This window comes from Schistocerca americana, chromosome 4, assembly GCF_021461395.2.
Source record: "Schistocerca americana isolate TAMUIC-IGC-003095 chromosome 4, iqSchAmer2.1, whole genome shotgun sequence".
Taxonomy (NCBI): domain Eukaryota; kingdom Metazoa; phylum Arthropoda; class Insecta; order Orthoptera; family Acrididae; genus Schistocerca; species Schistocerca americana.
Window position 1 is genome coordinate 518,103,285 of NC_060122.1, and position 72,089 is coordinate 518,175,373.

Here is a 72,089-nt window from a genome sequence, read left to right on the forward strand (position 1 = left end):
ATGAAATGGGTTTCTCCTACTCAGATAACACTAGTCCGCTCTAACCTATGTACATTCGGAAGAACAGGTCATACTGTTTCAGTGTGTGGAGGTGACAGAAGCTGAAGAGCGCTTTTCTACGGAGGTGGAGGCTGAGCGGATGGAAAAGACAGTTGCTAGAAAACGCCAGCTGTCCTGATTCGCCGAGAAAGAACCTACCTGATTGTTCTAGAGAATGGTACCAGTATTAGAAAGCGCTCTGATTCGTGGATACAGAAAACTAGGAAATTCCTCTGGAAAAAAAACCAACAGAATCGATACTACAGCACTGACTACACAAGAAAGCTTTCCTTCCCATAACAGTCGATTCAGACACACAAGCTCATAGAAATTAACTAACCAAGGAACATCTCTGGAACTGGAGAGGAGGGGAGGGGGAAAATGAAATTGGTTGATACATGAAATAAAAGTGTACTCACTCACTGCACATTCCCTTCGTGAGACATGATAAAATTGATCTGTTATTTATATGGTCATCTATTAATACGAATCACTCTGTAGTGAAAGCCAGCTCTCACAGCCGTCTTTCAACTGTATTGACGATACCAAGAACCTAGTAGAAAAGTCGTGAGCTGCTTGCCTCAGGAGAGGATACATTGTCTTTAAGGTCCATCAGTGCAAGCACCCAAGCCAGACGGGATGCGACATAAAACTTTTAAGTTGGTGAATACTATCAAGCTGTACGTAAATTTGTTGCGATTTTGTAATCAATGAAACAACATCGTATGCGCTCTCAGCTCGTGAAGTTTCATTTCGTTTCTTACTCCCCTTGTGACTGCTTCACTTTATTCCTAATTGCGAATATGGATTACCATCAGATGTGGCTAATGGCATGACGACAATGAAAATTTATGCCGGACCGGTACTCGAAACCGGATTTCCCACCTATCGCGACCCTTACCACTACGCTATCCGAGCACGTATCAAGGGCAGACCCAAACTTCAATATAACGACAACCGTGTGTCTAAAACATAGACTCGTACATCCGTCATGTACATACAGGGTGTTCCATTGATCGTGACCGGGCCAAATATCTCACGAAATAAGCACCAAACGAAAATACTACAAGGACGAAACTTGTCTAGGTTGAAGGGGGAAACCAGATGGCGCTATGGTTGGCCCACTAGATGGTGCTGCCATAGGTCAAACGGATATCAACTGGGTTTTTTTTAAATAGGATCCCCCAGTTTTATTTCATATTCGTGTAGTACGTAAAGAAATATGAATATTTTAGTTGAAGCATTTTTTTCGCTTTGTGATAGACGGCGCTGTAATAGTCATAGACACATGGCTCACAATTTTAGACGAACAGTTGGTAACAGGTAGGTTTTTTAAATTAAAATACAGAACGTAGGTACGTTTGAACATTTTATTTCAGTTGTTCCAATGTGATACATGTGCCTATGTGAATTTATCATTTCTGAGAACGCATGCGTGATTACCTGTAAATACCACATTAATGCAATAAATGCTCAAAACGATATCCATCAATCACAATGCATTTGGCAATACGTGTAACGGCATTCCTCTCAACAGTAGTTCGCCTTCCGTAAGGTTCGCACATGCATTGACAATGCGCTGCCGCATGTTGTCAGGCGTTGTCGGTGGATCACGATACCAAATATCCTTCAACTTTCCCCACAGAAAGAAATTCGGGGATATCAGATCCGGTGAACGTGCGGACCATGGTATGGTGCTTCGACGACCAATCCACTTGTCATGAAATATGCTACTCAATACCGCTTCAACCGCACGCGACGTCCATCATGTTGGAAGTGCATCGCCATTGTGTCATGCAATGAAACATCTTGTAGTAACATCGGTAGAACATTACGTAGGAAATCAGCAAACATTTAACCATTTAGATTGCCATCGATAAAATGGGGGCCAATTATCCTTCCTCCCATAATGCCGCACCATACATTCACCCGCCAAGATCGCTGATGTTCCACTTGTCGCAGCCATCGTGGATTTTCCGTTGCCCAGTAGTGCATATTATGCCGGTTTGCGTTACCGCTGTTGGTGAATGACGCTTCGTCGCTAAATAGAACGCGTGCAAAAAATCTGTCATCGTCCCGTATTTTCTCTTGTGCCCAGTGGCAGAACTGTACACGACGTTCGGAGTCGTCGCCATGCAATTCCTGGTGCATAGAAATATGGTACGGGTGCAATTGATGTTGATGTAGCATTCTCAACACCAACGTTGTTGAGATTCCCGATTCTCGCTCAATATTTCTACTACTGATATGCGGATTAGCCACGACAGCAGCTAAAACACCTACTTGGGCATCATCATTTGTTGCATGTCATGGTCGACGTTTCACATGTGGCTGAACACTTCCTGTTTCCTTAAATAACGTAACTATCCGGCGAACGGTCCGGACACTTGGATGATGTCTTCCAGGATACCGAGCAGAATACATAGCACACACCCGTTGGGCATTTTGATCACAATAGCCATAGATCAACACGACATAGAACATTTCCCGCAATTGGTAAACGGTCCATTTTAACACGGATATTGCATCACGAAGCAAATACCGTCCGCACTGGCGGAATGTTACGTGATACCACGTACTTATACGTTTGTGACTATTACAGCGCCATCTATCACAAAGCGAAGAAAGTGGTCCAACTAAAACATTCATATTTCTTTACGTACTACACGAATATGTAATAAAAATGGGGTTTCCTATTTTTTAAAAAACGCAGCTGATTTCCGTTTGACCTATGGCAGCGCCATCTAGCGGGCCAACCAAAGCGCCATCTAGTTTCCCCCTTCAAGCTAGACGAGTTTCGTTCTTTGTAGTTTTTTCGTTTGATGCTTATTTCGTGAGATATTTGGCCCGGTAACAATCAATGGACGACCTTGTGTATTCCCATACAGTATAGGCATTTTACCTTAAAGTCGTTTGCCCGGTATCAGAGAATAAATAATATATTGCAATGCCTGTGTTGTCCGGAAATACGATGCAGTGATCCTTCGGACATGCAAGCCTGTCGAACCCAGATTTCCGAAGGAATGTAGCTTTCGTAATTCTGGACAACTCAGGCACTGCAATATCGTGTTTATCCGCCGACACTATGGAGGCGACTTTCAATTAAAATGTCTCCCCTGTATGGGAATATACGTAGTGGGTGGACGACTGCAGGTGCTAGACACATGGATAACGATTTATGGAAATTTGGGTCTGGCCGGAAACCATGCTCAGATTGCCCAATTGTAAGGCGACGATTCAAGAGTAGCGGAAAATCCAGGTTGGATTCCCGTTCCGGAAAAATTTGTCATAGTCATCGTTCCATATTCGCAACTACGAATACCTTTAGTGTACTTCATAACAGCTGCAGTCGCGGCAAAGCCTGTTCATTTAGACATGCATGCGTGTCCGAAGGAACATTGTATCGTACTTGTGTACAACATAGGCACTGCGGTATCGTAGTGCTTCGTTTTTTTTGTCACGTATTGTAAATGAAATAGACAGCTTTGGTTGGGTTGGGTTGATTTGGGGAAGGAGACCACACAGCGAGGTCACCGGTCTCATCGGATTAAGGAAGGACGGGGAAGGAAGTCGGCCGTGCCCTTTGGAAGGAACCATCCCGGCATTTTCCTGGAGCGATTTAGGGAAATCACGGAAGACCTAAATCAGGATGGCCGGACGCGGGATTGAACCGTCGTCCTCCCAAATGCGAGTCCGGTGTCTAACCACTGCGCCATCTCGCTCGGTACACAGCTTTTCGAGGGAGACGGAGATGCAGTGAGAAAGAGGAGTATGACGAATGAAGTGTTCCGAAAAAAGTCCAAAGAATATACGGTAACGCTCTGTGTATTCCCGCTAAGTGATTAGTCACTTGCTACAGTGCCAATGAGAGATAACCGTGCGGAACAATTTGAATAGGTCCGAGGTTTCCACTTAGCTATTGTAACCGCGACTGGCCAACTGCAAAATGACTCCAGCAAACAGATTCGTTTCAAAAGATATAGTGACGAGCCGTTCCTATTCTCTACTCAGAGCTGAGGCTACGCATTGTGCGCGGAGGCGGCCGAATGCTGGCCAGAGCGACCGCAGGTAGCGGTCCAGGCCGCGGCTCCTTTCGGCGGAGCCCCCACACCTGGCCGCGGGTCCATTTCTTAGCGGGCCGCTGCTATTTCACACCTCTCGGCCGATAATGCGCCGGCCGACCCATTGACTGCGGAGGCGCTAACGGAGCCGGCCGCATTAGGGCGATACAGATCCGGCGCTGGGCGGCGGCGGCGACGCGCTCGCCGCGGTACGCTTCATTTCAATTAGGGCCGCCATTTGCGGCGGACGCGCGCGGACCCGCCGGGCTCAGAGCTGCTCGCGGCGCGTGAATTAATCACAGCCTGTAATTGCTCCGCAATACTGCGCCGGCCCGCAGCACTGGCGCAGCTGCTGCCGGGGGTACCTGCCGCGCTATGGACTCCACTGCAGATCCCCGAGTCATGCAACTGCTGTAAAAATGTGTCACAGTCTCGTGTTCCAGACGTGAAGGTTCAATTATAAGCAGTTAAATTCCTTGATAAACTTTCTATTGTGATTAGTGGATCGTGAGCTTATAGGAACTATGACTGGAAGAACAATCACAGTAAGTAAGGCCATAAACCAGGAACACCTGTTACTGAACATAAATAATATAGGTGAGTCCACTCTTCGCCTTTATACTTATATGGATATGGTGTCTGTTCTTTCGGACATGTCCGAAAGAACAGACACCATATCCATATAAGTATATACCGGGTGATCAAAAAGTCAGTATAAATTTGAAAACTGAATAAATCACGGAATAATATAGATAGAGAGGTACAAATTGACACACATGCTTGGAATGACATGGCGTTTTAACAGAACTGAAAAAATACAAAAGTTCAAAAAATTTCCGACAGATGGCGCTTCATCTCATCAGAATAGCAGTAATTAGCATAATAAAGTAAGACAAGGCGCTTCATCTGATCAGAATAACAGTAAGTAGCATAACAAAGTAAGACAAAGCAAAGATGATGTTCTTTACAGGAAATGCTCAATATGTGCACCATCATTTCTCAACAATAGCTGTAGTGGAGGAATAATGTTGTGAACAGCACTGTAAAGCATGTCCGGAGTTATGGTGAGGCACTGGCGTCGGATGTTGCCTTTCAGCATCCCTAGAGATGTCGGTCGATCACGATACACTTGCGACTTCAGGTAACCCCAAAGCCAATAGTCGCACGGACTGAGGTCTGGCGACCTGGGAGGCCAAGCATGACGAAAGTGGCGCATGCAGTTACAAAACCAGAATCACGCATTTCCTCGAAGAAAAAAGGACCGATAACGGTAGATGTGGTAAATCCAACCCCTACCGTGACTTTCTCGTCGTGCGATGGAGTTTCCACGACAGTTCTAGGATTTTCGGTTGCCCAAATTCTGCAGTTGTGGGCGTTGACAGACCCTCGGAGTGTGAAATGAGCTTCGTCGGTCCACAACACGTTACTCAACCAATCGTCATCTTCCGCCATCTTTTGAAACGCCCACACCTCAAATGCCCTCCGCTTCACTAAATCGCCAGATAACAGTTCATGATGCCTATGGATTTTGAACGGATAGCGTTGGAGGGTACGCTTAAGTGCGAACCAAACAGTAGTGTATGGAATGCCGGTGCGACGTGCGACTGCACGAGCGCTGACTTCCCCGTGCATAGACGAACCCGCTACAGTCTCCATTTCTTCCTGAACTGTCTCAGCAGCATTACGCCTTGTGCTCGGTCGGCCACTACGGGGTCTATCGTCTAAACAACCCGTGGCTTCGAACTTCGAAATCATTCTCGGCACAGTTGCATTTGTTCTATTGACGATAGGATTGTATTGCTGAACTAGCACATTGTCCATTCTGATAATACAGTTTCACTAAAAGCGCCTTTTCGGGTAACGTCAACATGCTGCGACTCCTGCCTCATCTGATTCTCTCTCTCATTACAGCTCTTTTATACACGATTGTCATGCGCAGTCACTGTTTTGCTGTCCAGCGCCATCTGTCGGACATTTTGTGAACTTTGTTTTCTTTTTTTGGTTCTAATAAAACCCCATGTCATTCCAAGCATGTGTGTCAATTTTACCTCTCTATCTACATTATTCCGTGGTTTATTAAGTTTTCAAATTTATACCGACTTTTTGATCACCCGGTAGTTGTGGCAATACCGGCCATGACCTTCTTCTTCTGTGCGGATGTATACACATTCCCCGAACTCTTACGGGACTTGGTAAGAATGTATTCCACGAGTAATGAGTGTTTTGGGGTGGGACACTACGAATGTAGTGTGTGGACGTACAAGGTGAGAATGTGGGTCTCGCAGGAGGCGTGCGCGAGATAGACCCTACAGTCGCAGTGTCCTCTGTGACCTCGGTGGCTCAGATGGATAGAGCGTCTGCCATGTAAGCAGGAGATTCCGCTTTCGAGTCCCGGTCGGAGCACACATCTTCACCTGTTCCCGTTGATATATATCAACGCACGTCAGCAGCTGAAGGTATTAATATAGTTCTAACTTCGCTTTTATGGCGGTTTGAACTCTGTTGAGGACAGGTCTCAATGTCCGTGGAGGAATGGCAGCCCATTCTTTCTTAACAGCCTAAACCAGAGAAGATAGTGATGGTGCCGGAGTCTGGAGCAAACCCGAAGTTCTAGCTCATCCCAAAGGCGTTCATTTGGGCTCAGATCAGGCCTCTGAGCAGTTCAGTCTGTTTCAGGAATGTCATTGTCCATAAACCATTGCCTCACGGACTCGCCTTTACGGCAGGGTGCATTGTGATGCAAACTAGCACTGTCCCCCGAATTGTTCCTTTACTTTAGACGATGCTGTAAAATGTGCTCATATCCTTCTGCAGATAGCGATCTCTTAAGTGCAGTAGTGAGATCACACCCTAACCACGATCCCCCCCCCCCCCCCCCAATACGGTGTAAGTGAGTTGCCTTTACTTGCGTGTGTGTGTGTGTGTGTGTGTGTGTGTGTGTGTGTGTGTGTGTGTGTGTGTGTGTGAGTTATCGTAAATACAAACCTGGGAATGTGAACTCACAACCTACTACTGAGCTCAACGCCACATCACTTACATGAAATTGTAAAGAATCCTTTATGTATGAAAACCGATCTCATTCATAAGCAAACAAATAAGCAAATCAATACTTTCACACTCAGTAGACTTCGCCAGTACGAACTATTTAAAAAAAAATGTAACTGTAAGAAAGAAAAATTAAACAAACTGTAATGTCGACCTGTATAAGAACGTAACCTGAAACATACGTACGAAAACTTCTGCACAGACATATGGCCCTGGTAAAATAAAGAAACTGACAGAACCAACAGTGCGCGAAGAAATTAAATCAATCAAGTACTATGACTTTCATGCGAAAAATGAAGTACTGGCAGAAATAGAAACACAGTAAGTATCTACAACAGCTATAAAAATACTGCTAAAAACTACTACAGTTTGTCTGTTAGGGCGTGATGTCAAGCGCCGGCACGCAAATTGAAAACGGTAGAGCAGAGAGGGCTGTGAGAAGAGATCAACCAAAAGCACGATGACTGACCCCTCTTCAGGACGACAACGCGACGGCAGCGGTGCCTATGTGGAGAGGACATAAGCGGCGCGCCCGATTCGTTGCTGCCCAGTCGAAGAACAGCTTCTAGATTAGACGCTTATGTAGCAGTGACTTAGAACTGTTATACTGAAGAAGCCTGTTTATTTCGTTTGCTTGCGACACATCTGTGTAACACAAAGTTTAGTATTGTATTTGTTCATTTTGTAATAAAACTCATTAACACGATTTGCTTGAATTGTTGCCTATTGATCCGAGAAAGCAGTTTTTCTAGACACCCCATTTCGACGATTAGGTATTTTTTAACATGGTCCAATGAAATTAGGATCAAACCTTGCCAATGAAACACATGACTCAACCTTTAACTACTGAAATTTCAGTCAGGAAAGAACTCACCAACGAAAAAATTATAGATTGTAATACGAAAAATTCCATGGTTCTGTATATTAACTCAGAAGATCAATCAATAGAATAATTATCAAAAACTCGACTGTGACGATGGTGAAGTGGACCAACAATACAAGTCTATAAAAAAGAAAAAAAAACTTTTTACCACATCAAATAATATCTTGTTCTTCATTTCAAAGTCTTTTTTATGTGCCTATGCTATCTAACCATTGTTCTGAATCATCATTCGTCCTCGTAATAAATCTGCAGCTTACATAGTTCCAAAAGTGCGTACACGCATTACACTGTACACTCAACAAAATTCCGCTTGCCTCACACCGCAGCTGTCCACTACAGACTGTCAAAGATTCTGCGACTCTCCGGTTCTGCCATCGCAGACATAGGAACTGTTGCCAAACAACTGTTTCTCTAGCCACCGTTCTTCAAATTCATCATTCTCCTTTACAAATGTTAACACCTCCAGTAACATCATCAAAAAAATAGCCATCTGAAGTCGATAACACCACCTCCTCCGTGTTCCAGTGTTAACATTAGACATCATGGCATTCGCAAATCCCAAACCGTTCCATCGGATTACCGCGGAATAGCATCATTCCAAATCACTCGTTTCCACTCGACCGCTGCCCAGTGACGGAGCTGTTTCCACCACCTCAACTGCCGCTTATCATTGACAGTCGGCCTAGGCACATTCAGAAAGACTGAAGTGTCCCTGGTGAACGTGTTACGCAGGTGACATTGAATCCCTAGTCCACGTTCGGAGTCACTGGATTACCTTGACCGACCCATACCGTTGTTACCACTCCTCTAATGACACCACGGTATTCTCCGCCTCCTTTTACACCATCGGTCCTGCTTCTAGCGACATCTAGTGGTGAATTTCGCATTGCATAAAAGTGTCCGGACGCTTTTGATGAAATAGTGCACTTTACCTTTCAATGGACTTGGTCCATCTTTGCACGGTCCTTCCAAAATACTCAAACGTGATTTTTCATTGCACAGTATGCCACACGCGCACAGCTTCCTTCATCTCTTCATCGGAATTTGTTCGACGGCCTCTTGAAGCATCTTTAAACGGACCAAAGAATGAACTTTGTATTCGTTGGGGAGAACACGATTGCACACAGGATTCTCCAACATCTCTAAATGCATTTTCTGAAGAGTTTAAACAATGCGAGCGCCGATATATGGGTGCCAATTGTCATGCAAAACAAGAATGCTGTTTGACAATAGACTTTTGCGATTGTTTCAAATTGCTCATTTCAGATCGTTGCAAGGTTTATCACCTTATTGTTGACTGTTTGCTGTTGACCTATTTTCCAGGTAATGTTCCAGAATTGGCCCATGTGTGTTCCATAAAACAGTGAGAGGGTTGACGCATGAATTTCTCTTTGACTTGAGGTCTGCGCTGTTCGAATGAAAGAGTGAACACCATAGCACGGAATGGAAAGTGATGAACCCATGACTCCTCTCCGACGATGATTTGTTTTACAAACGTTTTACCTTCATTAGTAACATGGTCCTGCTCACACGAATGCGCTTTTCCTCTTCATTAAGTTGTATTATGACCAATGTTTCACAGCTGTTTTAAGATTCTAGCCTGTTATGGATGGCGTCATATGCACAACCAAGACAGCTGTGAATCTGCTTTGTCAGTTCATCGACAGTCATCCTTCGGTTATTCAAAATAAGGTCAAGCACTTGACTGACAGTGAGACTTGAGTTTCTCCCGGCGTACACAACTTTCAAATAACTTCCGGGAATTCAACCAGGTAACACTTCCAGCGACCGCCGATATTTCGGCGGGAGAACACTGCGCCATTTCCAAAGCAAACTGCAACGGACCGGCGGCGTACATGGAAATTTAAAACCTCGGTTCTTGGACTGAAACAGAAAAGATAACTCACACACTGAACGCTAGTGGCACCAAAGATGACTCATAGCTATCGATAGTGAGACTACAATTCGCAGGTGAAGTAGCATTGACTCTGTCCCTCTGTTTTTTGACAAGGGACAGAGCCGGGTTCCAGAGTTTAAACAGAAACCTCCATCCCTGTTAACGAGGTTGCTCGCTAATTTAATCTCAACTGCCGCCCTAATAACACTGTCCCAACAGCTGGACGTGCATGCCAATATCTCGGTGTTATTATATAACATGGGTTGACCAGTATCCAAGCAATGTTCGGCAATAGCAGATCTACTTGGCTGCTGTAATCGTGTGTGCCGTTTATGCTCAGTACATCGGTCCTCCACGGTCCTGATAGTCTGACCAATTTATGCCATGCCGCAGCTACAAGGAATACGATATACACCCGCCTTACGCAGTCCAAGATCATCCTTAACGGAACTCAAAAGTGCTCTAATTTTAGATGGAGGTCGGAAAACACATTTCACATCGTATTTCCGTAAAATACGAGCGATCTTGTTGGACGTTTTTCCTACGTAAGGCAAAAAGGCAGTAGACTTAGGTGTTGACTCAGAATTATCATCAATCACCCGATGTACAGTTGGTCGATAGCCCAACGCACGTTCAATCTATCACTATAACCATTGAAAATGGCGGGGTGCTCCCGCCGAAATATCGGCGGCCGCTGAAAGTGTTACCTGGCTGAATTCCCGGAAGTTATTTGAAACTTGACTCACAGTTGACATCAGTAGGGTATATGTCTGGCCGTAATGTCCTTTTCCTTCTTCATTATAAAAATTACTGCCGTGTGTAGGAAGTCTTCTGCAGAGTTTGGCTCTCGCAGATGGAGAGTAGTGCAGACGATATTAAATCGCATGGGCTCATAGCGAACTAGTCTAATATCGCTAATCATCACTGCTAACTTGAAGAGTATTAATAGGAAAGATTACATACTTTTTCATTTGCACTCGTATAGTAGACGCTACTTCGGAGTACACTATCCTCTCTATAGCATCGAAAGTGAGCCAAAGGAATTACTGGAACATGAAAATGTTTTTGGGAAGCTGCGAGCCCACGCTTGTGTGAAATAGACACGACTGCTACGAGCACCTTGCTACGAAGCAACGATGTGTACCGACACACTGGACTCGTACACGAGAGAGTAGCACTTTACATCCTCGTCCAGCCATCCAACTTTGGTTTCCAGTGGTTTTCCTAAATCAGTCAGTGCCGCGATGGTTGCTGTAAAAGGACACTGCCGATATCCTACCTCTTCCGTCCTCAAATCGAGCCTGTGCCTCGTCTCTAACGACCTCGGAGTCGACGGGGCATTAAACTTCAATCTTAGTTCCTTTCCAAGCTGAGTGACTGGAAGGTCGCAGTGTAGGTCCGCGAGATGAGACTTGCGACCGTATCTCGGATTCAACGCGTTGGTCAATGACGAGGCTACTACAACCAACGCCGTCGCGGCTGTTTCCATTGTCCCGTAACTACAAATGCCCTACATCGCAATTTCACGCTTGAATGCAGTTGATAATGCATGTAGTGGCAAATGTAGTGTTTTCACACGAGTTCTTCTTCGGTCTGTCCTGCAAAGACTGCCTCTTGCGTTAACACTTTGCCATGGTGACTACACTGCTACCGAGCGAGGTGGCGCAGTGGTTAGCACACTGGACTCGCATTCGGGAGGACGACGGTTCAATCCCGTCTCCGACCATCCTGATTTAGGTTTTCCGTGATTACCCTAAATCGTTTCAGGCGAATGCCGAGATGGTTCCTTTGAAAGGGCACGGCCGATTTCCTTCCCAATCCTTCCCTAACCCGAGCTTCCGCTCCGTCTCTAATGACCTCGTTGTCGACGGGACGTTAAACACTAACCACCACCACCACCACTACACTGCTGTATGACTTGCACTGTTGAGCAGTGTAGTGTAGCAAATGTCCAGTGAAGCGATTTGGAGTGCCGTTGTCTACAAGATGCTGATTCCTCTGACCGGGTCTCCAGTCACGCTTGTGGCAGGATTCAGGACTTTATAGATGGTGGAGCTCAGCATGTCGTTCTTCACGTCTTGAACTCGGCTGTTATAAATTAATTCCATGCGTAGCCGTAGGGAGTGTTAACGGGCCGTCACCGTTTAGAATTTTATATAAATGTTCGCGAGCCTGAAGTCAGAAGTCCGTGAAGTTGATGGCAAACGATGTCGTCTCCAGGAAGGCCGGAAGGTCAGAAACCTTTAGCTCGGTGAAGGAAGACCTGAGAAAGACCGAAGATAGATTTAACAACTAAAATCGGAAAATGCTGGGGAGGCAGAGGCTGTTAGACTCACTATTCGAAATAGAAAGCACAAAAGACGACAAGCAAAAGTTAATAGAAATTCGTGCGTCTGTAAAAGGATCGATGCACTAAGCTTAGAACAACTACCACCGTCATACTTTAGCAAAACATCTTTCCGAGAACCAGAGAAAACTTTGGTCTTGCGTATGTAATAAATCGAGCACGCAGGAGAATCGTGCGAACTTATCGTCATCTGACCATCGCACAGACTTTCGTGTGGAGGACATCGTAATACGCATCCTGGCGTAGAGAAGACAAAGGTATCGTCAGAAGTGCCCCAGGGAAGTGCGATAACACTGCTGTTACTTTATACTTACATAAATGATCTGGCCGACGTGGTGAACAACATATGCGGCTGCTACGGGGAAGAGTCAGCCTTGAGTGACTGTAGATGGAAACAAAATGACATAGACATAATTTCTAGTTGGTGTGATGCAAGGCAGCTAGCTCTAAATGTATAAAAATGTCATTTAGTGTAGATGAGTAGGAGAAAAAAACCCATAATGTTAGAATACAGCATCAGTAGCGCACTGCTCGACACAGTCAAATCGATTAAACATCTAGGCGTAACGCTGCAAAGCAATATGAAATGGAATGAGCTTGTAAAGATTGTGGTAAGGAAGGTTAATAGTCGACTTCGATTTATTGGGACAATCTGAGGACTGTGTGGTTCATCTGTAACGGAGACTACATACTGGACGCTATGGCGACCTACTCTTGAGTACTGTTCGACTGTTTGGTATCCGCACTATGTCGGATTAAAGGAAAGCGTTGAAGCAATTCAAAGGCGGGCTGCTAGATTTTATACCGGTAGGTTCAAACAACACTCAAGTATTACAGATATGCTTCTGGAACTCAAATGGATATCACTGGCGGGAAGGCGACGTTGTTTCCGAGGAGTATATTGGGAAAATTTAGAGAACCGGCATCTGAGGATGACTGCAGAACGATTCTCCTGGTGCCAACATACATTTCGCGTAAGGGCCCCGAAGATAAGATTAGAGAGATTTGCGCTAGTCTTTCCGTCGTCCTCTTTGCGAATGGAACAGGAAGGGAAACGACTAGTAATGGTGCAGGGTACTTACAGTCTGGGACTCTTTCACCACCGACGTCATCAGAGTTTGAAGCCGTGCTTAGTTATTGCTCAAACACACTCATAACCCCGTAATCCTCGGACCACATTTGTCCATCGTCACGATTTCGCATTTTTAATAGATGCAGGTACTGCTATGAGCCATTGCACTCACATGGTATATTAATATTCCTTTGAGCGTAAGCAGTAAGTTTGTCACTGTACGAGTCGGCGAAATTGGGGACAGGTGCACAGAAAGATTCCGTTGAGCCAATTAACTGTTGAGTCGTTTCGAGGTTATGATTACAAGGGATTAAGAAAAACTGTTTTAATTCATCTAAGTTATGGGTCTCATCCATTAGTAGATCCTCAGTAAGCAAACAAACAAATAAAAGTACGAAATTTTCATTCAGCTAACGGTAAGAAACCAACTAAACGAGTAAAAGCATTCAAGTTTCAACTTGTTGCGACGTATTGAAGTATGTATGCTGTGTATCTTTACATTCTGTTGAAGACGTTAACAAGAGATTCGACTAGTGGACAATGATTTCATTGTTAAGGTTATCAAGCGATCAACAGGTCTGAAGATATCGAGATTCAAAAAAATAGCTGTAGGTGGTGTCTAAATAGTAAAAATATTAATGACGTAGAAAAGTGATTAGGGAGTTTAAGATTGTGATGGAGCTATTACACGGTTAACCTACTACATCTAGATGAAACTGGGCTGCAATTAACTGCAACAGCTGTAAACTACGATTATATTGTGGTGGAATTTGCACTGAAGAGCCGGAAAAACTGGTACGCCTGCGTAATATCGTGTAGGGCCCCCGCAAGCACGAGGAAGTGCCGCAACACGACGTGGCATGGACTCGGCTAATGCCTGAAGAAGTGCTGGAAGGAACTGACATCATGAATCCTGTTGGGCTGTCAGTAAATCCCTACGAGTACGAGGGGGTGGAGATCTCTTCTGGACAGCACATTGGGAGGCATCCCAAATATGCTCAATAATGTTCATGTCTGGGGAGTTTGGTGGCCAGTGGAAGAGTTTAATTCAGAAGAATGTTCCTGAAGCCACCCTGTACCAATTCTGGACGTGTGGGATGTCGCATTCTCCTGCTCGAATTGTCCAACTCCGTCGGAATTCGCAATGGACTTGAATGGGTGCAGGCGATCAGACAGGATGCCTACGTATGTGGCAGCTGTCAGAGTCGTATCTAGACGTATCAGGAGTCCCATATCACTGCAACTGCACACGCTCAACACCATCACCAAGCCTGCACTAGGTTGAACAGTACCGTGCTGACATGCAGAGTCCATGGACTCAGGCGGTTATCTCTATACCCCATCACGTCCATCCACTCGATACAATTTGAAACGAAACGCGTCCGACCTCCTAAGACGTTTCCTGTCATCAACAGTCCAATGTCGGTGTCGACGGGTCCAGATGAGGCGTAAAGCTTTGTGTCGTGGAATCATCAAGGGTACACGAGAGGGCCCATATCGATGATGTTTCGTTGAATGGTTCGCACTGTTGACACTAGTCGATGGCCCAGCATTTAAATCTGCAGCAGTTTGCGGAAGGGCTGCACATCAGTCACGAACGATTGTCTTCGGTCGTCGAAGGTCCCGATTCTTGCAGGATCTTTTTCCGGCCGAAGCGATGTCGGAGATTAGATTTTTTTCCGGATTCCTAATATTCACGGTACACTAGTGAAATGGTCGTACGAGAAAATCCCCACTTCATCGCTACCTCGGAGATGCTGTGCCACGCGGGATTAGACGAGCGGTCTTAGGCGCTGCAGTCATGGACTGCGCGGCTGGTCCGGGCGGAGGTTCGAGTTCTCCCTCGGGCATGGGTGTGTGTGTTTGTCCTTAGGATAATTTAGGTTATGTAGTTCGTAAGCTTAGGGACTGATACCCTTAGCAGCTAAGTCCCATAAGATTTCACACACATTTGAACATTTTTTTTAGATGCTGTGTCCCATTACTCGTGCGCCGACTATAACAGCACTTAAATGTTGATAACCTGCCATTGTAGCACCAGACACTTGTCTTATATAGGCGTTGCCGACCGTAGCATCGCATTCTGCCTATTTACATGTCTGTATTTGAATACGCATGCATATACGAGGTTCCTTGGCGCTTCAGTGTATGACAGTAGAGTGGTCCTTACGTTTTCAAATTTTGTGTTTCTTCAAGCACACCCACTAGTTTTTTCCTTTTGTTTCAACAATAATTTAAAGACCTGTTTTGTCGAAATTTAAGACGAGGAACGAATACCACAGTGATCGAGGAATTGCATCATGTTACTACATGCTCTTTATTACTGCTTATGCGTTTGTTTAACTGCTTTCATAATTAAAAATGCCCACCCCGAGAGCTGAACGGTTAGCGTGACGGACTGCCGTTCTAAGGGTCCCGGGTTCGGTTCCCAGGTAGGTCGAGGATTTTCTCCGCTCAGGGTCTGGGTGTTGTGTTGTCTTCATCATCATTTCATCCCCATCCGGTGCGCAGGTCGCCCAATGTGGCGTCGAATGTAGTAAAACCGGCACCAAGGCGGCCGGACCTGCCCCGTAAGGGGCCTCTCGGCCAGTGGTGCCAAACGCTCATTTCAATTTTTCCTATAATCAAAAATGAAATTTTCTCTGTGCAGAAATTTGTGCGCTTATATGAAAGTTCATGGCAGATTAAAACCGTGTCCAGACCAAGACTAGAACTCGTAACGTTTCGCAGGCAATGCCTCTGCGGATTTCTTCTTTTTTTCTTCTTTTTTTTATGGCCCCGGGAGCAAAGTAAGAAGGGGTAATTTTACGAGGCTCGGCCACAACGTCTCTGTCACCAAAAGGAACAGAAAAGTTAATTGCGCACACGAGAATACTCATTTATTTATTGGCAAAAAACAGATCTCCTTTTTCCATGACGTATATCTGTCGGCATGTTTAGAAGAAGAAGGGATATATACTAATTGCATGTAAAAGAACAGAAAACAAACACTAGGTAACTATTGTACCAGGCACATGCGGTATCGATACACCGCGGAACGCCGCCGCCACGGCTTCATGGCATGTCTTTTCGTAATGTCGTGTAAATCGACTGAGCTACCCAAGCACGATCCACGACCCCTCCTCAGAGCTCTACCTGCGCCAGTACCTCCACTCCTACTTTGTAAAATTCACAGAAGCTCTCCTGCGAAACTTGTTGGATTAGCACTCCTGGAAAGGAAGGATAATGCACAGACATGGCTTAGTCACAGCCCCGGTGATGTTTCCGGAATGAAATTTTCACTCTGCAGTGGAGTGATGAGTTCACTTCAGTCAAGAGTTTGGACATGATGAAGAAGTGAAGCATGGATTCAAACTTCTTAAATAACCGTCCTTTTTCTTGGTATTCAGACACTTCCTACCTTAGCGCCAAGGAGTCTACGAAAACTCTTAAGGTGACTTATCAAACAGCGAGAAAGCGAATTTAATGTACGATTTTAGTTGGCCATTAACAGCCGGTATCAGTTAAACACACGTATAGGCAGTAATCAATAACACGCAGTGACATTACGCAACTCCTCGGCCACTACAGCATGGGTTCCTCGTCTCCACTTTTAACAAAATCGGTGTTAAAATTCATCATGAAACAAAAGGAAAGAAATTAGAGCGTGTGCCTGATGAAACACGAAATTCGAAAAGATAAGAACCACCCTAATGTGACAGGTAGAAGAAATGAAATAATTTGGTGACAGGCAAAGCTGTAGCCCTTTCACGTTTAGTGACGCTACCTGCCTTACTGTTGCCTCTGACGACAGGACGTCCATTTGACCAGTGGGAAACGGGCCACAACGATGCCGACGCCACACCTCAGGCGTGGCGCGACGCCCGGATTACAGGCTTTATAAACAACGGCCGGCGGGCGGCCGCTAGAAGCCCGTTAAAGGAATGCAAATTGCCGGCCGATAAATATTCAGCGTAATCGTCATACTGCCGCCACGTTAACTCAGCGCCGGCCAATTACTCGCGGCTGAGCAGCGCGCTTATACAGATTTAGGCCATTATCGTGGCGTGGCGTGCGGCGGCGGCCTGTTGCGCGGCGATGAAGCCAAAGCTGAGGTGCCGCCGCTCTATTTCACGCCCTTTAAAAACCCGCCCCCCTCCCACCGTCTCTACCTGTAGCTCCAGACTGCTGTCACATGGGATTTATAAAGGATGGCGAATGTGTTTGTTCGGTAACAAGCTTCGTAATAGTTCTGTCCCGGAGATACTTATAGCGCCCAGTAGTGTCTGAACGCCATTGCGAGACGATAGTCTGATAATGACAGCACTTGTAAAAACGCATACTTCTTCGAGATGGAGATAACAGTTTACAAAATACACTGAAGCGCCACAGAAACTGGTACAGGCATGCGTATTCAAATACAGAGATATGTAAACAGGCAGTAGGCAGGGACGCGGTCGGCAACGCCTATATCAGACAACAAGTGTCTAGTGCAGTTGTTAGATCGATCACCGTTGCTACAATGGCAGGTTATTAAGAGTTAAGTTAGTTCGAACGTAGTGTTATAGTTGGCGCACGAACCATGGTACATAGCATCTCCGAGGTAGCGATGAAGTGTTCATTTTCCCGTACGAACATTTCACGAGTGTACCGTGAACATCAGGAATCCGGTGAAACATCAAATCTTCGACATTGTTGCGGCAGGAAGAAGATTCTGCAAGAATGGGACCAACGACGACTGAAGAGAGTCGTTCAACGTGACAGAAGTGCAACCCTTCCTCAAATTGCTGTATATTTCAAAGCTGGGCAATCAACAAGTGTCAGCGTGCGAAACATTTAACGAAACGTCATCGATATGGGCTTTCGGAGCCGAAGGCCCACTTTTGTATCCTTGATGACTGCACGACACAAAGCTTTACGTCTCACATGGACCCGTCAACACCGACAGTGGACTGTTGATGACAGGAAACTTGTTGCCTGGTCGGAAGAGTCTCGTTTCAAATTGTATCGAGAGGATGGACGTATACGGGTGTGGAGACAGCCTCATGAATCCATGGACCCTGGATGTCAGGAGGGGAATGATCAAGTTCTGTGGAGCGTATGCAGTTGGAGTGATATGTGACCCCTGATACGACTAGGTACGACTCTGACAGCTGACACGTACGTAAGAATCCTGTCTGATTACCTGCATCCATTCATGTCCATTGTGGATTCCGACGGACTTGGGCAGTTCCAGCAGGACAATGCGACACCCCACACGTCCGGAATTGCTACATAGTTGCTCCAGTAAGAATATTCTGAATTTAAACACTTCCACTGGCCACGAGACTCCCCATACATGAACGTTATTGAGCAAATCAGGGATGTCTTGAAACTTGCTGTTCAGAAGAGAGCTCTATCCCCTCGTACTCTTACGGATTGATAGGCAGCCCTGCGGCATCCATTGTGTTAATTCCCTCCAGCACTGCCGGTCGTTGTGGCTCAGCGGTTCTAGGCGCTTCAGTCTGGAACCGCGCGACCGCTACGGTCCCAGGTTCGAATCCTGCCTCAGGCATGGATGTGTGTGATGTCCTTAGGTTAGTTAGGTTTAAGTAGTTCTAAGTTCTAGGGGACTGATGACTCAGATGTTAAGTCCCATAGTGCTCAGAGCCATTTGAACCATTTGAACCCTCCAGCACTATTTGAGACATTTCTGTACTACAGATCCTGGAAAACATGTTTGCTAGGTAGGTATGCGACAGGATATTCATGGTGGTGGGGAGAGGTGGGGGCACAGCGAGATTTATGGGCGCTGCAACTAAGTTGTGACGTCACATTAGTGGGCTTGTGTGCTTCACTAAGCGAACCCTCGGCTTCGTGCCGGGCCCACGAGAAACTAATAGGTAATTGGAAAGATACCCACTAAAGATGTTAAATTTCTCGTGTGCTATCAAGAGCTTACATGCATTTAAACGAGCAGTTAAGAATTGTTAAATTCGTCTGAAACAGTTAATCGCTCCCCGCCGGCGACGGCTGCTGCCGCTTTTCAGACCTACAGAGTCACATGCTGTGATGCCCGCGCCACAGCTTTCTCGCGGGTCTCGCGTCGGATCGGCTGCTGTCATTTGAAATCCATCGTACCTCTGTGACCCAACACGAACCTCATTCACGTGTCTCTGAGTGCTGGAGCAAGATGGCTGACTACATGCTTACAAATACACCGACATAATCCTTCTCAGTCCCGAAGCTCACGGTAATGAAATAACTGTACGTCGCCGTTATCAAGATCGTTCTCCACAACGTCCGACTCCATCGCATATCCTTTTCGCCATAATTACGCAACGGTTTCGAGAAAGTGTACCTTCCCCGTCAGCAGGCGCGTCTGTGGTGCTCCAAGAGACGCCGGACATACGAGTTGCAAGAGGCCGTACTGCATCACGTTGAAGAAAACACATCAACAAGTACCCGCACAATTTCTTTGCCTATTAATGAGTGGAACTGTAAAACAAGTGATGTACTAGATCACGTCTGGTCAATTACTCGTACTTATAAAAGTGGTTGTGTTACCAATATGTCTGCAAATGCTTGTAGCACAGAAACATTACTTTTCCGAAATAAAAATAACATATAATAAAATATATAAGACATAATAATATAATATAATAATATCATATATAATAAAATATATAAGATCAGTGCTCATATTTTGGAGTAATAAAAGAAGTGACAACCAACAATATATTTTTTACTTTTTTTGTTGCACTGATTCATATTGACGAATCTGCTCTAATTAATCACGTTACTGTGACATTGGACAGGAAACTGTCTCATGCATAAATAGTTAGTTGCAGACAAGGCATAGAGGACGTGCATAAATTGGAGGAAATTAATCAGACTCTCATGTATAAATATTATCTGCGTATGAAAATATCACCAGGATGTATCCACTGACCCGCAGTTTACTCAGACACACGTGCAAATTTATCTAGCGCTTTTCTCTTAAACACATGGACATAAAATCACGAAAGTTATCTCTACAATAAATGACTTTATAATACCGTGTTTTCATATGGTTCAACATTTAAAGTGCCTCATAGCAATACGGCATCTACAAGCATACGTTTGTTGCACGTACCTATGATAAATAACTGGTCTTCCTTCCATATACTTCTCTTTAGATCTGCAGTGACGACAGCCGGCCGAAGTGGTCGAGCGGTTCTAGGCGCTACAGTCTCGAACCGAGCGACCGCTACGGTCGTAGGTTCGAATCCTGCCTCGGGCATTGATGTGTGTGATGTCCTTAGGTTAGTTAGCTTTAAATAGTTCTAAGTTCTAGGGGACTGATGGCTAAGAAGTTAAGTCCCATAGTGCTCAGAGCCATTTGAACCACTTGCAGTGATGACAATACTGTACCACAGCTGTTACTAAAACTCAAATGTGCAGAAACGTACATTAGACAAGGCGAATAGGTGTAGTGCTCAAGTTTCGCTATTACCGCAAATTGTAGACAAGCAGCGTAGTCCCAGAATCGCGTGACTAGCCTGGTATGAGGGTCAGAACATGCGCAATAAGGTACGCTCACTCCATAGATATACTATGTGATCAAAAGTATCCGGACACCCCAGAAACATATGTTTTTCATATCTGTGCTGCCACCTACTGCCAGATACTCCATAAAAGTGACCTCAGTAGACATTACACTCCGTGGGAGAGCAGAATGAGGCGCTCCGCGCTACTCACGAACTTCGAACGTGGTCAGGTGATTCAGTGTCACTTGTGTCATACGTCTGTACGCGTTATTTCCACATTCCTACACATCTCTAGGTCCACTCTTTCCTATGTGGTAGTGAACTGGAAACGTGAAGGGACACGTACGGCACAAAAGCGTACAGGCCGACCTTGTCTGTTTACTGACAGAGACCGCCGGCAGTTGAATAGGATCGTAATGTGTAAAAGGCAGACATCTATCCAGACTAACACAAAGGAATTGCAAACTACATCGGGATCCACTGCAAGCACTATGGCAGTCAGCCGGGAGGTGAGAAAACTTGGATTTCATGGTCGAGTGGTTGCCACACGTCAAGCCGGTAAATGCCAAACGACGCCTCGCTTGTTGTAAGGAGCGTAAACATTGGACGATTTAACAGTGGAAAAACGTTGTGTGGAGTGACGAATCACGGTACACAGCGTGGCGATCCCATGACAGGATGTGGGTATGACGAATGCCCAGTGAACGTCATAGGCCAGCGTGTGTAGTGCCAACAGTAAAATTCGGAAGCGGTGGTGTTATGGTGTGGTATGTTTTTCATGGATGGAGCTTGCACATCTTGTTGCTTTGCCTACACTGATATTTTAAGGACCTTCTTGCTTCCTACTATTGAAGAGCAATTCAGGGATGGCGACTGCATCTTTCAACTTGATCGAGCACTTTTTCATAATGCACGGCCTGTGGCGGAGTGGTTACACGACAATAAAATCCCTGAAATGGATTGGCCTGCACAGAGTTCTAGCCTGAATCCTATAGAACACCTTTGCGATGTTTTGAAATGCCGACTTCGTGCCAGGCCTCACTGACCAACATCGATGCCTCTTATCAGTGCACCACTCAGTGAAGAGTGGACTGCCATTCCCCAAGAAACATTCCAGCACCTGATTGAACGTATGCATGCGAGAGTGTAAGCTGTCATCAAGGCTAAGGGTGGGCCAAAACCATATTGAATTCCAGCATGATCGGTGGAGGGCGCCACGAACTTGTAGGTCATTTTCAGCCAGGTGTCCGAATACTTTTGGTCACATAGTGTATATATATATATGATCCAGTCACATTAATGTGACCCTCTGTCAGAGGCATTAATAACCACCTTGTGCAGAGCGAGATGTACACGAAGAGAGTCAATGAGGCACTGAAAGATACAATAGGGATATGGAGCAAGGCTGACTCCAGTGTTGTGGCCAGCTTAGGTTTCTTAGATAAAGATCCATGGCGCGATCAGGCCGATCGAGGTGGCCCATAGTTTCTCAACTGGGTTTAAATGTTGCGAGTTTGATGGGGAGGGGAATACGTTAAATTCATCCTGGCGCAGTGTCCTGCAGGTGTATAATAGCGTGCCAAGGAAGAACAATCTGCATGAGCGCCTGCCTCAATTGCGCACAAGGTTCCCAAGGATAGATGCATACTTGTGGTGATTCATTGTGCCTTCCAGAAAGACTAGATCACCCAGAGAATGCGACGAAAACATTCCCCCGACCATAAAGCTCCCTCCTTGTTGTGCCGCACGGGGTAGCCGAGCGGTCTAGGGCGCCTTTTCATGGTCCGCGCGGCTCCCCCTGTCAGAGGTTTGAGTCCTTCCTCGGGCATGGATGTGTGTGTTTTCCTTAGCGTAGTTAATTTAAGTTAGATTAAGTAGTGTGTAAGCTTAGGGACGGCTGACCTCAGCAGTTTGGTCCCATACGACCTTACCACAAATTTCCAAATTTTCCTTGTTGTAGGCTGTTTACTTTCAAATATTTCACATTTAAACGCCAAATGTCATCCGTATGATGGAGCAAAAAACGGGATTCTTCCGAAAAGGCCATCTGTCGCCACTCAGTGGACGTCCACATGCAGTATTAGCGTGCAAATTCCAGCTTCTGACGCTGACCTATAGCAGTTAGCATGGGTGCGTTGACAAGACGACAGCAGTGGAGACCAATATGCAGCAACGTTCGCTGAATGGTCAATGAGGAGACACTGCTGGTAGTCACTTCGTTCGTCTCGGTTTTCCGTTGTTCAATAGTTGCACGTCTATTCGTTCTTGCACATCTCCGCAGCCGTTTGAAGATGCATCCACTCTTGGCCCAAAAGCCATGGGTCATGACATTCTGGATATCCGTTCAGTCGATAGGTTCCCACTTTGCGGTAACGACAGCATTGTTTCCCCCATCCGCCCTGACATACCTTGTACACCCTCCACTGCTAGTGTTGCCACTTGCTGTCTGTGATTGGTTATTGCACACTGACTTAGAACAGTGCCCGTGGTCATAGTAACGTGACTGGACCGTGTAGCATCTATCATAATTAACAGCTAACACTGACATGGGTGAAAGTATAAGATGGTACAGTCAAAAATGTTCCAGTAAATTTAGGGCTACAAACCAGCTGTTTGCCAAATACTTGCGAATATCTGGTTACAAGCTGCCACCTCGTCAGTATTAAAAGTTTTTCTAGCTAATACAAATGTATCTGGAACGCAAAATTTTCGATTAAGACCCCAGTTGATTAATGGGCTCTCATTTGGCCCAAGGTACATTATGGCCGTATGCAGTACATGCATCATGCGTACCAGCGTATATTGTTGGTGTAATGAGTCACTTAACACGCCAAAATGGTCTAAAATAAAAAGTCTAGTAGAGTCTGGGCCTTAGCCTCCAAGATCACCTGCTTCTATCCTCCAGATTGTCTGGGGTCACCTCGAAAGTTAAGTGTACAGCATATTATCGAAACCGTTAAATAGCAGTATAGTCCTGTCAAGATTTACGATCTGATCCGTTGGTGCTTGAAAGAATTGGTAACTCACTAATGAGAGAAAGGCAGATTTGGTCCCAGATGCGAGGAAGACAAATTTATTTGTTTATTGCTTACCCTTTACCCTGACCATATTGGGGGGGATAAGGCCCTGTAATACATATATTCAGGAACAACACGTACCAAACACTCTACAAAATATTCACAATAATAATAATGATATAAAGACCTTAAAGAGCACTAAGATTGGTATAGACTAGTTTACTACATTTGAGACCAGTTTTGTGTTATCAGAAGCGGAGAGACGAAGATTCAAATGACAAGTGCAGCTTTTCTGCTGTAACTTTTGAGTGTGTATTACTGACAGCCTGTTGTAGCTGTATGTTTGCTGGTGACTGTGTATAGCCATGTCTTGTAACTGTGTGAAACTTGGAAGTCTGCAGTTCCTGTGTGAGTTGTTATGTACACTGTATGCATTCCCTGTGAAACGTATGTATCAGACCATCCAGATGCCATCACATGCAACTATGTAAAGTTTACCCTTATCCTTTACCTTTGGACTTCTAACGCAAAACATTTATACAATGTTTTAATTGTACAACAGGGTATGTGTGTTAACGAAACCAACAATTCTATAAATAGCTGCGTAAGATTCTTGTATCATGGCTGAACAAATCACTGAACACAAAGTGTGCATACACACTGCTATGAGTATAGAATAACCCAATATTTTCTTCCACCTAATAACTGTTATTAATAATGTTCAAAATAAACATATGGAGAAGTTAGTCACACAACGAATTTGTGCAAAATGAATAAACACTCTACTCCAACAATATACTAGCCAATACCTGAAACTGGCCCTAATAATGATGTGGGTTACCTGTGCAAGAACATAAACATAGCTCTGCTCTTCAATGCCATTATAGTCGTTTGCAACAAGGAGAGTTGGAAAAATCCTGTAGGTGTAGAGGTAACTTAAAGATACCTCACTTAGTGTAACGAAAATAAGCCAAGTGCCAGCACATCGCATATTAGTAATAAGATCACATAAGCTGCAAACATACCTGAATGCACAGCCAGATATTACCTTGTTCGATGTGTTAGGGCTGCAGCAGCTTCATTTCAGAATCAGGCCTCAACATAAGCAGGGCCCAAACCATCACATCCGATTTTATCAACGATCTACAAAAAAGTGCTCGCCAGCATCAACTGACCACTAGAGAACAATACACCACTCGTGGGATAAAGTGGGTTGTACACCACATTGAGAGTTGCACACACTGAGGGGCAAGCATACATTTAGGGTCAAACTTGATTGATTTATGACCTCACCCTGTTGTTCTTCCAAGGGTTTTAACACCCCATGGGGGTTGATTTATGACTCCCTGGTGCTAACCTGTCCTTCTGAGAAACCCCCAATCCCTCACCCTCCCTCTCAAACTCCCCCACTCCCCTGGAAACTCTGGTAGCCGATACAAGCGCACTTGTGATATCAAAATAATAGAGTATTTAATTACATCGACAAATTAATTAAACCCTCCCACTCATTGGAAATCCAGTCAGCCCTCCACTACTATCTCCCACCCTCTCCCCTCCTCCATCTGGAAATTGGTGGAAAAAGGACTCAGTCTGTGCTGGAGAGGAGGGATCACACAACAGGAAATTGGATGATGAGTATACATCGAAAAGAGGAAGTTAAATAGATTACTTTCTTTCAGATCATGCAAGGAGCACCGTCATAAAATCAGTGTCAGCATAAATCACCGTACACAATTCCACAGTTAAAAATCTTCTGATCTTGCCTTTGCACAACTGCAGGGCACTGCGTTCCCAAGCACCGACTGCTTTGCTGGACTGCACCATACGCCGGTATCTGAGAGGTCACTCCACCCCCACACAGGCTCCCGCCAGCCGGCTCCTGCAGCACACAGACAGGAAGTCACACTAATCCTTGACCAAAGCATCAGGTAGCAGCAACTCTTTGATATTGGTAACCGAGAAATTCCTGTCAAAGCAGATGCTCTCTCTCTCTCTCTCTCTCTCATTCTTCATGTTTGTGTGAATCAAAAGGATGCAAATACACATAGAGCAAATGTTCCCACCGCCCCTCCTCTCTTCCACCACCCTCATCTGCCCCTGCCTCCCAATCATTCAGACCTGTCATTGGTAGTCAGTACATCCAACTGTTCTCACACTTCCACTACTATGTAAATCTGTAGCAAACGGAACAATGACATTAGAGAAGAAGTAGGTAGCATCTGTCATGTGCCACACCAGCCTCCACGTTTGTCCTGTACAAAGTGGGGAATACCTGGTAAATCTTTAGCTGTGGATGTCTTGGAAATATTCTCTCACCTATCAGATTGATTGACAAATTAATTGCCGGCCGCGGTGATCTAGCGGTTCTAGGCACTCAGTCCGGAACCGCTCGACCACTACGGTCGCAGGTTCGAATCCTGCCTCGGGCATGGATGTGTGTGATGTCCTTAGGTTAGTTAGGTTTAAATAGTTCTTAGTTCTAGGGGACTGAGGACCACAAATGTTAAGTCCCATAGTGCTCAGAGCCATTTGAATTTGATTTGACAAACTAATCAAATCTATATCCCATGTGTGCAGCTAGTTTCTTCCTTTTAGCCTGCTGGTGGATACTAGAACTGGTATGTTTGGTGGGATTCGATCCCGAACTTCCTGGTTTCCAAACCCTCCTGTTTTTTCCCCCCTGGGCTCCTACTGGTAGATACAGGAAGATAGGTCACTCAGTAGTGCATTACGTTGGAGGTAGTGATGAATTTCAAATTTCACCTCAATTACATGCTATGTCCTCAAACAATCTGCAGAGGGGTTGGATTTATGTGTGTACTCTAAGTACCACTATTGAAAACAATAAATTGGTAAATCAGAAATTTGAAGCTGCAATTGCGTTTTTAAAGCACTATGGAATTCCTAATTTGGTTCTCCCTGCTTCATTTGGAAGGAGTAGGAATGCCCTATTGCATGATACGATAGACACAACAACAAATGCCATTGCAAGGCAAAGTCGATCACGATGTATTGAGAAGCACTACACATGACACACTTAAACCACAATCCAGTCCAAGCCAATAATTGTCATGGCTAGATGTCAGACACTGCTGAAACACCCGCGCATTCCGTGCACTCATGTGCTGATGTCCACACATAGCGCGCCCATCTCCTCCTACATCGCCAGTGTCAATGCTCAGAGGTCGAAGAAAACTGTCGCCGTGACCGCAGCCGCAGTTGTGAATGCATGTGTAGGCCAGAGCGCATCACCCCGACCATGGAGGGCATCTCGGGATGATAGGAACAGTAGAAATTCGGATGTTATCAATACATCCAGCGCCAAAACTTGGCAATGTTCGACGCTGAATTGCTCAATTTTCCATGACATGCAACACATGCGATCACAGAGACAGCCCAGTGCATACCAAATATTAATCGTCTATTCATCTGTCCAGTGGTTGCTGTCAGCGGAACTTGCCCTGCAGCTGTGGGCAAGATCCGACTAGCTGGCCGGCCAGGACGTTTCTTTCTACCTGCCGCACACGAGACCCTTAGGCCAGAAACGCCCATTGGTTCCAACCACAGTCTATCTCTGCCTCATGCTCTGCACGCAAAACGGTGTCGTCCTGGGAAACCAGCCACATAATTGTCGCTGTAATTACAATTAAATATTAAATTTTCCTCCGCAAACAGATGATATTCGACAAAGAACGAAGTATCGGTAATAATTCTTCCTAACATCTGTGGCTTTGGAAACAACGACATCTGTCTCCTTCTTATGACTGCAAATAATTTTCTAGGTAAAATCTTATGTCCCCTATGGTTATTGGTGTGCTAAAATCGCACTCACCCACATCAAATTCATATCTCCCTTATGACCAGACACAGTAATTTTCTTTGCACATGTCTGAAAAATTACCACAGTAACTTTAGACCGCAACACAAATTTTATAAACCAGTTGATCACAGTGAATCTATGACACATTCTCTACTAGTACAATACTTCGCCAATAACTGATTGCTGGTAACACCAAACAACACTGAACGAAAATCCGCGATGGATTGACCGGCCTCAGTTTTATTTTTCCTTGCGAGTAGTAGCAATGTCTCTTAGAAGGAGAGACGTCAACGTCTTATAAGCGACCAGCTATTGAAAGCAACAGCGGAACGACTGTGTACTGTCACCCAGCATAAAAAGTGGTCTTGGTTCTACAGGCGTACACAAGTATCGCTAATGATATCAATGTTAAAAACTATACATGCTTTGTAAATCGAGGAATGATATTGCTTCCGAATGAAGTGGTCTTCCACATAATTATCTTGACATTGAATGGAGTCGGTGATCGCAGGGTGTATATTAACAGACCGAAAGTGCGGGTGCACATCGCCAGCGGGTGCACATCGCCGAATTTAGAAAGTGATTCGCTTAAGGACCATGGTACTAAGCGGATATTTGCAACTCCCTCATCCGGCTGATAGATATTTCCCACGCTAACAAACAGTATTTTTAACTCATTCTACCTCAACAACATGTAGACACTGGAACAGAAGTCCTGTGATATATCCACACACAGGGTGATAGGCGAGGGAGGATGATGTTTGATTGAGAATGATCACATACAGTAGATGGTGAACTGCGTGTGGGGGGGGGGGGGGGAAATCATTTACAAATTGCTGCGCTAGACTGAAGACATAAGAAATTTACAAAATCCTAAATCCTATGACCAATACACTGGTTTTTCAGATCTATAGCGTTACACCTTCTGGTAGAAATTGTCTCTGATTTGGATTAAAGTCACTCCATTCAACCACATACTTGCATAAAATCCTACAGAGATGCCTTTTAACGTTTACAGCCACTGGTGAATCACGTTCGTGGCACTCTCACATCTCGAAACCAGTCCCCTTTTCCGAACGTATCTAATAAGAACCCTATACAGCAAAACTCCAGCGTAGGTTTAGATATTCTGTCTGCATCTTGTAACTGTTCCTCAGTATCTGTCCCGCCCATCCTGCAGCTTTGTCCATGTCTCATTTTAAGATGGAACCGAGCAGAAGTCCAAGAGCCCTATATCGACCACCTACTGCATCCTGTGCAGAAACAGTGAGAGCTTAGTTAATGCGACAGGATCACATTTTGACCACTCAGTGAAAATGGAAATGTGTTGTAGTAGCTCCACCAACAGAGCACAGTGTGTAAGGCCAACACCAAAGTTCTTTCCTGCAACACGTGGTAGTAGTTGTGTCCACAATCACGTGTGATAAGCGATTCAATATCGATCACTGCCACGTGTTGGTACAGGATGTATTGGAAACATTCGAATTCCTACCACTCCAGTCATTGCCTGATGTCCACCTTGACCAGGGTGGTGCACTCTGATATACACGATGTCCATGTCTGCAGCTGCCGTCACAGCAGCAGTTTCCCCAGACCTCCAAGCGATGGTGCTGGCGATGTGAGATGGGATGGGCATGTTGCATGTGGATATTGGGATATGAATGCATGTGATGTTCGAATATTTCAACAATTCTGACATCTAGCCATGATAACTACTGCTACAGATTGGATCGTGGTCTAAGTTTGTTGTTCTTAGTGCTTGTGAATACATATCAGTCGATTCTGTCTTGCAGGGGTATATTTGTTGTTGACCCTATCCTCCTATGATGCAGTAGGCTCTTACTACATATTCCAAACGTAGCAGAGAGAACCAACTTAGGAATTCTATAGTGCTTTAAAAACCCAATCGCAACTTTAAATTCCCAACTGATCGATTCACTGTTTCAAAGAGGGGTCTGAGAGCACACACGTAAATCCAACTGCAATACAGATTGTTTAGGGACATAGCATGGAGAGAGGAGAGAGAGAGAGAGAGAGAGAGAGAGAGAGAGAGAGAGGGAGAGATGGAGACCATGTGTCTCGACAGTAATTTCTCAGGTATCAATATCAAAGAGTTGTCGCCATCTGATGATTTGTTCGGCCATTAGCGCGACTTCCAGTTTATGTGCTGCAAGTGCTGTGTGCTGGTGTGGCAGCCAACAGCAGTCATGGGGCACGAGTGGGCATAGTGTGACCTATCAGACCCCGGTGTGTGGTGCAGACAGTGAAGGAGACAGTGCGTAGGCATGCAACGCCCTGCAATACGTGCGAAGATGAGATTGAGACATGTGTAATTACGTGTGTTGAGTGATGTTGATGTCGATTTTATCACAGCATTCCATGTAGGATTGGAAAAAAATGTGATCTATTTAATTACTTATTTTCGATGTATTTTACAAGAGCAGGGAGTGATGAGCAAGCAAGATCCAACTCCTTTGATTTGAATTTTATAAATAAACAATATATCATTTGCTATCTAACAGAATTTCCTGTCGAGATATCCCTGCACTCCAGAACAGACTCTTTTCCTGCCAACTTCCAGGTGGTGGATGGGAGGGAGTGGATGGATGGGAGGGGAGGGCTGAGAGGACTACCCAGGAGGAGAAGAGGTTAATTAATTTATCGATTTCATTAATCAGTCAATCAAGTTGGTATCAAAGGTGCGTTTGCATCGGCAAGGGGAGTTTCCAGAGGGTTGGGAGATAAGGAATGGGTGAGGTAGGGTGGGGGGATTTCTCAGAAGGACAAATTATCCCTAGGGGTCATAAATTAACCCCCAGGTGGTCGTAAACCACTTAGCAGAACTATAGCTTAAAGTCTAAATCACTCAAGTTTGTCCCTGAACGTATTCTTCCCCCTGGATGTTTGCAACCCGCAATGTGGCTCACAACCTGCTTTATCCCACTACTTACATGGTCCCGTCATATTACCACGTATGTTTCACGTTAACATACAATAACCACTCACAGATAGGCAGATGGCAGCTCTGGCGGCGGAGGGTATGTAAAACATGTCGGAAAGGGGGGCGGAAAGCAGTTCTGTTGTTGTCGTAATTCGGAAACGGGGCAATTTATCTGGCGTCGAAAAGGGCATGATCACTGCCTTTTTGGCCAAAGATGGAAGCATTTCCGAAATAACTTTGTAAACAGTTCTCGTGCCGCTGTGGCTACAGTATGCCGTGCAAGGTAAAGTGTCGCTGTCCAAAACAATCGCCGAGGCAACTTTGGTGCACCATCGACCATACACGACAGCAGTGAACAACGGCTGCTGCGCGGTGTATGAGCGGAAAGACGTGCAACTGTCGAGCAACTGATCACGCAAATTAACCAAGTGTCTCCTCAATCAGTGTTCAGCGAATGTAGCTGCGTGCGGGCTTCTGTAGCAGACGCCTCGCTCATGCACCCATGCTGACTGCTCATCTTCAGCGACCAAGGCTGGAATTCGCACGCCAATACCGTCACTGGCCATCCATTGAGTGGCGAAAAAAGGCCTTTTCAGAAGAGTCACGTTTTATGCTCAATCAGACAATGGCCGTTGGGGTGTACGACCCAGCAACAATCGTCGGAAGGGCCTAGGCAGAGGAAGGAGCTCTGGGATATGGGGAATGTTTTTGCAGTAGTCCCTGTGGTATACCGTCATTGTGAAAGGCACAATGGATCAACGTAAGTAAGCGTCTATCCTTTGCGGACCACGTTCACCACTACAATTAGTTTGCTTGCTCCTCCTCACGATGATATCTACCAGCAAGAGAATACATAGTGTCACACAGCTCGTATTGTACATGCATGGTTTGAAGAACAGCAGGATGACTTTGCCGTACTCCCCTGCCCACCAATCTTCCTGGATTTAAAACCAATCAAGAATCCGTGCGACCATCTCGATAGAGCTGTTCTCATCATGGATGCTCAACCGAGAAACCTAGTGTAGCTGACCACAGGAGTGGAATCTGCATGCATGGCTCCACATCCTTCAAGAACCTGACTGACACTTTTCTTGCGCATCCGCGCTGCAAAAGGTGATTATTCAGCCTTCGGCAGGTGGTCTGATTAATGCGATTGGACAGTGTATAAGCTTTGGGATCCAAAGACTCCCCTCAACACATGTACTTGGGAAATACGCTTTCTGTGCCTAATATTACAAACAAAATTGCTATTTATCGTAATACAGAGGCTTACACAATGGCGGTGGCTGTTGGGGAAGAACAGGAAATAGAGAGTTCTGTCGACACAAGAAGGAAAAAGTTTTGGGGGAGGGGGGAAATGATGAGAGCGAAATGGAGACTAGTCTATGGGAGAGATGGCTATTGTGATAGGAAGTGGTCCATTAGCTGTCTTTTGAAGTTTGAAAAGGACTTAATTTCGCTGATATTTTGAGGAAGATATTTCCAAAGTCCGGTTCTTGACACGGAAAATGATGTCAGGGAGGATTTCACTTTGATTGGAAAGTGTACTTTTCCGAAGCTATTCTGGTAGTAGTGAACGAATTTAAGGTAAGTACGAGGGAGTTCAGTGACTGAGACGACGACAGAAAAAAACATTGAGTATGCTAAACTCTATGGTTACCGGCACGTAGTCATGATAATGGTTTGAAGGCAGGAGTGATACGGTCGAAATAGCGTACGACACAAGTGTATCGTACACAAGCATTCACCGCCAGTTCCAGCCGGCGTATGCTTCCGCGTGTAAGTCCTTGGAGAATAGTATCAACTCACCATCATCAAGTTTGGAGAGTGTTTGTGATCCTGCGAGCTTCTTTTTAAGCTCAAAAGGAAATACTTTTTTATTTCTGTGGGACTGAAGTGCTGCTGAAACCTTCTTATAACCTGCAGTTGTGAGTTCAGTCCAGTCTAAATAATGGTGCAGACTTATCCCCAAGTTATTTGCCGAAGAAGAAAAGGTTATTTCTGTGCCATTTAGGATTAAAGGCCGGCCGTTGTGGCCGAGCGGTTCTAGGCGCTTCAGTATGGAACCGTGCAACCGCTACGGTCGCAGGTTCGGCGTGTATGTGTGTGATTTACTTAGGTTAGTTAGGTTTAAGTGGTTCTAAGTTTCAGGGAACTGATGACCTGAGATGTTAAGTCCCATAGTGCTCAGAGCCGTTTGAACCATTTGGATTAAGGATGGAGGAGATTTTCTGAACTAAGTGGTACTATTGAAACAAGGCTGTTTGGGTTTTTATGTTGGTAACGCCACGTAGCGCTCAGTATGAAAATCATTGACTGTGCTGTGTGCAGTCTGTGGCTGGTTGACATTGTTGAAATATTCGCTATTGTAGTGTTGGGCAGTTGGATGTGAACAGCGCGTAGCGTTGCGCAGTTGGAGGTGAGCCGCCAGCAGTGGTGGATATGGGGAGAGAGATGGCGGAGTTTTGAGAGCGGATGATCTGGACGTGTGTCCATCAGAGAGAGCAAATTTGTAATACTGGGTGTCATGAACTGATATATATATTATGACTTTTGAACACTATTAAGGTAAATACATTGTTTGTTCTCTATCGAAATCTTTCATTTGCTAACTATGCCTATCAGTAGTTAGTGCCTTCCATAGTTAGAATCTTTTATTTAGCTGGCAGTATTGGCGCTCGCTGTATTGCAGTAGTTCGAGTAACGAAGATTTTTGTGAGGTAAGTGAGTCATGTAAGTTATAGGTTATTGTTAGTCAGGGCCATTCTTTTGTAGGGATTATTGAAAGTCAGATTGCGTTGCGCTAGAAATATTGTGTGTCAGTTTAGTGATGATCAGAATAAGTAAAGAGAGTAATGTCTGAGTACGTTCAGTTTTGCTCAGCTGTTTGAAAATCAAATAATGTAAGGGATTTATAAGCACAATCATTCAAAAATTTTTCTAACGGGAGGTTTCACTATATCTTTTATGATCGACTGAGTTTGCTTGCGTTTTAGTTGGATGAAATTTCAAACGTATGTACTGTGCCCACTTTGATAAGGCAAGTAAATCAGCATTTACACGCTGGATGCCTGAGCACGGGTTTGCTGGACTTTGATTCAGCTGAAGGTCGTGAGCCTATAAGTGATATCTGCTGTGAGAGAGATTAGTTGACACATCATCAGAAGGTAATGGTAAAAGTAATGGGTCCAAAACTGATCTTTGTAAGACTCTTGATACTAGATCCTTCCATTACGACATTTTTGCTCCAATCATTACACACTGTAGTCAGGATGTTAACTTATGTTTGGAACCACTGTACAGCTTTCGGTGACAGATTTTGACTTGTGAGTTTGACAAGTAGAATGACATAGTCGACTGATACAAGATTTTCTGAAATTCAAGGAGCTTACAACAGCCGCATTTTCTCCAGACAGGAAGGAAGGCTATCATACCTTAAAATTCGATTTCATTACACAGCACAGACGAGTAAAACCATTAGGAAAAATGTCTAATGGGATTTTTGCTATCACAAGCAACCAAAAATACATTTGAAATTAGATCTCGGCTTCTAGCTTCCGCTTCTTACCACTATTGCACCGGTGTTCCCTTCTCTAATTCATCAATGACCACTACGCCAAGACCCTTAATTGTATAACTCACTGTGGAAATTGGGCGCGTTCCAGAGGGTTGTAAAGTGAATTCTTCTTCTTCTTTACTGCATCTGTCATATGGCAGGTTTCCACTGGAGACTCGTGTCCTGTTCTGAGTATCTTCCTTCATCTGTTTGTATGTTCGCCCATTTTTAATGTTGTCCATAATTCCACTTCCTTTCCTCTCTTTCCTGTCATTCCTTCCATTTTTCGCTAAATAATTTTTTATCGCAGACAATTCTATACAATTCATGAGTCCCCTAGAACTTAGACCACTTAAACCTAACTAACCTAAGGACATCACACACTGAGAGGCACCCACATGCCTTGCTCATACTGTGGTATCAAGCAGTCAGGCCTGCAAGATGAGTGGTCTGCCAAGCGAGTGGATATATTTTTATCTATCGAGTAACAGCAATGACTGATTATGAGCTCTAGTACTCACAATTAAGCTACAAATTATTTTCCTGTTTGAATATTACGCAACGGAAACGGATAACGCACTTCTGACTATTAGTAATTCACACAACTCTGATTGTTCACTACGCACTGGCAACACTACAAGTTCTTTCTTATCCAACGGCTTTGACCAAGCGTGCCCATCGCACTGAATATGAATGGCGCACACATTATAAATTCTGGATATCATGACTACACTCTATTTTTCTTTTCACTATCATTTTTATTCCGATAAATTCTATTATGATTCAACGATAAACTAAACACATCATTACATCTTATGCAACAATTACACGAGAGAAATTCCGCCCAGTGGGCGTGGCTTTACATTGGTGATTCTCTATCTTATAATCTCTTAATTATCTAACGCTACAGTGCACTTTCTGGATAGGATGGTGGATCTTTTGCTATTTCTCACACTTCGACTCTCATACCCATCATCATGAAAATTTCCTCCAGGTCGAGCGGTACAAAAAGGAACATGCATAACCCACTACCTCCGAACCTATCTTGCTACTTATGCCTAGCTCAAACCACACATAGTTAAATTACATGAAATACATCACACTGGCAATATACATCACAAAGAATAGTCACAACGTTAGAATCACTTCACTTTAAGCTTTCCCACTTCAATTAGTATTCATCCCAGTTTCACATGATACTGCCCCACTTCGTAACTTTTCTTTCCTACCACGAACTCTGGAGGATATATGCACGTCTTCCTGTGCAGTGCAAGCCAAGTGGCGTTGCTGGATAGACGGCTGTCTCACCTTGCTTCTCTCTCAGAGTATTAGAGTTTGAATCCAGCGTCACACGGAAACATGACACGCAAAGGTAATATTAAGAGCATATTCGTCACACACGCGAGTCCCCAACTGATACCCTTTGTCTCATACACAGATTGAGACTCACACAGTACTAACCACGTGGAAGTACTAGTCTCTAATTTCAAGTCCTGCACACACCATTTCTTAAATATTTCCAACTTATAGTAAACACGCCAGTAATTCAGCTTAACTTTAGCACTTGGAAGTATTTCCACTTAGTACTAGCACTCGCAAGTATTTCAACATGTTGCTACACATGGTTTCATTGTGACCGTTGGTCACTTTCGAAGGTTACTACGATCCCCTTAATATTACCTGCCTGACATTTAATTCTCCCCCCAAAAGTTCCTGAAATAGGGAAATTATTATTCCAAGCTGCTCTTAAGTATTTCACGTCCATACCATTCTCTCCACTCTTTTGTCTTTACGGAGCACACCTAAGGCAGGTCTTACCAATACAAGATTCAGCGCCAGAGTGCTGAAACATGGCCGTTCTTCACGTCATCTCGCACCTCCGTCGAGGTGGGGGAGCACCGTGTTACTGTAGTGGTCAGCCACATTTCAGGCGCTCAAAGCTCAGGTAAATTTCATCTCTTTGGTTCCACCAAAGGTGACCAAAGCACCGTCTCAAAGATGATCATATATTGCACATTCACTATCTGCGGTTAGCAGACGACCATACATTCATTCATTTCACAGATCTCACCGAACTGGATGTAGGGATTTATTTTGTGGGAGTGCGCATGGGATCAATTAAATAAATAAATTGTCATTCTTTCCTACACTGGTATCCGGCTTTGGTGTATTAAGTTCAATTGAGTTATTATTACAAAAAGTATGTTGTTCTGACAAGAGTAACGAAGAATGTTGTATTAATTTCAATGTCGGGCCGTACTGTTCCCTTTCACCTTATGACAAAAAATATGTTGTTCTGACAAGAATAACGAAGAATGTTGTACCTATTTTCAATGTCAGGTGGTACTGTACCTTTTCAACACATCCATGACCGAGGCAGGATTCGAACCTGCGAACGTAGCGGTCGCGCGGTTCCAGACTGAAGTGCCTAGAACCGCTCGGCCACTTCGGCCGGCCTCTAGACAATATATGACCCAGCCATACATTTTTCCTCATTGTTGCCATATCCAATAACCTCTCATTCCCAATTATCTTTATAACATCTTCATTCTTAAGGTGTCATTCCGCTTCAGCTTAAACAATCCTCTCAGCAGCCATATTTCGAAACTTGCAGTTTTCTTTTCTTTTCTTTTTTTTAATTGTCCATGATTCAGGGCCGTATAACAGCAGACTCCAGACAAGTGACGAAACAAATATCTCGCAAACCGATGACTTTTTTTTAATCTTGTGCCCGAGCTGCTGATGTGGTTCCAGCAGCGAGTACACATAACGGCACAGCTCGCTGCTCTTGAAGGGGACGACGTCGAAATGTTGTGCACCAAATAAGAAACAACCACCTGACTGGGCACCCGGAAACACACGATTAATCAACCGCGTCGAGAAAACCTGAGAGATCGATGACTTTTTGCTATTCAGACAGGCTGCTGTTGCACAGGCTCCAGGAGTAAATCAATCGCAGGCTAACCGTCGTGGCCAACAGTGGAGCCCCGATCGGGAGTCCCTAGCAGGTAGCTGTGACGTCACGGCAGGCGGGCCGCCCAGGTTAATTATTACCGGGTTGCGGGAGACCGCGGGACGACGCGCCGAGACAAGATACGAGCTTCCGATACGGGCCCAGCCGCCGCCGCCGCTCCCCGGCAGCCGCTACCCTCGCTGCGGGCCTCCGACACCGGCGAGCCGCGCCTCCCCACCCGCCACGCCCCGCAGCGCGCCGCTTATCAGATAATTGAATCGAGAATTGCACGCGACCGCCGTTCGCGTCTCATGAAGGAGCGGCGGGCAGGAGTGGAAGACGCGACACGCACGTCATTCCGGGGGCCGCCGCCTGCCTGCCGGCTCCTCACGCCGAGGCGCAGCTGCTATCCGCCGAGGTTTATCTCGGCGCCTCTCCTTTCAGACCCGGCACGGGCGCGCGATACCTTATCGGAAGTGTTATCAGCTAGCCTCCCGAGATTCACTTAGAGACGCCCTTAGGAACCGAGGCCAATCTTCAGCAAATTGAGTATTAGCATGCAGTTGTTCTCTTGCAGGAGAGCTGCATTTGCTTGTTTCCTGGCACTGGGGTGGGAGGGGGGAGGAGACCGCCATCCTGTACGAGTCCTACGGCATTGCCGGTATACAGGATGTGTCACAATTCATGTTACTCAATTATAGGAGCTGTGGAGGGGTCTAAGTGGAACCCATATCCTCAAACTTCATCCAACGGTCCTACAGAGAGTGCAAGTTACAGGCTCCAGCGCTAGTAAATGTATGAGTATACACAGGGTGAACCCATGTTTAAGTTACAGTCTTTCATGGATGATGGAGAGCGATAATTGTAGCAATTTAAGGTAAGGTGTAAGTAGACTGTTCAGGTTTTTATGTTGCTAACGCCACGTACCGCTCCATATGAAAATCACTGACTGTGCTGTGTGCAGTCTGTGGCTGGTTCGACTCACTGTTGGAATATTCGCTTGTTTAGTGTTAGGCAATTGGATGTGAACATCGCGTAGCGTTGGGCAGTTGGAGATGAGACGCCAGCAGTGGTGGATATGGAGAAAGAGATGCCAGAGTTTCGAGAGGTTACTATAAGCGGACGATCTGGACGTGTGTCCGCCAGAAAAAGGAAATTTATAAAGATGGAGGTCATGAATATATATATACGTATGATGACTTAAATATATATATATATATATATATATATATGCCGACTTTTGAACATTATTAAGGTAAATACGTTGTTTGTTCTCTATCAAAATCTTTCATTTGCTAGCTGTGCGTATCAGAACGATTTTCGCTTGTAACATTCGGCTCGTTTCCGAGCCAGGGTCCCTTACCATAATTTGACACATTTATCCTTCTCCATCATCCTCAAAAGTTTTCTACATCATCACGGAATCACACTGCACACACATACATACATTTACAGGCGCCGGGCTCTTATAGCTTTGACGCTCTGTAGCGCCGCTGGATGACGTTTGCGGCCGGCCGCGGTGGTCTCGCGGTTCTAGGCGCGCAGTCCGGAACCGTGCGACTGCTACGGTCGCAGGTTCGAATCCTGCCTCGGGCATGGATGTGTGTGATGTCCTTAGGTTAGTTAGGTTTAAGTAGTTCTAAGTTCTAGGGGACTAATGACCACAGCAGTTGAGTCCCATAGTGCTCAGAGCCATTTGAACCATTTGATGACGTTTGCGGACGTAGGCTCCTATGTAGAACTTGATCTACGAAGCCCCCCTGCAACCTCTAGAAGTGTGTAACATGACTTGTGAAACACCCTGTATGCAAGTCCTTAGTACTGCCTCCACAGCCATAGGAAATCGCTTAGAATGAACACAGCAGCGCAAATGTCGACTGCGTGCGCTTTGTGTTACCACCTGACGAACAACATATGAAACATTAGTTCACTTTCTTACAAGAATGGTAGAAAGATTTACTTGACTTTGTACAAACGATTGCCACACGAATTAGCAGAATTGACTTGACTCTTTACAAACGATTGCTACACGAATTAGCAGAATATTTACAGCTGTCTTTAAACAGTGAAGCATTACTAAATGCACACAATGACAAACTCTTCTGAAGTACAAGTTCAACATTTACAGAAGTACATTTCCATGTAAGACCTGAGTACCACTAGCGTGTAACTACATGAGACTGACTGCGTCATGAGACAATTTTAATTCCTCTTTTAAAACGTGGGAAAGACAGTACGTGCCCAACTAGTTACCACAGTGTTGCCCTCACTAGCTGCCTGGGTAAGACCTTGGAGCGGATGGTGAATCGCAGCCTTGTCTGGATCTTAGAATCCAGACAACTCCTTAGCCGTTTTCAGTGGATTCAGGAGGTATCGCTCTATCTTTGATAACCTGACCCTCCTAGAGGCGGCTATACAAAAGACTATACTGCGTCGGCATCATCGTTTACGTATATTTTCTGACACCAAGAAGGCCTATGATACTACTTGGAGCGATCTTATCGTCGAGCAGCTGCACGAATGGGGTTTTCGTGGTTGTCTTCTCATTTTTACTCGGTCCTTTCTCTCGCCACGGTATTTTCGATACCGTGTCGGTGACTTCGTATCTGATCGCTTTGGGCAGAAGAACAGTGTTCCTCAAGGTAGCGTTTTAAGTGTGACTGTCTCTGCCATAGCTAGTAATGGCATTACGCCAATAGTGCACAGTCCTGTCCAGTGTTCTTTGTTTGCGGATACTTCTCTGTGTTTTGCTCGTCTTCCAGCCTTGCAACGACAACATGTCAATTGCAACTAACTCTTCGACGTTTGGACTGATGGACGCAGAAGAGTGGTTTTAAGTTTTCAACCGAGAAGTCTGTGTGTATTCTGTTTAATCGTTCTCTTTCCTTTTTAAACTTCCCCGAGATGAGGATGAGGGACACTCATCTTAATTTTAGAGACACGGTGAGGTTTCTGGGCTTCATATTTGACTACAACCTTATATGGTTTAAGGACCTGACAAAACGGTCGTTTAAGGCTCTCAGTATATTAAAATGTCTTAGTCACACAACGTGTGACAGGACTTGTCTGCTCCGGTTTTATAGGGAATTTGTGCGATCTCGGATCGATTATGGGTGTATGGTGTACGGGTCTGCGAGACCTTCTAATTTGAAGGTTTTGGACGAGTTGCATCATGAAGGCATTCGGTTGGCTACAGGGGCACTCAGAGCAAGCCCCATACCAAGCCTTTGTGCAGATGCTGGTGAACTGCCACTTCACATCAGGCGGCGGCTACTTACTTTGTGCCAGATATATACACTCCTGGAAATGGAAAAAAGAACACATTGACACCGGTGTGTCAGACCCACCATACTTGCTCCGGACACTGCGAGAGGGCTGTACAAGCAATGATCACACGCACGGCACAGCGGACACACCAGGAACCGCGGTGTTGGCCGTCGAATGGCGCTAGCTGCGCAGCATTTGTGCACCGCCGCCGTCAGTGTCAGCCAGTTTGCCGTGGCATACGGAGCTCCATCGCAGTCTTTAACACTGGTAGCATGCCGCGACAGCGTGGACATGAACCGTATGTGCAGTTCACGGACTTTGAGCGAGGGCGTATAGTGGGCATGCGGGAGGCCGGGTGGACGTACCGCCGAATTGCTCAACACGTGGGGCGTGAGGTCTCCACAGTACATCGATGTTGTCGCCAGTGGTCGGCGGAAGGTGCACGTGCCCGTCGACCTGGGACCGGACCGCAGCGACGCACGGATGCACGCCAAGACCGTAGGATCCTGCGCAGTGCCGTAGGGGACAGCACCGCCACTTCCCAGCAAATTAGGGACACTGTTGCTCCTGGGGTATCGGCGAGGACCATTCGCAACCGTCTCCATGAAGCTGGGCTACGGTCCCGCACACCTTTAGGCCGTCTTCCGCTCACGCCCCAACATCGTGCAGCCCGCCTCCAGTGGTGTCGCGACAGGCGTGAATGGAGGGACGAACGGAGACGTGTCGTCTTCAGCGATGAGAGTCGCTTCTGCCTTGGTGCCAATGATGGTCGTATGCGTGTTTGGCGCCGTGCAGGTGAGCGCCACAATCAGGACTGCATACGACCGACGCACACAGGGCCAACACCAGGCATCATGGTGTGGGGAGCGATCTCCTACACTGGTCGTACACCACTGGTGATCGTCGAGGGGACACTGAATAGTGCACGGTACATCCAAACCGTCATCGAACCCATCGTTCTACCATTCCTAGACCGGCAAGGGAACTTGCTGTTCCAACAGGACAATGCACGTCCGCATGTATCCCGTGCCACCCAACGTGCTCTAGAAGGTGTAAGTCAACTACCCTGGCCAGCAAGATCTCCGGATCTGTCCCCCATTGAGCATGTTTGGGACTGGATGAAGCGTCGTCTCACGCGGTCTGCACGTCCAGCACGAACGCTGGTCCAACTGAGGCGCCAGGTGGAAATGGCATAGCAAGCCGTTCCACAGGACTACATCCAGCATCTCTACGATCGTCTCCATGGGAGAATAGCAGCCTGCATTGCTGCGAAAGGTGGATACACACTGTACTAGTGCCGACATTGTGCATGCTCTGTTGCCTGTGTCTATATGCCTGTGGTTCTGTCAGTGTGATCATGTGATGTATCTGACCCCAGGAATGTGTCAATAAAGTTTCCCCTTCCTGGGACAATGAATTCACGGTATTCTTATTTCAATTTCCAGGAGTGTAGAACACTGTCCACACCATAAACACCTGCATACCATACAGTTGCTCGGCTTCCACTGGCACTGTTTTTTCATAGCCGGTTACGAGCAACGAGGCTCTGTTGGACTCGCACACAGGATTGCTTTTTAGAGTTGGTTGCGGCTGGTCTTAATGTCTGACTAATTTTAAGAAAGATAGTACGCCAGATTTTACATTCCAGTCTCTGTTTTTTAACCTTTTAGATATGCATCACAGTCGTTTACACTGATGGCTCCCAACAAGGGAATTCCCCTGGATGCTCTGTAGTGCTCCCTGACCACGTCACCAGCAATCGCCTTCCTGCCGAGTATATCGTTTTTGCAGCGGAGTTCCACGCGATCCTGAAGGCACTGCAGCCGTTGCATCGTATTCTGGGCAACGTTTTCTCCTCTGCTCCGATTCGCTTAGGGCCTTACAATCGTTGCTGAACCTGTACCCAACTGAGGAGCTGGCCCGGCTGATATTTGACCGATTGTACTTGCTACAACGGCGGGGTAAGCCGGTGTCATTCTGTTGGGTGCCGGGTCATATAGGGATATGGGGCAATGAACAGGCCGATCGGGCTGCCATGGAGGCCTGCAGTGGACAGGATGTGGCACAGTGTCCTATTCCCTTGCAGGCAGTCGTTTCTGCACTCCACAGGAAGTGCTTACCGTTGTGGGAGGAAGAATGGCTGGCAGTGACGGCCAATAAGCTGCGGTTGGTGAAGGCAAAAACCCGGCCATGGCGTTCCTCCTACCAGTTGCTCAGGCGCGATGAAGTGAACCTCACGCGTCTTAGAATTGGGCACTGTCTTCTCACACATGGCTTCCTATTACGGCGGGAGGATGCCACGTTTTGTGATGCTTGTGGTATGCACATTTCTATCCGCCACGTTTTAACCGAGAGCATTTTATACCGTGATGCAAGGGCAGAAGCAGATATTGGTGAGGATCTGCCCTCTGGTTTTGCTGATGACGAGTGTAACTAGAGTCTTAAAGTTTTGCGATGTGTCTGGACTCTGGCCTAAGCTTTTAGGCTGGAGATTTTAGTGTGTTGTAGAGTGGCTGGCTCCTCCTTTCTCTTCGTTGCTGTCAGCCAGCCACATCCATATGCTATACTGTTTAACCTTCTATTCCACTTTCTTCCTGTGTCGTTGATGTTTTACTACTGACGCCATTTTCGTCCCCTGATTCGGTGTTGGTACACACATAGTTTTCCACCCTTTGTTACATGTATTTTACGTGCTGCTTTATCTTCCTGTACTGGGTATTTTACTGATACTCGTCTCAATCTGTTTTTGCGCGGGCGTTAAAGACCTTGCCGTCGTGCGCCCATACAAACATCACCGTCCATCCGTGAATTGACTGCGTCATCGGAGGTCACGAACTAGGACAGAGCGAAGCTATACTCGGTTCTGTGTCATCCTTCGTCCGATGGCGCTGAGGTGCTGAGAGAGGAGACGTGTCTTAAGGAGCGCCTCCCATTCGTCGTTGAAAACTGCAGCGAGACGTCGCTAATATCTGTGATATCGATGCGTGTGGTCGACTTTGGTGTGGCATTGCGATCTTTGAACAGTATCACACTTTGTGTTGTTTTTATAGTCAAACCTGCTCCTTCGACTCACAGTACCTTCTGCTGACAACAGTAATGTGTCTTTCGCTCCTCGCTTTAACGCCTGCATTCCAGTACTGCCTGGTTAAGGTTGCACATTGTACGCTAGTACTGTCATCGCAATTCCTTCCACTCTTCTGTCCATGATTCATTTTTACTCGCAATTAATTCAGAAATGCGGTCGAATGCACTGAAACTGGGATAGGTAGGCTGTGCTTGTACGTTGTTCCTTTGTGAGGAGGTCCACGAACGCATTTCTTACAAGCCTTGTACGCTGGATCTAGTGACAGTTCACTGTAACTCCACCCCGCTGTAGCTCAGTCGCCTTCTGCGTCATGCTTATAGGATGAACGTTGTTCTTCCTCCACACTGTTGAAGTGTTGAGCGTCGACAGCACACTTTAATAGTCAGAGGGGATATACAATCAAGAGTCAATCGAAGCAGTACGACTAGCAAGAGAGCTTGCATGTTGACACTGGTAAACACTACCTTGTTTTGAGGGAGGGAACATGATCATTCTGCGTGGAGATCTGGACAAAGAAAATGGTATCCACATATGATGGGCTAGTGTTTTTCAGCTGTCAGTGTACATTCTAATCGCATCTCTCCACTGCATTAGCAGCTATCGTCATTATATTGTTAATGCTTTGCATTTCACTTTTGCAGTTCTCATGGATGTATCATGAATAATTAACTGTGAATAACAAATTTCTAGGCGTCGGTTCGTGTGGTGGACACGTCAGTACCCTGTAGAGGATAATGGGTTACAACAGCGGTACGTGGGCGAGCGTTACCCTGTTGGAAAACCCTACCTGGAAAACTGTTCATGAATAGCAGCTCAACGGGCCGAATCACCACCCTGACGTTGCGATGCACCAGAGCAATACGCCAAACATTATAATCTTCCTCTGTTTAGTGTCACGTGGCGCCCGTACATTCTCTTACCCACCGCTGCCAGCAGTCATGTACAGTGGCTACATTCCTGCCATTTCTGACTGCGGTATCGCAGAAGCAGCATTAAGATTCTTGTAGAACTATTAAACGACCTCGTCCAAGCTCTGTAGGGTGCTGATAATATCGTCTTTGTCGCCATAAAGGCATTCTTCACTAACATTAACTCACCACGTCCAGTGTCGACGGTAACTGACGCTCACGATCGTTCCCACGTGTATGTAAAGGTAACGTGGTAGCGCTACTAGAGCTACTCTTACTCGACTGGCGCAAAACTGGAACAGACATGATCCTTCAGATGTAGAAACACGCCTACCACTTTCCATCAATGTCGCACAACTCCTTCTTGGTGCTGGGATTTTTTTATGTCAGTATATACACTCATCAAAAAAAAAAAAGTATTGCATCACTCTGGTTCCCAGAACTCCTGAAGATAGACGTTCACTGTGGATATTGTATCACAGTCACAGTCCCTTTGTCTGTTCAGAGGTGTCACTAAACAGACCCAAAGATGTAAACGACCAAACAACCATGCATGTGCAGCGCCTATTAGACGGAGGAAGTCCGACAGCCGATCAGTTGCGGTCATTCCACCAGGTAGGAGGTATACGGCTCGTGTTGTCTGTAGTTCAACCATGCCTAGACGGTCAATACCGCGGTCCGATCGCGTCCGCATTGTTAGTTTGTGCCAGCAAGAGCTCTCAACAAGGGAAGTGTCCAGGCGTCTTGAAGTGAACCAAAGCGATGTTGTTCGGACATGGAGAAGATACAGAGAAACATGCCTCACTCAGGCCACCCAAGGGCTGCTACTGCAGTGGATGACCTCTGCCTACTGATTATGGCTAGGAGGAATCCTGACAACAACGCCACCATGTTGAATAATGCTTTTCGTGCAGCCACAGGACGTCGTGTTACGACTCAAACTGTGCGCAATAGGCTGCATGATGCGCAACTTCACTCCCGACGTCCATGACGAGGTCCATCTTTGCAACCACGACACTATGCAGCGCGGTACAGATGGTCCCAACAACATGCCGAATGGACTGCTCAGGATTGCCATCACGTTCTCTTTACCGATGATTGTCGCATATGCCTTCAACCAGACAATCGTCGGAGACGTGTTTGGAGACAACCTGGTCAGGCTGAATGCTTTAGACACACTGTCCAGAGTGCAACAAGGTGGAGGCTCCCTGATGTTTTGGGGAGGCATTATGTGGGGCCGACGTACGCCGCTGGTGGTCATGAAAGGCGCCGTAACAGCTGTACGATACATGAATGCCAGCCTCCGACCTATGGTGCAACCACATCACCAGCATGATGACAAGGCATTCGTCTTCATCGACGACAATTGGCGCCCCCATCGTGCACATCTTGTGAGCAACTTCCTTCAGGATAACGACATCGCTAGAGTAGAGTGGCCAGCATGTCCTCCACGCATGAACCCTGTCGAACATGCCTGGGATAGATTGAAAAGGACTATTTATGTACGACGTGACCCACCAACCACTCTGAGGGATCTACGCCGAATCGCTGTTGCGTAGTGGAACAATCTGAACCAACACTGCCTTGGTGAACTTGTGGATAGTACGCCACGAAGAATACAGGCACGCATCAATGCAAGAGGACGTGCAACTGGGTATTAGAGATACCGGGTACAGCGGTCTGGACCACCACCTCAGACGATCTCACTGTATGGTGGTACAATATGCAATAAAAAGGATGGAAATGATGCTTATGTCTATCTCTGTCCCAAATTTCTGTACATGTTCCGGAACTCTCGGAACCGAGGTGATGCAAAACTTTTTTGATGCGTGTATTATGAGCTACATATCTCAGAGTTTTTATTGTGACCTACACTTATTGTGTCTGTCTGAACCTGCATGGCAGACAAAGAACCACCATGTATGTCTGTTCTCATCTGCAATGCGGACTGTTACGCAATTACCATCACTACTGATTGAGAATGATGCTATGTCCCTCGCCCATTCTTGTCATAAGAAGCTGTCTGATTGGATATTTCATTTTTATGGCAGTAAAATACTGAGCTCTGAGTGGCATATGTTAATATGTGTGTTGGCTTAGAAGTTCTCTGATTGGTGTGTTTACAAAACAGAGGCACACCTTAGGCAAAGGCAGAGTGGGGTAAGGTATTTAGCTTAGGAATTGTGGGAAGGCAGGGGGGGTAGAAGGGCAGGGTGGAGGTAGGGAACGGGAGGTAGGGGTTAGGGGACGGGGGAGGGGGCGTAGCATGATGACGTCATTCATTTGTCCTGTCCAGCCCCTGCGTGAAAGCCCTTTCAGGAAATTTGGAAATTTGTCGTAAGGTCTTATGGAACCTAACTGCTGAAGTCATCGGTCCATAAGTCTACTCACTACTTAATCTAACGCTATGGACAACACACACACCCATGACCGAGGAAGGACTCGAACCTCCGACGTGCGGTGCCGCACGGACCATGACAAGGCGCCCTTAGACCTCGCGGCTATCCCGCATGGCCCCTGTCAAGCACTAGCAGTGTGGCTTTCATTCAAAGAGTACGTACACTACGTGAGACAGTACTGAAAGGTTTGCTAATTCGAAAAGTCTCATTGGGGAAAGTTTCCAACTGCAGAGGAATTTGTAAGATGTTTCTAAAAGTTATAGCCACTGACCCTATCGTCCTCTAATTCAAAACGAAAGAACTGTGGTTTACACAAACCAGTAATAAACGTTGATCATACTTTGACCCATGCTCCATGGGTCGCATATCCCGCCAGAACGCTCTCCCTGTACCGATAGCTGGCGCGACCTCAGTTACATTGGTGCTCTATCTTTTTGCACAATGGTGTCAGCAACTTAGACAACTTAAGACACGCAACGTTTGAATCTGTATTTAAGTGATGTCTTTATCATCGTCCAACGGCTCTTGGGAGCAGCATAAATGTTTCTTCATATTCGACGACAGAGCCTGGCAAATTAAATTTATGTCCCGAAGAAATTAACCTACCTACAGAAAATTCTTCTGACTTATTATTGCTTCTCTATTAAAGCAAATGCTCATATGCTACTTGACAGGAGTGCTTCCTTAAACTCTTTGTACTGACCGACCAAGCGCAACAGACATGGATCTTAATCCCACAAACTGATATCCGGCGCTTGTACAACACAATGCACACACATTTGCATGCTCGCATTCAACATTCTGGCGGTTACACCGGTTATTAACGTACCAGCATTTAACATTTGCTATGGCTTATCTCGCCTGTGATCTTGCAATGTCAGTCACTTAAATATGTTACCTAGACAAATGTACTCCCGAAATTTCATTATTCTACAGCAATTATATTTTGGTGTTGCAGTTTTATTCTGTCAGTATATTATGGAAGTGATTCGTTCCATAACGCATCAATCACATCTTTTCTACATCTACAACATGGAGATTACAACTACATTCTCATATAACATTATAAATAGTGTGTTACTTTTCCGCTATCATAATATAACCACTACACGTAGTTTACAGTTTCGGTACATTGTATTAATACCATACGCAGGTTACAGCTTCAGTTTACATTTTTTCTACATCTACAACACGTAGGTTATAATTTCAGTACATACACATGCAACCAGGATTTTACTGCTAAATTAATTTTTCATCACCACCTGTTGGGCACACAGCTGATGGCTTGCCACAGTTCTCGAAAATGACCCCACAGTACTGTTTCTCTCTGTCATCGAATATAAAGTATTAATCACATTTAGATGATAATGGCAATTGACATTGTTCTGTAAACTTTAACTTGTGTGGAATTATATCTTGAGCAGTAGATTTATCAATATTATTCAGTACACATTCTCCATAGTCATCAGTGGGAAATTCCTTTGCTGATGAGTGTTTCACACTTTAAACTAAACACACCATGCGTTGTGTTTCAGCTTTGAGAGCGTACACTTTATTTTTGAGCCATATGAATTGTGTAATGCTATCCCTCGATAATTTATTTTTCACAAAAACTCGCTTTATTTGTATTGCGCCTCGGATGTTATTATCAGAGTAATATCTATTGAACTACATATGCAGATCAGTTTTAACAATGCCATAAATATGTGCAGTAGGTACATCAACATTATACACTCTGTCTCTGTGTCAAAAATTTGAAGATTTGTTAGTATCAAATTTCTTTAACATTTATCCATAATCGTAATCTACAGTAAGTGTTTAAGGAATATTAAGCCATTCCTACAGTTATGGGTCTACTTAATTCAGTCGAAACCAGTCCACTCCAGTAATTCCTTCGTAGTGTGTCGGTTTTTTGAAAGTTACTTTGAAACGGTACAGTAGTTTCCGCTCTATAAGCAGCAGGTTTCGCTGCTTGCTCGCACCGGGAAATAGAAACAGAGGCGGCTCCGCAGCCAATTTTATTACACGATGCGGCCGGCCGCGGGTGCAACAGAACCCATGTGGACGGGTGGAAAGAAATGTGTCAGGCTTCATAATACGTATTTATATGTGTCGTGTATTATGCATTTCTTGTACGTGGATGTGAATCTGCACATGAACTTTCCTAATCCTCCTCACACCTTTCCGTAAAGCATGGCCAAATCTTTGGTGGGAAGTAGTTCTGTAGTATAGTAGTGCCAACCTTACTCCTGGCTAGGGGATCAGAGAGACAGCACAGGCAGGTAAAAATCAAAGACTTTCCAGTGTCACAAGATTTGGGGTGGAGAGGTCAGTCACGGCCAAGTGGTTCGACCACCCCTCCACCGGGGCCCAGGAAGACCTCCGGGTGCCCGCCATATTCTAGGGAGGGTTACAGAAGACGGGTAAGTGAGCAGACGTGCCCTCAGTGCGTCTGTCTCAATGTTCACGCATGGAAGAGAGGTATTTGAATATTTGTACTAATTCTTTTATTTCCAGCTTCGAATTGTGTAAGGAAATGAATGTGCTCGTTTAATTCCGGAAATTTGACCCCCTGTGTTAAAGTATCTGGTCCCCAGTTTGCCCGTTATCCTCCTCACATAGTGAATGTCCTATGTAAAATATTGGGAGACTTTGGTGGTATACATTTGGCCAACGCAATTCCGTCTTACCCGTAGAAATGTGCGTGCAGATTAGTATATAATATACCCGAGCTATAAGTTGTAAAATTGTAATATCTGTAAACTGCAACAATTGCTGCAATCGCTGTAAAGAGTGTCATCAGTCTTTAACATACCTTAAAAATCACAAAGAAGTCAAGTTAAAGGAATTTATTTAAAATGAAAGCTATAGAATGCAGGGACCCACACATCAGCGTGTGAGCCCTCCAGCCCCTTGCCTAGTATCGTACAGAAAGGGCACGCTCTCTAGGTAGCGCTCTCAAGCTCCCCTCCCCAGTTATCCATTGTGCAATTTTCATTCAGGGCTTAACGATATCAACTTTTATCTGGCGTCCCTAGGCAAGGAGGTTAGACGGTAAACTTTCAACTTATTAATTTTTTTTCGTCTTAGAGTTTATGACACAACACCTGAAATTCGGTCTTGCTATCTTCTTTCCCAATGTGATATTGGCTTCTCAATACTCATTTTTCCCATATTCTGCATAGGTTTGTCAAAAGCACTATAATACTTTACATCGAAAAAATTCTTTTCGAGATGGTTTTTAGCATTCATACGCTTCGCAGCATTAATATCGATATACGGTTTCGTAAAGGGAGATTGATGGAACGATAATATCCGGTGAATTTTGCTTTGAGCAAGATTATTATGAGATTAATTTTCAGACACTGCGTCAAATCTCTGTAGTGATTCATATAATTTTTTATCATATAATCTGCTTCTTTCGAACTCTTAGCTTGCTGATGCTTGGAGGTGGTACTATCTTCTATGGGGGTCGTGGTAGATCGCAGTGGTGTTCATGGATATTTTCCGAATACTTACGATTAACTTCTAACTTTAGTTTACGTCTGAACAATCTGATATATTCATTCTCCAAAACTGTCCACGAGCAGTCATATGGTAGGCACTGTATCATAGCCCAGCTGTAATATTATTAACATTGGGGTATAAAATATAACAATCCTCGATATTTTCATTATAAAGAACCTTGAACCTATTGTTTGCAACGTTGTGTCTATATGAACAGTGAACGATAACGCCTCTGACCTCACACTCAAGAAATTATACCTATTCTATGTTCGTAAGCACCTGCAATTTCTGTGTTTTTCAGCAAAGCATCCCACGCTAAACCAAATGAAGTCGGATAATGAACTGCATCCAGTTTTGTACGTTTTGAATCAGAGTCACAAAAATTTCGGAAATCTCGGCCATTAGCAAGACATCAGTTTTCAAATATAAGCTGGAGCAACCTTCTAATGTCTTGGATTCAAGTAACCAGAACATTTTGCAAGCTCTTTTGCATTCATATTTGATAGTTATTTGACTGGTCAGCAAGGTTATGAGCGCTTCGATTGACGGCATTGATTCATCCTATAAAACGGATTCGTCAGTTATATGTACATGTGGAAACACGCACTTTTTATTAATCAAATGAGACTGTTCACTGTTGGGAAACCACTTTCTTGTGAATTTCAACTCATCATATTTTAAACACACTAGACACGTTAATGTAGAGAGCACCCCAGGAAGTTGAAGAAATCTACACACAGAATTTTGTGTCACAATGATTTTCTTCCGCTCCGATATATTTATTAAATGTTTTTTTTTTCTTTTCCATATCTGTCACAATCACAGAAACATAGCGTGGATTTATTTTCCCCATTTTATTACGCTCAGTTTAGGTTCTACAGAAAGGTGTGAGATCTGCAATGAACACTTCAAGTAAACTGGTGTGAAACACAGAGGTCATTGTCATTTTACTGGCAGATTTCGAGGAGATGCACACGCATGCTGTAATTCAAATAACAGACCTAATTTTATGGTTTCTTTTGTGTTTCACAATCTGACAATTTACGATGCTCATACAGAGTGGCAATTATTGAACGACATGAAAAAAAAGAACGTAAGTCAATTACAAACTATGCCGTGCACACACTTTATTCAACATGTAAATGTTACTGCAGATATTCGGATTTAGGCTATGACATGTTCGATATGCCTACCATCGTTGTCCATGATATAGCACAGACGAATAGTGAATTTCTGCATGACCCGCTGAAGTATCGGAACATCGATGGTGTCGATGACTTCCTGAATGGCTGTTTTCAGCTCAGCAATGATTTTGGGGTTATTGCTGTACACCTTGTTTTTAACAAAGTCCCACAAAAAGGAGTCGCATGTGTTCAGATCCGGAGAATATGGTGGCCATTCGAGACCCATGCCAGTGGCCTCTGGATAACCCAGAACCAGAAGGCGGTCCCCAAAGTGTTCATCCAGGACATCACACTCTCCTGCTCCGTATTGCATGAACCACATCTGTTCGAAATCAGGGTCACTCTGGATACGAATATCGCAAAAATTATTCCGTGACAGGACGCTGGAAACCACATAGGGGCGAAGAGACTTCTCGATCGAGAAACGCGTATTCTCAGACCTCCAAATGCGCCAACTTTGCTTATTGACGAACCCGTCAAAATGAAAGTGGGCATCGTCGCTAAGGCGCATGCTCATGCTCATACTAAATCCCGACACGCCCCGTGGTCAGCCGTAAAGTTTGAACGTCCTAACCCCTACCGTTCGGAAGTTATAATGATTTTATTTCATGTAGTTCAATAATATCACCCTGTAAACAGGTTTCGTACACCGAAACAGCACAGTCATTTACGAAACATGTAGCGTAACTTGCATGCTGCATGTATGACAGAGACGATGACAAAGTAGGAGGCATGGTGCCTACCCTGACATGAACGCAAGACGTGGCGATTCGACCAGTGTAAACTTTGCGGAAACACTCAAGAAACGTTTTGCTATATTTTGTTGGTTCTCGGTATTTTCATCGCAGTGCCTTGGTTTATAAGCTTTTCCTTGCGCTGTCCTTCATGAACCTAAATATTGTTAAGTCAGTGGGTGAATTCATCGAAACGAATATAGAATATTATTTTACACAAAGTATTTGCCTGCAGAAATTGTCAGCTGACTTCCTGCTTGTGTCTTTGTTTCCAGATGCAACACGTGTAATTTTCGTTTTCATTTCATGACAGAAAAAACACACTAATCTCACTGTTCTGGTTTCCTTAAAATAGGGGGGGGGGGGGGGGGGCGTGGGTGTAAAATTCGCTGGCTTCACGATTGCGGCGGTACGGTATCTCCATATTTTCTAACTTGCTTGGGGTGAACACAGAGTTGCCAACACATTCTCGTAGAGAGGCCCGTGGGGCACTAGTGACTTGGAATCTACTTGTGACAGACGTCGCCTAGAGTACTGTGGATGATACAATGCTTGTGCGAGAGAGCGATAATTGTTATTCACTTTTGTCGCTGTACTGGGTTGGCGCGTAGGTTCGTAGCATTTTCCGTAAGTTTTATAAACACAACACGTAAACTTAACACAGACTTCAGTCATCACTATAGTTGAATTCTTTTATCTTGGCGGCTCGCGCATGCCCGCCCAGACGCGGGAGATTGCTGCGTTGCCAAGCGCGGTTTATGAAGTAAAGCCACCACGGCCACATTAACTCTTTCGCTGCTACAGAGACGTGCTCCCCGCATTCCTCGCTGCGCGCGATTTTGTCACCACTGCACTGCTCGCCTGTGCTGACATATGGTGTTCCGACTGCTTTGACACACTTATCATTCGATTTCATAAAAACTATTTGGCCCAAGAATTTGATTTTTACACATCTTCTTAACTGATACCTTCCCCCCATAAATGACTTAATTTTGTTTCGATGTTCAACGCAGGTATTGGGCAGCATTAAATGTAGTAAACCATTGAACGAAATTTTTGAGAGTTTGCAGAGGTGAAAGTCCATAGCGTATACTTTCCGTATGGTCGATTTTAGTTGCCACAATGTTGAGAATGAAATGTGGACAATATACCTAAATTTCAGATAAAATTTACTGTATAGCAATATCTCATTTAATTTAAGTACCAGATAGGTGTCGTATGTAATATTGAGAAATATTCCGTCTTTCGGGACTGTAATAAAAGTTTTATTTATAGCAGAGTCATTTCGCTTTTTTCTGAAAAGTTCTGATTAAAACAAAATTGGCGAAGTACACAAAACTGAATTGTGGACGTAATAAACCGTAGAAACTAAAATATATTGTCAGTGGGGCGCAATGCGCAAAAATTTTGTGTTTGTCACAACGGACAGCAAATACTTGCCGAAACACAGATCAGTTGGCGAAAACACTAAATATGATAATGTTGCCAAAGCAGCGGAGCAAAGAATTGCGTCAGACAATCAAGCAGCTCGGCTACGTACGAGCCGAAATTCTGCTCTAAATAATGCTTTTAATACTGTCGCAAAGGATATATTTCAATATGAATAGCAAAACAGCGACTGCGGAAGAGAAGATACATATTCTTCTCTAGAACTTACAAGAGTCTGTCAACGCTGTCCGCGACTATAGAAATCACGTGGTTTTCAGGCGAAGAATTCGTCGAGTCATTTTCGGAGCTCATTTTCTCCCGTAAAGGAAGTTGCTTGAAGGTTGGTCGATAGAGAACGTGGAAGTCGAAAATCTGGGGGCACAAGATCAAGTGAATAAGCTGGGCGCTTAATGACTTCCCAGACACATTCATGTATAGTGTTTTCAGTCTAACAGAATGAAGACGGGCGTTATCGTGGAGTACCAGCAATTCACGCAGACTTTCTGGTCGTGGTTCTTGGATTGCGTCAGGAAGACGTCTCAGTTGTTGACAGTAAATGTCAGCAGTGATGGTTATACCTCGGGGAAGCTATTCGTAGTACAACAGACCGTCGCTGTTCCAGTAGATGAATTACATTATCTTTGCGGATACGTGCAGGTCTTTGTACGGGAAGTTCTTGCTTTTTTTTGGCTAACCATACCATTCTTTTTCTTATGTTAGAATAAAGACACCATTCCTCCTCAGCAGTAACGGTGCAAGAAAGGATGTTCGGTGTTCTTCAAGAGCCAGTTGATGACGAGCAAGTATAGATGTACATACAGCCACCCGCTGACGTTTGTGATCTTGGCTTAGAGTATGCGATTCCCATACATCCTATTTTTGAACGTTCCAGATAGAATGCAGATGTCGCCCAATGGTGAAATGATCACAGTTCATCACATTTCCCAGCTCTTGAGTACATTGACATGGATCATTGTGAATTAATGCGTTTAAGCTAACTTCATCGAGCTGGAAGGATCTTCCTGACCGTAAAGAGACACTAATGCTAAAACGATCCCCCTTGAGCGAGAAAACACTTTCCTTGCCGTGCTCTGTCCAGTGGCATTGTCCCCATACACCGTGCAAACGTTTCTGACTGACACCTGTGTTGTCACCCCTGAACTGAACTCAAACGGAAGAATATGTGGAAAATGTTCCGATTTTGGCACTTGGCACTCCATTTTCTAGCGTCCATGGCTCCACTCACTATTTCCAAATGACAAAATTAGAATATGTACATTTAGATAGCAAAAGTGAACTACAAATAAATAAGACTGTCGATAAATAAACACATAGCAACCGGAATACCAACATAAAGGAACAAAAACGTTACGAACTTATGCAGCCAACCTAATATACCTCCTCCCAATGTCTGTAGTTAGTGTTCTAGCTGCGGGGTTACAGGTTCGATTACTGACTGAGTCGAAGATTTTCTTCGTTGAGGGACTAGATATTTGAGTTGCCTGTAATATTTCATATCTTCATCGACGCCCAAGTCGCCAAAGTGGGCTCAAATACACTGAAGAACCAAAGAAACTGGTACACCTGCCTGATAAAGTGTAGGATCCCCTGAGCACGCAGACATACCGCAACACAACGTGGTATGCATTCGACTGATGTCTGAAGTAGTGCTGGAGGAAACTGACACCATGAATCCTACAGGATTGTCCATCAATCTGTAAGGGTACGAGGGGGTAGAACTTTCTTCTAAACTGCAGGTTGCAAAGCATCCCAGACATGCTCAATAATATTCGTGTCTGGGGAGTCTGGTGGGCAGCGGACATTTTTAAACTCATTTCAGTGTTCCTGGAGCCACTCTGTAGTAATTCTGGAACTGTGAGGTGTCGCATTGTCGTGCTGGAATTGCCCAAGTCTGTCGGAATGCACAAAGGACATGAATGGATGCAAGTGATGAGACAGGATACTTATGTACGTGTCACTTGTCAGAGTCGTATGTAGGCGTATCAGGAGTCCCACATCACTTCAACTGCAAACGCCCCACACCATTACAGAGCCTTCACCAGATTCAACAGTTCCCTGCTGACAAGCAGGGTTCATGGTTTCATGAGGTTGTTTCCATACCCGTACACGTCAATCCGCTAGATACAATTTCAAAGCAGGCTCGTCCGACCAGGCAACATGTTTCCAGTCAGCAGTCTAATGTCAGTGTTGACGGGCCCAGGCGAGATGTTAAGCTTTGTGTTGTGCAGTCGTTAAGGGTACACGAGTGGGCCTTCGCCTCCGAAAAACCCATATCGATAATGTTTCGTTCAATGTTTCGCATGCGGACACTTGTTGATGGCCCAGCATTGAAGTCTGCATTACTTTGCAGAAGGGTTGCACTTCTGTTACGTTAAACGTTTCTCTTCAGCTGTCGTTTGCCCCGTTCTTGCAGGATCTTTTACCGACCGCAGCGCTGTCGGAGATTTAATGTTTTACCGGATTCCTGATACTGACGGTGGACTCGTGAAATGGTCGTACCGGAAAATCCCCACTTTATCGCTACCTCGGAGATGCTGTATCCCGTCGCTATATCGCGACTATAGCATCACCTTCAGACTCAATTAAATCTTGACAGCCTACCACTGTAGCAGGAGTAACCGATCTAACAACTGTGCTGGACATTTGTTATCTTATATAGCCGTTGCCGACTGCAGCGCCGTATTTTGCCTGTTTACGTACCTCTGCATTTGAACACGCATTACACTAGTTTTTTTCGCACTTCAGAGGAGATTGAGTTGTGCCAGGCACCGGAACAACCCCGAACAGGATCTCTCAGGCGACAGTATCATACGATCATTACACTCCTACTTGCCAACATACACTCCTGGAAATTGAAATAAGAACACCGTGAATTCATTGTCCCAGGAAAGGGAAACTTTATTGACACATTCCTTGGGTCAGATACATCACATGATCACACTGACAGAACCACAGCCACATAGACACAGACAACAGAGCATGCACAATGTCGGCACTAGTACAGTGTATATCCACCTTTCGCAGCAATGCAGGCTGCTATTCTCCCATGGAGACGATCGTAGAGATGCTGGATGTAGTCCTGTGGAACGGCTTGCCATGCCATTTCCACCTGGCGCCTCAGTTGGACCAGCGTTCGTGCTGGACGTGCAGACCGCGTGAGACGATGCTTCATCCAGTCCCAAACATGCTCAATGGGGGACAGATCCGGAGATCTTGCTGGCCAGGGTAGTTGACTTACACCTTCTAGAGCACGTTGGGTGGCACGGGATACATGCGGACGTGCATTGTCCTGTTGGAACAGCAAGTTCCCTTGCCGGTCTAGGAATGGTAGAACGATGGGTTCGATGACGGTTTGGATGTACCGTGCACTATTCAGTGTCCCCTCGGCGATCACCAGTGGTGTACGGCCAGTGTAGGAGATCGCTCCCCACACCATGATGCCGGGTGTTGGCCCTGTGTGCCTCGGTCGTATGCAGTCCTGATTGTGGCGCTCACCTGCACGGCGCCAAACACGCATACGACCATCATTGACACCAAGGCAGAAGCGACTCTCATCGCTGAAGACGACACGTCTCCATTCGTCCCTCCATTCACGCCTGTCGCGACACCACTGGAGGCGGGCTGCACGATGTTGGGGCGTGAGCGGAAGACGGCCTAACGGTGTGCGGAACCGTAGCCCAGCTTCATGGAGACGGTTGCGAATGGTCCTCGCCGATACCCCAGGAGCAACAGTGTCCCTAATTTGCTGGGAAGTGGCGGTGCGGTCCCCTACGGCACTGTGTAGGATCCTACGGTCTTGGCGCGCATCCGTGCGTCGCTGCGGTCCGGTCCCAGGTCGACGGGCACGTGCACCTTCCGCCGACCACTGGCGACAACATCTATGTACTGTGGAGATCTCACGCCCCACGTGTTGGGCAATTCGGCGGTACGTCCACCCGGCCTCCCGCATGCCCACTATACGCCCTCGCTCAAAGTCCGTCAACTGCACATACGGTTCACGTACACGCTGTCGCGGCATGCTACCAGTGTTAAAGACTGCGATGGAGCTCCGTATGCCACGGAAAACTGGCTGACACTGACGACGGCGGTGCACAAATGCTGCGCAGCTAGCGCCATTCGACGGCCAACACCGCGGTTCCTGGTGTGTCCGCTGTGCCGTGCGTGTGATCATTGCTTGTACAGCCCTCTCGCAGTGTCCGGAGCAAGTATGGTGGGTCTGACACACCGGTGTCAATGTGTTCTTTTTTCCATTTCCAGGAGTGTAGATTCATTATTATAAAATGAGTGTCGTAATTTGTCAGATTTTGACACTCCACAGGCACTATAAAATTAGGTCTATTACTTGCAGCTCCTAGAAATCTGCTAGTAAAATGAAAATAATCTCTGCGTCTCACTTCAGTTTCCTTAAAGTGTTCGTTGTAGATTTGACAACTTTCTACTGCTCGAATCTGTAACTTTGCGTCACAGAAGGAATGCCTTGTAACTCGGAAGAGGAAGACAACATGAGGCAGAGGACTATGGAAAAGTGGAAGTTAGAGGAGACATGTGCCCCCTACGTGAGCGCTGGCTCAGGCGGACGCTCGCGAGTACTGAGAGGAGCCGCTTGCGGCCCGGGGACCCTGAGATCGGCGGGGGTTAATTGAGGTCAAGTGTTTAATTGCGGCGGCGATCCCTCTGCAGATTGTGCCGGCGGTGCCGCCCCCCCGTAAAGTGGCCACTGGCTGCCGCCCGCTGCCCGTTGCACGCCGCCCGCGGACCTGGAATGCGCGCCGCACGTCACAGGGGCGGCGCCGCCCACTGACTCACCACCCCAGACCGCTAACCAGCGCTTCCGCCGCCCGCCTACGCAAAGTGGGCTGCCGCATCCCGCCGCTCTTGCTAACAGTTTGTAAGGAGTCATCGTTATCACACCATATGATACGGCCATAGTGAAATGCCTTGTACCTTGTTTGGAAGTTATATGAAAAACAGTCTAACTGAGAGGTTGTGTGTGCTTGACCTACGATCTTTGGAATGTATTGTTCAGTTGTTTCGGTTCCGGATATTTTTGCCCGAAGGAAGAGGGACAATTTCAGAAGTTTCAATCTTCATTTCCCCCGAGCTATATTTATGTATAAATATCAGTTCCTTTGTCCGCAGCCCGTGGTCTTGCGGTAGCGTTCTCGCATCCCGCGCACAGGGTCTCGGGTTCGATTCGCGGCGGGGTCATGGATTTTCCCTGCCTCGAGACGACTGGGTGTTGTTGTGTCGTCTTCATCATCATCATTCATCCCCATTACGGTCGAAGGAAGGCAATGGCAAACCACCCCCGCTACGGCCTTGCTTAGTCGGCGGTGCGGGTCTCCCGCATCGTTCCCTACGCTCCTCGGAGTGTGGGACATCATCATCATCATCATCATCAGTCCCTTTAATATGCCTCGGGTGATCAGACCGTAATAGGAGTCTAACAAAAAAAATCTCAGATTATAGCAAAGGGTCCACTATACAAAATCCTACTTGAGCCTTAAATTAGCTGTCTGCTGCTGACTGTAAGCATTTCCTACGGCAGTAAAAGTTCCGCTGTTCTGGGTGTATAATAATGGAAAGAGTAATACTTAGCGATGGGAAAATTTCGCGAAAGCGATAACATAAAAAAACGCAAAACTGGCGGCTTTTAGGGAAAAGCGAAAATTAGCGAATCTTACGAAATTGTAAACTTTGTCATTTTCCCGTATAAAAAATGACGACAGTTTAACAATATTCCTAACTCATTCTTATTGAACGCTGAAATTGCATTTTGCCTTCTGTTTCTCCTCAATGTCGAGGTTCGTCTGTAATCTTAAAATGACATTTCATTTCCCGCGTAACGAACCAAAATGTGACGACAAAAATAATAAATTCAGGAATAAACACACCGAAATTGGCAAAAAGTAACAGCGAAATTGACAAGAAAGATGGAATTTGGGGGAAAAAACTACACACAATTTGGTAAGAGAAACAATGAATCTTGCAAAAAAGCAACACCGAAATTAGCAAAAATTAACACCGAATTTAGCAATAAACTAACACCGAATCTAGCAAAAAAGTAGCTCTAAATCTGATAAAAAGGTGACACCGGGTCTAGCAAGAAAGAAACATAAATCGGCAAAAAACCACTGAATTTGGCGAAAATTAACACCGAAATTGGAAAAAATAATAACGAAATTGGCAAAACGACGACTGCGCAACTGGGAAATTAACACCTAATCCGACAAAAAATAACATCAAATTGACAAAAAATAGCACTGGAATTAGTAAAAAATTTCGCCCCGTTTGCAAAAAATGACAACAAAATAAAGTACTAAATATACCGAAATTGGCAGAAAATAACACCAAAATAAAGAAAAAATTGGTAAAAGATGGTACCGAATTTGTGCGGTTAATAAAAAGTCCTCCGTTGAAGAGAGTGTACAGAAAGGTCTCTGCAATTCGGTTGCGCTACCACCGAGGCTTTATGTATTGCCCAAAATTCATAAAGAAAATGTGCCGTTAAGACCGATATTAAGTGCCATTGGTTCGCCCACCTATTCGTTAGCCAAGTTTTTGACTACGCTGTTAAAACCACATGTGGGCCGTTCGGACTCTTACATAAATAATTCGACACATTTCATCAGCAGATTGAATGGCATAGTGGTCCAGCCGGACATATTGGTCAGCTTCGATGTGGTATCACTGTTTACCATGGTTCCACTTAATGATGTATTGGAACAGCTGGATCGAATTTTTCCTGCCGACATTTCAGAACTGTTTAAGTGTTGTTTGACGACACATATTTCAAGTGGAATGAACAGTTTTATGAGCAAACGGATGGCGTGGCTATGGGAAGCACCCTGAGTCCCGTAATTGCAAACTTTTTTATGGAGAAATTCGAAGAACAGGCTTTAGGTACTGCCAGCAAAAAACCAAGTGTATGGTTCCGATATGTGGATGACACGTCTGTGCTGTGGAGACATGGTAGGGAGGAACTAAGCCGGGCCGGCCGCGGTGCCGTGCGGTTCTAGGTGCTTCAGTCCGGAACCGCGGGGCTGCTACGGTCGCCGGTTCGAATCCTGCCTCGGGCGTGGATGTGTGTGATGTTCTTAGGTTAGTTAGGTTTAAGTTGTTCTAAGTTCTAGGGGACTGATGACCTAAGATGTTAAGTCCCATAGTGCTCAGATCCATTTGAACCATTTTTGAACTAAGCCGGTTCCACGAACATCTGAACAGCATAAACACGAGAATTCAGTTTACAATGGAGGAGGAGGTAGACGGCAAATTACATTTCCTCGATGTGCTTGTTTTTAGAAACGAAAATGGTAGTTTGGGCCACTCAGTATACCGCAAACCCACGCACACGGACCGTTATTTGCACCGGGATTCTAACCACCACCCACAACAGAAGCGGGGTGTTATCAAGACGTTAGAGGACAGAGCTAGAAATATTTGTGAACCTGAGTTGCTCGACGCTGAGAAGGAACATCTCCACAATGCACTAATGAAGAACGGATATTCGTCCGCCGAAATAAAACGTGCGTTGAGGCAGCCACGCAGAAATCAGGCTACGTACAGGCTACTGCAAAATCTAAGGTTTTCCTGCCGTTTGTTAAAAATGTAACGGAAAGAAAAGGGAGGATCTTGACGAAGTGGAATATTACCGTAATTTACAAGCCCACCAGGAAGATACAGGAATACCTTAAGCCTGCCAAGGACGCTCGCAAACCATTGGAAAAAGCTGGAGTGTATAGGATCCCATGCAGCTGTGGTGATGTTTATGTGGGTACCACTAAAAGAACTGTTTCTAAACGTTTGGAAGAGCACAAGGGAAATTGTAGAAGAGGAGAAACGGAACGATCAGCTGTTGCGGAGCATGCTTTCCAGCCAGGGAACCACAATATTCGTTTCGAGGAGACGCAAGTACTAGCGGCCACAAGCGGATATTACGAAAGGCTCTACAGGGAGGCAATCGAAATCGCTAAGCACTCAAATAATTTCAACCGAAAGGAGGAGGGCGTGAAATTTAACGGTATATGGATGCCGGTGTTAAAGAAGATGTGTACCACCCGTCCACTACTGGGTGATGGCAACGGTGATCGACGGCGACGGACAGCGGCCAATTGCACCGACGTTTTCAAAACACGTGACGTCACGCCGCGGCGTGGGAGCGCACGGACACGGAATTCACCGGCAGTCAGTAGCGAGCCAGTGGGTGTGTTGGACCTTTCATCGAGCTACGGACCCCCTTGAAGATGTCTCCCGCAGTCGGAGACGAAACGTTGGGAATCGACACAGAATTCATCAACCGACCACGGCATAACAGCCCGGATAATTATAATGGACATGATATTTCCGGCCGTGAAAGTCTACCTTTTAACTTCATGATATTCTCACATTACTTCGTGCTCATCACGTTTGCCACTCTTTTCACGTAAGATGCCGGAGTTAAAGCTTGTTTTAGTCCCTCGTATTGGAACTCGAACGGCAGTGACTTCGACTACGGAAGCATTTCTCTTTGATGATAGTGGAAAAGGGCGAAGATTCAGAGTACAGGGTAAATTTGTTAAGAAAGATTCACCTCCTCCTCTAATGTTCCCCAAGAAACTTTTGTTTGCCCTTCTTGGTGGTTGTATTCACAATTAATTTGGGCAACGAGTCGATATTTTAATATATCAAGAAAGCCCATTTCATTCAAGTACTGTAAAAGCTGTATACTAATATCGAACCGTTTGCCATAATCCTAAGGTACCTGCGTTAGCAGCAGATATTAAATACTAACTTTTTCGCTGGTGTGTATATCGGAGAACAGCGCGTCATAGATGCGAGAATCAGTGTACCTCCTTTTAACATTTTTATCACCCGTGTAATACCTCTTGCGCAGTGTACAGTTGGATAAAATTCTATCCAAAACGTAACACGGCAATTCTTCGTAGGTGCAATGCGGACGTCAGTCTGATTTTAATACGGGCCAAATCCCTCCGGAGCCTGTCGACGGCCACCGTCCTGCAATGACATCGCTAATTGTCGGCGGAGTTATTTATTCTGAACGAGCCATGCTGTAATTCGTGCAATGGGAGTTCCTTTCAGGAAATGTCGGCGGTTCGCTGCTGGGCCCATCCGGGTCGTTTGGCAAAGTTATTCTTCATTAACCGGCACAATAGCGAATTACCGTAAAAAGCACATCGAAATTGCTTTAAACGCAGCTTTATTGAGTACTGAAAAAGTGAGCACAGAAAATAAATCGCCCCCTTTTATGTTCGGGCTTCACCGGTTTTAACTGCTTCCAAAACAGTTCTCCGTGTTTTACTGCCCATTGCCGACCCATAGTTTTCGCGTGCGCTGTGTTATATAAGTCGAAAAGTTTGCAGCAGATCCCGATACGTGTCGGTGTTTCAGTTCACGGGAAACGTTTTGTTAGCATGCAGATCGCTGTTGTAAACTCTTTATCGGAGTTTTGTAGAGAAATTCTGCCTGCCGAATGTATCTTGTAGTCCTTACCGTTTTTTCATGACAGCAGATAAAGTCGTCGAGCTTAAAGGCAATAAAAACTGGTCTCCCGAACGAACCTGTATTGATCGGCTAACGTGCGTTCTATCGTGCTCGTAGTTCTTGATAACGTCTGCGGTAAAATGGAACAATGCCAATAACAGTAAATTCTTTCAGTCACATGTTCTAACTTTACCAGCACCTTCGATGATAAGTAACGATAATTCGTTTCATCGTCTACCTCACAGACAAGTTTGTTCACATCAAGCCTGTGTAGATTTGTGCAGCTTTCATGCTTAAAGAATTGCGCACGTAGAAGAGTAATCTGGTGTTATCTGTCTCTTCCATGTACAGTTCTACAAGGAGTCACCGTAAAACGTACGCAAATTTTGTTTTTTGAGCTGTTAAGAGCAGGGAATGCCTCGCTATATCTCGTCCCACTGGGTGTAGTGTCGTGTGAAATTGTTAAGAGTCTGAACAGTTAAATTATATCAAGTACGCAAAGGAAATTTATGTCATGATTTCAACACGATGCTCCAGGGAATGGATTACATCAAACCATCAATAATTGTTTCTCAAGCAGGGTGTACTGTTGTCAGTGATCTCCAAGGGGATGTAGGAAGACAGTAGAGTGTACACCAGGGGAAACTTGCTCAAAACAAAACAAACTTGTTGATGGGGTTCATTAAAGTGGGGTGGTTTCCTCAATAAATATAGCCATCAGCAACAGATCTTTACCCAGAGGAAATAATTCGTAGATGCCCTTTGAAATGTAATAATCAGTAACATTCGTATTATCCAAGAATTTGCACCGACTAAGAAGAAGCAACAGAAGTGATGTTACCAATAAGCAATACCAAGACAGTTGAATGAAAATGGGGCTACAAATTAAGTTCGCCATGCTGAATAAAATTCCGATAACACTGATAAATCCCAAAATATCAACAGCTCCCCTGGCTTGCAAGAATTCATAATGGTCAAGGATTTATGTAGAACACAACAGTATGGTACACTGAAGAGCCAAATAGACTGGTACGCCTGCCTAATATCGTGTAGGCTCCCGCGAGCACGCAGAAGTGCCGCAACACGACGTGGCATTGACTCGACTAATGTCTCAAGTAGTGCTGGAGGGAGCTGACACCACGAATGCTGCAGGGTTGTTCATCAGTCCGTAAGTGTACGAGGGTGTGGAGATATCTTCACAACAGGACGTTGCAAGGCATTCCAGATATGCTCAATAATGTTCATGTCTGGGGAGTTTGGCGGCCAGCGGATGTGTTTAAACTCACAAGAGTGATCCTGGAGCCACTCCGTAGCAATTATGGACGTATGGGATGTCGCACTGACCTGCGGAATTGCCCAAGTCCGTCGAAATGCACATTGGACGTGAATGGATACAGGTGATCAAACAGGATGCTTACGTACGTGTGACTTGGCAGAGTCGTATCTATACGTATCAGTGGCCCTATATCACTCCAACTGCAAACGCCTCGCACCACTAAAGAGCCTCCACCAGCTTGAAGAGTCCCCCGCTGATATACAGGGTCCATGGATTCATGAGTTTATCTTCAGAGCCACACGCGTCCATCCGCTCGATACAATTTGAAACGAGACTCTTCCAACCAGACAACATGTTCCAGTCATCAACAGTCCAATGTCGATGTTGACGGGCCCAGGCGAGGAGTAAAGCTTTATGTCGTGCAGTCGTCAGAGGTACAGGAGGGCCTTCGGCTCCGAAAGCCTATAACGATGATGTTTCGTTGAATGGCTCGCACGCTGACACTTGTTAATTTCCCAGCCTTGAAATCTGCAGCAACTTACAGAAGGATTGCACTTCTGCCACGTTGAACGATTCTCTTCAGTCGTCGTTGGTGCCGTTCTTGCAGGATGTTTTTCCGGCCACAGCGATGTCAGAGATTTGATATTTTACCGGATTCCTGATATTCAGGGTACACTTGTGGAATGGTCTCCACTTCATTGCTACTTCGGAGCACCGACTATAATACCATGTTCAAATTCACTTAAACCTTCATAACCTACCATTGAAGCAGGAGTAACCGATCTAACAATTGCCCCAGACACTTCTTGTCTTATATAGACGTTGCCGACCGCAGCGCCGTATTCTGCCTGTTTATACATCTCTGTCTTTGAATAAGCTTGCCTACACCAGTTCCTTTGGAGCTTCACTGTATTACCGTTTGTAATTCTTCGCTTCAAGTTCGATCTGTCAAACCACAGAAAAATTGGTAAAAATTTTCACACGCAAATTTGGATGTCGTCCCTAGGTATACGTTCTATTCAGCTAAGAACACTCTGATTAACTGTTAGAATGAGGATTTAATTGATGAGGTCACATTCACACTTCGCAAAAAGAAAAGAACAAAGACCATTTGTCACCAAAAATCATTTATCTTTCTGGTGCTTGAATTTAATGATATGATGATTACCTGCAATGAACTACCAATTAATTAACGGATACTAACCGAAAAAGAACTTAAAGAACATACAGTAGACAGGCTCTGAAGGGCACGTCTTATTCACGAGACCAGCACAGCCCGAGTGCTGTCTTCCAACTTTTCAGAAATCAACGTCAGCCGCCGTGTGACAAGCGGATCTTGACCGAATGTGTGGGGCATGAGCTGGCCAATTGGCTAAATGCTGAGGAAGTGTCAGCCGCTTACCCAATCTGGTAGGAACTATCAAACTGCCAAAAAGGCAGTTAATGTAAATTTCCACAATTTCCTTCGTTATTCTTTACTTGGTTGATCACAGGCCCTCCCTCTAAAAAGAGCGGGACACACGTTGTCCCTTGTCACCTCCGGCCACAAGCCAAGTTGTAAAGCAAGATTTAGTGGAAAGCTAACCGGCCTCGACAAAAAAGACTAAGACAATACTATCCTGATTCCCCAGTTACAAATCAACATCCGATTACTCACTCATCGGCACTTTATAGAGCTCAACTACGACAGGTGTTATGCAAGGAGAATAACACAAGTTGGTGATGTTAAACAAAGAAAAATAACATGAATCAGCTATGGTTCTGTACTAAATCATTTCGCCAGCTATGATTTATACACAAAAAACAGCAGAAGAGAAATCTACTGGATTAGGTGTATGTAAATTAAGCATCTCAGATTACAGTTACATGAAAAGACCTCAGACAGATCCATTTCAACGGGTATTGTAGGGACTTCCTCAAACTGCCTTGTCTTTCGAACACAACTCTTTAAGTGCCGAAGGTACCAAATCTTACTCCTAGCTTCCACTTAGATTTTAAATTCTCTCTAGGACTCTGAGCATGTAAAATGTATAGAAAATGTCGCTATTTCGCAAACACATTAGTAGTCATGGTGAAAGGATTATGTAATCTCACCACACATCTGACAGGACAATATACAGGAGATATAGTGGGGTAGGCAGCTTTAGTGCATTATTGCTCATTTGTAATTGATTCTGTTTGTAGTTCAGTTTTATAATAACTTCGTAATAAGCAGAGAACAAGCAGTATGAGGTACGAGAGTGCGCTGAGATTGCAAACCACACCTAAAAGTCAACCTAGTAGGTTCGAAATGTTCGCTGCATTATTTAAAAAATTAAGAAATTAAAAAAAAGACGTGTCCGACAAATGAAACAGAAACATTTCCAAAAACCTCATTCCCACGCATTGCTCATTCTACACATCGTACCTTCTTAAAATTTCGTTTCCCACCGTTGGTTCCACGTCTGAAAATACTCATTTTATTACGCTCCAGCACCTGTTTAATTCTGACGCTGAATTCTTATATGATTTCGATCTTCACCTTGGACTTTGCCCCTTTGTCCCTAAGCACACCATGACAGTACTCGCTGCCAGTGCTTACTGTACGGAGGAGATGCTAATATATTGCGACTGCAGGGTTTGGTGGCTACATTCAAAGCGTGGTAATTTACTTTGAGGCGAACAACCATATTGCCGATGCTGATACTTTCAGAGTGTTCTCTGCTAGACTCCCGAGCTCTTCAATCCATGACTAAAAACTTGAAGTGATGGTTCATATGATTCAGTCAGAATTACTCTCTGCACCTTCTTCGTTTACTGCCTTCTTCATCCTCAGCGTTTCTTCCGCAGAACAATGGGGACCGCCTTTTGTTTCTCTGTCTCCACTTGGCGCGTTTTTCTGCTGGTTCAAGGTTATCTTGAGCTCTATATGGAAGGTTTGTAGCCAAAGTTGCCACGGTCTCCTAATAACTCGTTTACCATCGATTTTCAACGAAAACCCACGTTTTGCTATTGTTTTCAAATCTAAGTACATGTCCATACCACTGTCAACGACTTTCTCTCAGCTTCTCAACGGCAGGTGCCATTTCGTAGAGGCAGCGAATTTCATCGTTGATCACGTGAACATGAAATGTCGGGCCATATGTCCACCGAAAGATTTCGGTTTCCAATACAGCGAAGTCGTTGCTCTGCTTCTCTCTCTCTCTCTCTCTCTTCTTTTTTGGGGGGGAGGGGGGCAATATTCTTTTTTAATTACAAAGTATAGCTGACAGTGGCAGCCAATTAAGGCCCCATTTGTTAATGCGGTTTCTGATATCGGGAGCCGTCGGCCGCGAATTTAAGCCAATGTACTGGAAGATATTTGTCTTTGCAGATCTTTACTGTCGATCCTAATTGTGTCCCTACGATTTACATCTGTTGACATGTATTCAGTCTTTTTCGTATTGAGGCGTAGTCCCGAATTTTCAAGACGATTCTGCAATGCTTGGACTTGTTGAATATCGTTCTTATCTTCAGGAAGCAGTAGAACATCATCGGCATGAAGGAGAGTCAGAGGCGCCAGTTTATTAAGATCTCTGATGACAGCGTCCATTTTTTTTTTCTTTCGAATAACCCATTTGGAGGGTACGATGAATCAACTTTGGCTCTCTTCATTGTATTGGATTTCTTCAGTTTCCAAATTTCCTTCATCCTTTTAGAGTGTTGTTCCCTTTCTTCTTGAGTCCACTTTCGTCTAGTTATTTTCTTTCTCTCCTGAAATTCTGCCTTTTGTACTGCCTTTCTGAAATGTGTTCTGTTTTCTATTGTGTCTATTGTAACTCCAGCATTTTCAATGTCCTTCTCAGTCTCTATGAACCATGCTGGCTTGGATATGTAGCTATTGACAGCGTCCATTATTATAATGAAGAAACATATTCGTAAATGACAGACACGGAAACAGGAAAGTCAGTTGATACCCCAGGGCCAGGCTGCGATAGATCTGCTAGAACCATTCAATTAGTTCTTCAGGTACTTCGTGCTCTTGGAAGGCAAACAACATGGGATCGTGTGGTCGTCGGTCGAAAGCCTATTCTAGGTATGGTTAACGTTCTTTAAGAAATAACTTTAATTGTGAGTTCTCTACAAAATAATTTTGTGTTATCCAAATTTACTGTATGTTGTGTTGTTGAGCAAATGGTGTGCTTAATCAGTTTTACTGTAATCCGAAGAAAAATTAAACCACTTAATCTGGAAACCCAGTATGTAATGCCTATACAGAAATCAATCCCTCTGAATATTACTCAGTCTCGTGAGCAGCGAGTTCTATGGCACTGTGTTATAAACTGATAAAATTCCCTGTGCAAATAAACAATGAAATACATTTTCCTTAGCTCTTGAGTCGCAACGGATGTAGTCTTGGTATTCTGTTCTCTCCACAGTAGGCATACAAAATATTTAATCTTGGCTCAGCGAAGTGCAAATCCGGCCGTAAAATAGCTTCATACATACAACGTCAGGAGATTAGTTGATAAATGAATAATCTTGCAAATGATGTGATAATTTTGGGTATTGGCTCAGCGCAGTGCAATGCTGCCCGCGTTGAAACTGTTACAAACTTTAATACTTTTCTGATTCTGGTACATTAATATTTTTCTGACTCTGATTGAAAACTCATTTCTTTTAAAATATACTCATTGGATTTAAACAAACACGACATGAAAGAGGATGAGGTACTGATAACGGGATATGCTAAGACCGAATGCCTCAGTTCGAAAATTTTATTCAAAATAAAGTTTCTCCTTCAACAAATCCAATGTGAAACATTTTACATTAACTTTAAAATCAGTGAACTTCTCAGCTGTTCTACAATTCTCACTTACTGTCTAAAGTGTAACATCGTTAGACTGTCAAAAGTCTAACATCGTAAAACTAAATATACAAAATTTCATTACCTTACATAACTGTATTATGCTGTGTCCATAGGCCAACAGCTAAATTCTGACAGCTAGCCTCTAGCTTAAAGTTTTACATCTGACCTTTAACAGAGTGCAACGGCAACTGCTAGTGTGCTCCGCGCGCCCCTACTTACAATAGATTATACCCCTCAGGCAACATCTTTGGTTCAGTGGTGTCAAAAATACAATCTCTTTTGCATGTCATAACAATTACATGTCATTTATCATAAAATATACTACAAAATAGGGCTCCACGTACAAGTGAATCCCTCACAATTGGAAACCGAAGTGAAGATGCTTACTTGTCTCACAACGTTTCTCAATAAGCAAGAAAGACGTACGAATAGCATCGCTGGTCCCACAGTCGCTTAAAAAACCGCTATGATTGGTGGCTATATAGTCAACCTTCCATATTCTGCAGTCTTTTTTTTTTATTACAGAATTTGGCCAATTACAGACCGCTTAGAACCTAAGACAAAGGTAAGATCTTTTTATCCTCTCAGAATTTCTTCATGCCTTGGTCTGCCTCTGTTCATATGACATCACCCTCCTAGGTTGTGAATTTCGTTGTTTGACAGGAAATTTTGCAGTATTCATCAGTATCCTGAAACTTTCCCTGTTTTGTGTGGTGTTTCATTCGACGTTAAGTTTTCGCAAGTCCTTTCTTGTCTCTTCCACCTATCTGGTGGTGTTTAGTTTATCAATTAAGTTAAAAATTTTCTTTATTAGCCTATTGGCATTCATTCTGTAAATACGACCGTAAAATTTTAATCTCCTCTTCCTTATTGTGTCTGTGATTGTTCCTATAGATCTTCATTTCTCCTCTTCATCCAGTTTTTATCTTTGTTCTTTTGTAATTCTAAACCTTTTCTGAGTATTTTCCTTTCTTTTCTCCAGTTCTTCTTATTCACTTCTGTCTTACAGTCTAAGATATTCTGATCAACAAAGTACTTGCGGTTTACTTACTGTTGCATAGTGCTTAATTTTTGCATCGAATAGTACTGATCTTTTATTCTATCGGTTTTGGGTGAGTTTGTCTGTTAATTCTATTTTATTCGATTTTCCTTTACTTGTGGTGTAACCTAACCCATTTTATGGCATCCCTTCTCCCAAATACTTAAACTTATAAACTATTTTGATATTTCAATGTTGCGTTTGTATAAATTTTGTTGAGTTAATGTTCAATGTATTTCGTTTTTCTCAGATGATATTAGTAATCCAGTTTTAGCTGCAGTTTTGTGAAGTGTTTCTACCATTATCTTTGCATCGGTTTTGTCCTTAGAAAGTACTGCCATATCGTTAGAAAAAGCTACACATTTCACTTCAAATCTTTCTCTTTATTGTCCTACATAGATTCGTTCGATGTTTTTCTCTTGTAGCGCTTTATCCCACTCTATCATGACCTTTTCTAAGACCAGATTGAAGATAATTGGTGAGAGCCCATCGCCTTGCCGAACATATGTGTTAATTCTGAAGGGTTCAGAAACTTCTCCTAGAAATTTAATTTTTGTAATTGTGTCTGTGAATGTCTGCTCGACTAAGTGTCTGGCGGTTTTGTCAATACTTGGTTCTTCCGGTGTTAGAAATATTGTCTATCTGTCTACAGAATCATATGCTTTTTTGAAACCAATGAATGTAACGACTGTGTTAAGATTCCACATTGTTATGATTCTATGGATAGTTTTGAAGTTAAAAATTTGCTCTGGGCACGATCTATTTTTTCTGAACCCTGTTTGGTACTCACCAGTTGAGTGTTCTGCTTGATCTTCTGTCTTATTCAGTAGAGCTTTGGACATATTTTTATAGGAGACTGAGACTAGAAATATATGCCTTGGTAATTTTTGGTGTCTGTCCTGTCACCCTTTATGTGTAGCGGATGGATTATGGCTTGTTTCCAGTCGTCCTGTATTCTTTCCTTCTGCCACCAATCTTTAATAATCTCAGTCTATGATGCGCTCTAAGATATTCATTGTATGCGACAGGAGGCGTACCGGACGATGATCCTAACCCTCCCTCTGTTTCCATATTCGGAGTGTACTGCTCAACAGTCAATTCTATAACTCCAAGGACTCCTTCATAATCGAATTTGGGACTGTCTAGGGCGGACAAGCCAGCGACAAGGCATAGCACTCAGAAGATGATACGATGATGATTAAGTCATTTATTATATTATGTTACCTAATTGGATGACTATCATCTTGCAGTGTATGACTCTATTTGCTCACATGATCGAACAGAATATGAAATCATTGTGTGTTGCTGTAGTTAGGAAATGACGTAGAGGTATCTCATTGCCTTCCACACTGCGGGTTTATTGCCGTTAAAGTAGTCCCGCCTCGCCAGTAAATATCCAGCCACAGCTCATACTGATAAACCGTGCCTTGTGCTTTATGCTGATGTGGACAGCGCTGCTTTCATTATGAGGAAGAAAGATCGTTGATCTCCATCTAGGGACCCTTAAAGAGTGCTGTCATCTTGAATCAGACAAACCCAGTCCTTTTTGTTATTCACCTTTCTCGTTTTCCATTGGGTTTTGGAACTGGCTATGGCGGACAAAACAGCGACAAGGCACAGCCTTCAGAAGGTGACGCGATGATTTCGTCATTTGTTGTAGTAAGTGACGTTGCTGAATATCGTTTTCCGTTGTGAGACTCTTTGCTCAGAAAACTGAAACAAATGTGGTATCATGCTGTGCAACATAGACATTTTAATTTTTTAAAACGTATTTGTGTCATGTGTAGCTCATGTGTTATCAGATTACCCTTGCAT